This window comes from Dreissena polymorpha, chromosome 2 (genome assembly GCF_020536995.1).
Source record: "Dreissena polymorpha isolate Duluth1 chromosome 2, UMN_Dpol_1.0, whole genome shotgun sequence".
NCBI classification, from domain to species: Eukaryota; Metazoa; Mollusca; class Bivalvia; order Myida; family Dreissenidae; genus Dreissena; species Dreissena polymorpha.
The window spans coordinates 48,849,114-48,921,202 of NC_068356.1; the positions used below are offsets into that span (position 1 = coordinate 48,849,114).

Sequence of the window (72,089 nt, forward strand, 5' to 3'; positions counted from 1 at the left end):
TGATCATAGAAAATATATATTTTAACTCGTGGCTGCGCCACTCGTGAAAATATTATTTTCTATGATCACTGGTGAATTAAAATCGATTATCCACCGAATCCAACAAATATCCTCTATATAATTGATCTTACCATATATAACAATTCTGAAATAATCAGGTGATATTGTTTAAAATGTAATTGTTAAAAGTATAGTTTTGTATTGTAATTCGTATACTGGTATCAAGTTGAAGTGGTAATTGCTTAACATCTGAATTCTATTGTAAATGAAGGTTTAAGTCCGTAGTGTATTTTTGCTTTCTTTGGTATCTTGTGTTTTATGTTCTTTTATTCCTTTAAATACTTGGCATTGAGTATAATAATTTGATATTTAAATGACGCAAATAAATTCTCTTGAGAGGCCACTTCGATATTTCAATCTACCCAAAATTGTGTGTCTAAGGTTAGTTTTCAGATATCAAAAGTTGGCCACAGAACATTGCAAGTTTTCTTCATTGAACTGATTGTATGTTTATCAAATGAAATGACAACGTCTGACTTGTAATTTCGTATGAAATGTATTAAAGAAAAAGATATATATTAATCTGATCCGGAGCATAATCTTGCGATTAAGTAATTGCCATTAAATGTCAAAATGTTATATTTGCGCGACATGTTAAATGCGTCACAACTATGCTAATTGTTAACCTTCTACTGATGTAGACATCGATAAATGAATCGTAAACTATAATCATTTTAAAGCAATGCACCAACGAAATTTGGAGAAAATGTGTGCGTGCAAAACACTATTATTATTGAGAAAGCGTAAATAAGCGGGAAGCACTTATGGGTATGAATGTCATCTTACCTAAACAAGACCTGGGGTTTAAATATCTCAATGAAATCATATCAAAGTGAACTTCAGTGCGCTTGGGCTGCAAACGCACGTTCGAAATGTTAATTATTATTTTTGTTTTACCAACGGAAATAGAGACAGCTATTTTTCGTGCACCGAAGGCTAGAATTGTCACTTTAAAATACGAGTGACACCGAAGATGTTTTTTACCTTACAAAAAATGTTATTGATGCAAATTAGCGGTATAATTATTAAAAATGGCACACGCAGTTGTTATTTTAAGAATCATAGATAAAATATTTGGATTATTTGAAATTATCATTCTCTGAGGAGTATGTACATATAAAGTTGGCTTTAGTATGAATTGACGATCCTTAAAGCATTGCCCCTGACCAAGCACTCTTTTTAAAGCTCTCTTAACCCAATTTTAATACTGATCGATGTTTATAACCATTTTAACATATTTACATTTGTACCTTTGTCATACGAGTTCATGACTATTAAGTAGTTGCCATATATTTATTGTAACATTTTTAGCTCCACTGGCCAGAGGCCAGCGGGGCTTATGTCATGGTCCTGTGTCCGTCGTGCGTGAGTCCGTGCGTGCGTCCGTGCGTTAACTTTTCCTTAAAACATCTTCTTCTCCTAAACTGCTAGTCCAATTCTGATGAAATTTCACAGGAATGTTCCTGGGGTGAACCTCTTTTAAATTTGTTCAAATTATGCCCCTGGGGTCAAATTTGACCCTGCACCGGGGGTCACAAAATTGAAAATTTGCTTATATAAGGCCTATTTTGTGAAAACTTTCAAAATCTTCTTGTCCATAGCCATTGGGCCTAGGGCTATCAAATTTGGTATGTAGAGATATCTAATAGTCCTCTACCAAATTTCTTCAAATTATGCCCCTGGGGTCAAATTCGACCCTGCCCCGGGGGTCACAAAATTGAACATATGCTTATATAAGGCCTATTTTGTGAAAACTTTCTAAATCTTATCGTCCGTAACCATTGGGCCTAGGTCTATCAAATTTGGTATGTAGAGACATCTAATAGTCTTCTACCAAATTTCTTCAAATTATGCCCCTGGGATCAAATTTGACCCTGCCCCGGGGGTCACACAATTGAACATATGCTTATATAAGGCCTTTTTTGTGAAAACTTTTAAAATCTTCTCGTCCATAACCATTGGGCCTAGGGCTATCAAATTTAGTATGTAGAGACATCAAATAGTCCTCTACCAAATTTCTTCAAATTATGACCCTTGGGTCAAATTTGACCCTGCCCCGGGGGTCACAAAATTGAACATATGCTTATATAAGGCCTATTTTGTGAAAACTTTCAAAATCTTCTCGTCCATAGCCATTGGGCCTAGGTCTATCAAATTTGGTATGTAGAGACATCTAATAGTCCTCTACCAAATTTCTTCAAATTATGCCCCTGGGGTCAAATTTGACCCTGCCCCGGGGGTCACAAAATTGAACATATGCTTATATAAGGCCTTTTTTGTGAAAACTTTCTAAATCTACTCGTCCATAACCATTGGGCCTAGGGCTAATAAATTTAGTATGTAGAGACATATTATAGTCCTCTACCAAATTTTTCAAATTATGCCCCTGGGGTCAAATTTGACCCTGCCCAGGGGTCACAAAATTGAACATATGCTTATATAGGGTCTATTTTGTGAAAACTTTTCAAATCTTTTTGTCCATTACCATTGGGCCTAGGGCTACCAAATTTGGTATGAAGTGACATCTTATAGTCCTCTACCAAGTGTTTTCAAATTATGTCCCTGGGGTCAAGTTTAACCCTGCCCTGGGGGTCACAAAATTGAATATATGCTTTTATAAGGCCTATTTTGTGAAAACTTTAAAAATATTCTTGTCCATAACTGTATGGCATAGAGCTACCAAAATTGGCATGTAGTGACATGTAATAGTTCTCTTCTTAGTTTGTTCAAATTATGCCCCTGGGGTCAAATTTGAAACTGCCATTGGAGTCACAAATTTGAATATATGCTTATAAAGGTCTTATTTTTTGAAAACTTTCAAAATCTTCTCGTCCATAAACATTGGGGGTAGGGCTACCAAATTACGTATGTAGTGACATCTTATAGTCCTCTACCAAGTTTGTTCAAATTATGCCCCTGGGACCAAGTTTGACCCTGCCCCGGGGGTCACAAAATTGAACATATGCTTATATAAGGCCTATTGTGGGAAAACTTTCAAAAATCTTCTTGTCCATAACCGTATGGCATAGGGCTACCAAATTTGGTATGTAGTGACATGTAATAGTTCTCTTCTTAGTTTGTTCAAATTATGCCCCTGGGGTCAAATTTGAAACTGCCCGGGGGGGGTCACAAAATTGAATATATATTATAAAGGGCTTATTTTGTGAAAACTTTAAAAACTTCTTTTCCATAACTACTGGGTCTAGGGCTACCAAATTTGGTATGTAGTGACATCCAATAAATCTCTACCAAATTTGTTCAAATAATGCCTCTGAGGTCAACTTTGACCCTGCCCTGGGGGGTCACAAAATTGAATAAACGCTTATAAAGCGCCTATTTTGTGAAATCTTTAAAAAATCTCCTTGTTGAAAAATACTTCAGACTATTGCTACCAAATTTGGTATGCAGTAACATCTTATATTCTTCTACCAAGTTTGTTCAAATTATGCCCTTTGGGTCAAATTTGACCCTGACCCGCGGGTCACAAAATTGAACATTATATACACTTATATCTTGCTTATTTTGTGATTTTTTTTTAAATATTCTTGTCCATAACTCTAGGACCTAGGGCTACCATATTTTGTATGTACATGTAGTGAGATATCTGTGGAAGTAGCTGTAGTAGTAGCGGAAGAAGAAGTATTAGCATTAGTAGTTGTAGTGGTAGTAGTAGTGGTAGTAGTAGTGGTGTTAGTAGTAATGGTAGAAGTAGTAGTACTTGTAGTAGTAGTGGTAGTAGTAGTAGTAGTAGTAGTAGAAGTAGTAATAGTAGTAGTAGTAGCAGTAGTAGTAGGAGTTGTAGTATTTGTTGTTGTTGTTGTAGTAGTTGTAGTAGTAGTAGTAGTAGTAGTAGTAGTAGTAGTAGTAGTAGTAGTAGTAGTAGTGGTAGTAGTAGTAGTAGTAGTAGTAGAATAATTTTCCATTTGAACGTCACGCGCACACATTCTGAGGGCCGAATATTTATAATGACCCGCAACGGTGATAATGGCATGAAAAACTGTACAAATGTGATACTAAATATAGTAAGGTATGTGTTATATATATATATATATCACCGGCGCACGTTACAGATATAGCAGTTTATTAGCACTTTTCGAAAAAAATGCGGCGACATTTTTCTAAATATCAACTTGGAAATTTAACAAAAATGCTAGTTAGATATGAATGTAATCATCAAAAATCGCCTTAAAACCGGATCTAAAGTCTTTGAAAATAGTTTCATCTATATTCAATGTAGTGATGTATTTGAATTATGTGAATATATTAGTCTTAACGGTCAATTTTACTTACATGCGTACTTAGTTACATTGAAAATTAAATTTGAGCTAGGATTAATTATGTGTGTGTATTTTTACAATATTAAAACAACGCAATCGGCAGTTTCCCCCAAATATGCGTTTTGGGGATAACTTTAACAGTCGCTAGAGTCCCAAACGCCGAAACGGATCATATGTAGTATACATATATATCCGTGCGTTACATCAAATATTGCATGAACGAGTCTAGCGGGCCACGATTAACGACCTCCTTTAAAAAGGCGAAACATATATTAAGATAAGATTTTCTAAATGGGTTCCTACTCAATTTATTATTATCGCATACTCCTTAAATAAAAACAGCACTGTGTAAAATTATGAGAAAAACGGTAAATAATATAATTGCCCTATACCAATTTAAAACCAAAGTAGGGTCTCGGAAAATAAATTTATATGGCAAACATAACAATTTCATCTGTACAAAGTATATACGCAAGACTATTCCAATTACTCTATCGTGACATGTCTTTCTTACTATATATTTACGTAAACTATGCCTGTTTGATCGCCTAAGGTACCGCTTTACATTCATGGTCATCAATCACTAGCTTGACCGAGCTGATAATTTTTTTTTTTTCCCTCTGATACGTTTTCTTATTGGTAATTAGTTATTGGTCGCGTGCGCGCGTCATTATTATCGCGATTTAACGCCATAACTATCGCGTGCGTACGTCATAGTTATCGGGCATTGCACGTCATGTAAACTGCTAAATTAAATATTTCCTAGGCCCCTTATTTTTAATTGTACACAACCGTTTATGAGGGCACATATTAAATGCAGGCGCCTCCAATATGATGAGATTGTGAAAATCCGCGCGGATATATCAAAATCATTCGTATTATCTCGTCACCGTCAAATATGTACCGTATTGTGCGTACAATTAAGTTCCGTATTTCGTATTTGACGGCCTCCGAGAGCATATTCACATAAACAGACGATACAATCCAAATAATATGGAAATCATACTCATTTTTGTTGTGCGAAAATGCAATTATAAATTTAAACACCAAAACATAATTTCATATCAATTTATTAAGTTTAATTTTTCGAAAACGAAATACAACAAGTGTGCCATAACGTTATTTGATGACATTTGCGCTGGCGCTGTTTCGCAGACTTGGCGTTACAATTTATTTCACGTAATAAATGCACAACGAAATAAAGGAATATAATAGGTAAACAATGTACCACATTTATATTGTATCGTAACGGCTAGCTATGATTATTGATTAACGTATGGTAATACACCGTCTCGTATAAGAACGCACAACTCACGGAAACATGTTCGTGATGTTTTAGAAAAAAACAATTAAATGCTTTGACTCACTATCTCGAATGGCACTATGATTAAAATTGGTTTTCATTGTCAAATGATAGTGTTAATCTAAACAAACTTCATTGGGTTTTGTCAGATTTTGAAGATAGCAAAACAGCGGGGAAACATAATAAGCAAATAAAACAACTCATTTTTGCTCAATTGCAACGCTCTTACCGGACCTATGTAATCGTAAACGGGTGGCACATAGACTTTTGTATCGGGAATAGATCGCAAACGAGCGCAAAGCAATTTATCTTCAGGAATGCACTGACATCACATCGAACCTAAGTCTAAACTGTCAAATATAGTCCACGATCAGTAATGTGTGGTTTGTTGAAGATATAACGACAGTATAAACATATAATTTTAGAGAAACCACACTTAGGAACATTTGGTCAATCGTTGTGTTTGTGGCGGACCAAAGATTATTGAACGAAAAGCATACAACAAGAAAACACTTCTTCGAAGGCGTATTTCGATCTCAAAAACACATTATTTACAGTAATTCCAGTAAAAATTAATACTTCAGTCAGCACACTAGCGATCAATATTGTGGATATAACTTTTTAATTCAGGGTTTATAATTGTCCCAAATTTAAAAGCCGGAAAATTAAGCCAGGAGTCAGAGGCAGTAGGTCCCCAACGGGAATAACAGGCAGATCCGCCCACTCTCCGAGTCGTACCTTTTTTGTCTTTCTAGTTGCAATTCCTGGAGAGTGCAATGTGAAATATTATAAAACAGGCCATCCGTAACACCGAATGGGCGCTCTTCATTCTATACAAAATATAATAAAGAAAGTCGAAACTAAATTAAATCGACGTACTATATCGTACAGAATCAAAGCGCTGTAGACGCTTAAGGCCTGGGGCTAAATTTGGTGTGCTGGTGAAGAAGAACATGTATTGTCCGAATTTCTCCCTTTGTCCGAACTTATACGGATTGACCCTAGCGGTTGAGTGCAGAAGTTCAGAGACTGTAAGAAAAAACAATATGTGTGTATATACTGCAATGTACATAGACGGTGGAAGATTACACTATACTGGTGGTGGGAACGATGACGTTTTGTTCAAATCTACAGATCTGGTAGAGGTTCGTCTACATAGGCGGTGAAGACAACAACAACATGGCCGCAAAAAACTGTTATTGTTGGCGTCAAACAAATCACTTTCAATAGCCTAAAATAGCTTTTTATTACATAATTAACAGATCATAAAAACACTCATACTTCCTTTGTAATGTGTATACAAAACAAATCCACTTACCCCGATAAAGAACGTTGTACAAATTGTGTGCTTTGTCTTACGTAGAACTTACGTAGAACTTTTTGCACTCGATTTGCGCGCTCGATCTGCGCAGAGAAATACCATATCCGGTTACTTCTTCTATTTCCGAAAATGATCGGGTTTTTTTTCATTTTCTTTTTTCTTTAATGTCTTGTAAACGCAAAATAAAATAACAATCTGTTATAATATGTTTTTAAATACCAAATATAAGGTCTTCAAAAAATGTCTCAGACAAAAATTATTCTTACTGTTTCCGTAAACACTGGTATCTTTTCGGCCTTGACCGTCAAGTGCGGAACTTATTCTCGCATGAATATGTAAACAATAAAAACTATGTCGTGGCCAATGCTTAGCAAGTTTGCATCAATAATATTTTTTTACACTTTTTATGACAATGCCATTTTATATAGTGATGTTCTGTATTTACTAGGCGGGTTATTGAGATCTGCGAAGAACTACTTTTATTGCACATGATTGAGGTGGTAAATCGGAGTTTTGGTAATTTGGTTTATGGCAGCCAGCCAATTCGGATAGGCTCAGAAATTGGTATTATAACTATGGCATTGGGGCTACGGAATGAAAGTCCAAAAACCTAATGAGATACCTCTTTTGCCCATAAAATTAAATATGCATATCGTTTGACTGCATAATATTAAAACCAGTCACCAGTTATCTAGCAAATGAGCAATCAGTATATTATTTGGTTAACATATTGTGTTGCAATGAATACGCTGTTGCAGTGGTTTAATTTGCTAATCGATCATTTAAAATATGAATATTGCGGATATTTGCAAGATTTCGCAGAATTGTACGATTTCCCGAAAGTGGCCATCAGGTTTAATCAGTTATTGTTCATGTCCGTGCCGGCCGCTAACTAATCATAAATCAATATGTATACTTTTATTTTCTCCAGGGTAGGAGAGCAGAACATATATACAGCTATTCAGAATTAACCCATGTATGCCTAGTGGACTCTCCCATCCTTCTAAATTGGATCAATTTATTTTCAAAATAATGGGATGTCTAGTGTTTTTATTTCTATATCTAGAATATTTCTTATAGAAATTCCTTGAAGCAAATAGCGCAGACCCTGATGAGACACCGCATCATGCGGCTTCTCATCTGGGTCTACGCTGTTTGCTAAGGCCTTTTTTCTAGACGCTAGGCATAAATGGGTTAAGTACAGTTTCATATTACATTGTATGTTATAACGACATATACATTGTTTATAGCAAAAAGTAAAATAGATTGAAGTAATGAATATGAACATTAAGAATATACATTTTTACAATTGACAATATCACCATCAAATAACATAAACAATAAACAGTATGACAGCAATTGTCAACATATTGATATAATTCAGTGACATGTCTGAGCTATGCGTTTCTATCACTGATTATTCACTGAGGTTCTCTTGACAAAATAGAAACTCAAGAATAAATAGTGAATAGAAGTCTACATACGTGTAAGATGACCCTCAGCTGATCATGAGAGTAGCAGAATGGCAAGCGTGTTAATATTGTCTTAAGATAAATACGCATCTTAAAAAAAAAAACATTTCTTGAGAAAGATATCGAAACGTAAGGATACGTGAAAATATTTAATGTAAGACACTTGAACTTTTAATAGCTGAAAAGCAGCCATAGTAAAAGAAAAGTTTGAGAAGCGCCAATTTTAATTTTCTGATCTAAGTTTCAGCAACGATACTGTTTGCCCAAAGGCGTTCATTGGCATTAATGTCGTAAATCGGAATATTCCGATGCGGATAAAGACAAGTTCCCACAGCCGCTTTCGCTGTGCATCATTGGTGGTACAGAAGCACATCAAATGTACAGTTATGTTATCAACTATAAGGTTACACAGGCTACACTTTTGAGAGAATGGGCGTGACGTCCCTTATCCGATACTATTTAGAATTGTTTGACAGGCAGTCAGAAGATTTTGATTTGTCCTGGCTATATCCCACAGTGTCGAGCAATTGACTGGTTTAATCACATTTCCTTGAAGGTTGTACTGGTCACAGCACACAAGTCGCTGAGCCACATCGTTTCGCCTGCACATTCACTGTTTTATCAATTGCCGTTTTCCGTGTAAACTTTTTTGGGAATAGTCCCAAGTACTTTGGCGATAATCTGCTTAGCTGGCCTATGAATTTTAACTTCGAGCAGTCCATGTATGTTTCAATCAGGGTGGCATTTGATATACATATACAGTAGTGTGTAGAAATACTTTTGTGCAAGCCCTGCATGTGTTTTATACAGCATATAAGTGCCGATTCTAACCGAGCTACATCACTTGCACAGTTAATCCAGATTTCACAGCCGTACATTGTCTTCGGAAGGACGGCTGTCGTATATATCGTCATCAATGTGTATGCACTTACATTTTCGCTGCTAATATCAGTACCACATATGTTGAAATATGTCCCACGTAGTTTTACACTTGCTTTCTTGAAATAAAAGCGATGCACCCAGTTTTCGGTTGATTTTGAGTTCAATACCTTGTTATATTATAAATAAATAAATAAATAAATAAATATATATATATATATATATATATATATATATATATATATATATATATATATATATATATATATATATATATATATATATATATTTATATATATATATGATAGTGAGTTTGTTTTCCAGAACAGGTTGATTCTTCGTTATAATTCGATTCTTTTTCATTCAAAATCATGTTTTTACTAATTAATACCATAGCCATTCGCTAACCACATATGGGTTGAAATGGTACAAGGAGGGCTGGTTGATGTGACTTCGAGTGACAAATTCGTTGAGTCAGTTTGTTGGATCATTTCAGTTAATTAATATTCATGTTACAACTGTATTTCTTTATGATGGATATGTTTAGAACTATGTTGGCGATTTTTACTTTTAATACATCGCTATAACGGACAGTAAATTGATGTTTCATCCTATAATAAAACAACCATTAGAATAATATAATGTAAAAAGTGTTAGTGTAATTTTATAATCAGATTATACAAGTCAAGCCTTGTATCTACAAACATATATTTTACCAGACCACATCTGGCGTTGAAATTTCGGCAATTGCCATAAGGAACACTGATTTTTAATTGTTTAGCTTCATTTTATGAAATATTGTACGAAATTTTCGTTGATTTTGAGCAGTAATGTTACTTTAAAACCTAAACGTCTATTTCTCTTTAGTACACTATTAGCACAGACATTATATTGCTAAGTTGATCCTTTCAGCTGATAAAACGTCTGAATAATTATATTGGAAATTATGTACCTCCAAATGTTCAGTGGTCCATTTATGACGGTGGAACATTATTCAGTTCTCAAACTTTTCATTAGCTCCACAAACGAAAGTATCCTCCCCAGTGTTTCCCTTGAGGTCGCAATAGCATACCTCGCCCTTGAGTCGGACATTTATATCTTTGTAGTTTTCAAAGATCAGTTTTGTTAAGCATGATTTGTGACGTTATAACGAACAATTTACCCTTCATACTCAAAATAAATAAAATGTTGAAATGAAATGTTATCAAATATAATCTCACGATGAATTTGGATTCGTTAAAGTTAATTTCTCCTGCTGATTTAAAATTCAGAATTGTGTATTATTGATTATATTTATACCATCGGCATTTAGGTCAGATAAGTTTGACAGAAATCACAAATGACTTTATATTGAAAACTCAACCTTATTCTATAATAATGAAAGGTAATTTTCAGTGCTTTGCTCTATTGTGTAGGTATTACAGAAAAAAATTAATTACAACTCAATAAGCCCTTGAGGCGAACGCAATTCGCCCTTATGGCGAACATGAGTTTATGTAATAGCAGAGGCATACGGATGGGAATTAACCACATATTCATTCATATTAACATGACTCAATCTATAAAGAATCACATAGCTCACAACCAACAAGAATCACACAATGTTTTATCTTTGTATGTCTGTACTTTTCTTTGTCATCCCTAGTGCTACAAATGGTTCCGCTGTTGTAAAGGTCGGATAGACATTACAAGTGGCCATGCCATTTTTCCTCTTTTTATAACTTATTTTCGTCAACACGTTGACTAAAGAATAAATCTATAAAATCTACACATGGCTGTTACTGATCAATTTGCTTTTTCATACATATAGGGAATGGGTAACCAAATAAATGCTAAATACAAATCTGTGTCCGTGTTAAGGTCGAATGTGTCCGACTCATGGGCGAATTCAGTGGTTATTGTTTTTCAACTATTTTTCAAAGAACATACGCTGGAAATCAAATTATTGTTTGTTCAATAGATTCATATGATATGATAGTTAAAGCCTGCGCTGAGTCCCGGCTTTGATCACACAGCTTTTTATTATAGATGTATACCGCTAACCAGTCCAACTCAAGGGCAAGTCTTATATTGAGTACATGACTGCTCTGTTAAAGCGAGATTATACGATTTTTATATGTGTTAAATTGTAATATATTGATAAAAATATGTTACAAAAGCACAAAATAGGCAAGACAAATTATACATTGAAGACGAATTTCCTAAAAAGCAGCAAAGACAAATTAGCGCCCCGAGCCGATTGTTACGAAGATATTCGTTAAAATGATCCGTAAACAAAACTGTGTCTGTGTGTCGTATGAATAAATCTGCACTTAATCTAAAGTATGATTCACATCGTACATGAATGATATACATGCTGGCGAATTCGACTTTACAGCCTTTTTCGATTTCAGAATTAAAAATCTTCACATGTTCTTCTTAACTTTTATTTTAATTTATATTGAAATATATGTATAATAAGTTGTTTACACATTTTTTCATAAATACATAAATATTTGACAAAATAGTATAATCTCGCTTTAAACTCTGTGTGTGACAGCAGTATCTAGCAATTTGAAGTATAATTACACTCAATTAAATTGCGTTCTAATATTATAATTACTGCCATAAGACTTGAAGCCTTGGACTAAATGTAATTGCTTAAATATGAAATATTGAACATCGATAATGAGCAATTTTGATTGTATTTGTAGATAAATACAATTGCATGTATGTAAATACGACTGAATGGATCCTTTCTCAAGTATTAACTTATAACACATACGTTCTCCACATACACTGGTATTCTCGTTCTTATGTTATTCATATTGGACTCTAGGGCAGCCAAAATGGACAAGCGATTGCTCGTGACTAGCAGTGTATATTACTTAATTGGATTGCAAATATTTACGGCAATCACAGTGTCTCAAGGTATATTTAATGAAGGAAATATGTTCTTAATGAACTAGTAAATTTATAAAAATAGAAATTAATGAATTAATTTATTATGAATAATTAATTTTAATGGATTGATTAATGACTTGATTAAATGCATGAATGAATGGATTTGTAAATGTTAGAAATAAATTTAATTTTCGGTAGTATGATTGTAGGCTATGTCATGTCCTTATATCTCATATTTGTTGTTGTGGCGATACTAATCTTCATGAACAACTGAAATGGCCTGCATTTCGTTTCAGTTTCAGCCGTTCCATGCACGTCGCCGAAAACAATTGGGAATGCTAACCCGAGTAGTGGACAAACACAATCCCGAACAGGTGAGCGACATCAAAGTCCAACATCAATTTTTATTTGAGATCTAGCGCCATTGTTATGTCACGAATGACTTATTTGCGTATTATAAAATAGACATTTATGACAATATGTTACTCGGAATTAAATATTAAGTGAAATATATGACTTTCGTACAGTTACTGAAATTAAATTTTAATTTATTGATATTTGTGCTTTAGATGTAAGTGTATGCTTTTTCGAAACTTGTATACGTATATCCTTAGTATATAAGTACTGTGCATTTTTGTCGTCCGGAAAAGTTAAGTATAGAGATGTATACTTTAGTTTTCACAAAAAGTATATTGTTCAGTTAACTGTGCAGAAAATGTATGTCTGGTATGTCACATTTAAAAGGATTACGCATATTACTGGCCAAAGTCGGATGGATAAAGATACCATTTGTCACATATCATATGTTGAGTAAATTACGAGCTAATACAATTTAATTTGTGTATCGGTCACTGACAACATATACAATACTTGGAAAGTTAAATGCTAGTATATGACGTCGCATAGGCGTGTCGGCGCATGTGTGCAGTTTAGCCTTTTCGGCGTCGAAGTGGTATGTTGCGTAAAATCACGCATTTAAATTGAAGAGAGTAACTGAAAGCACCCGTCTCTGATAGGGAAAATGTCATTGTTCATATAATTTGTCATTAATATGTAGCTCTTAATATCTGATATCTCCTAATCAGGGTGCAGAATCAACGGGGTCTTCAGGGGTTTACGCACGGGCTTGACAGAATGTAAACACACCGTGAAGAACTATATTTTTGCAAAAATCTCAAGTATTAAAAAAATTTGCATAAATCTGTAGTGCATAAAAGCCAGTTTTTCTTTCAGTTTGCCGATATATTAAAGTAGAAAAATTAATCATTGAATACGTCTGAAATCGGTGACAAAATTTCACGTTGCGTGAAGCATAACCATGTAGTAGTCTTCGAATTTTTAAACAAGAACACATGCTTATTAAATAAAGAAATTCCGATTGTTTTCAAATAGCCATACGCAGCAGAAAAGTCTTTCTTTTATGCACTTGCTGAAATGGTTAAAAACAATGTTTTTAAATAGTTAACAAGAGTTCCGCGGTCGGAGATGACCGCATTGAAGCCGGATTTTTGATTTAAATGACAGGAAAGTACCTTTCGTGTTTTTGTCAATGCAATACTTAAATTACTGAAATATTGTTCAAAGGTCAAAATGAAATGTAAGTACTTTTCAAGGCATGAGCAAACCTTGTGTTATGTTTTGAATGCATGCATATACATGAACAACAATAACATTTAAGGTCACAAATATGAACTTGAATTGACAATTAGGAAAGTTTGATCTCAATTTTTTTATTAGCAAATTAGTAAGATATTGTTTGAAGTTTCCATCAATTTCATTATCAAATGTAAGAAAATAAACTTAGATGAAATAATACTATTACGTCAAGTTTGAGATTCTAGGTCCAAGCATACCAAAGTTACAACAATTTTAACATTTTAACATTTAAGTTCACAGTGACCTTGACCTTCAAATGAATGACATTGAAATGAATGACCTTGAAATGACCAGTGGTCATCTAAGTGTGCTTGCAAACCTTTACGTCAAGTTTGAGATTCTAGGTCCAAGCATACCAAAGTTATAACAATTTTAACATTTTAACATTGACCTTTACCTTCAAATGAATGACATTGAAATGAGCAGTGGTGATCTTCTAGTACTGGCCAACCTTTATGTCAAGTTTGAAGACTCTAGGTACAAGCATACCAAAGTTATAACATGGAATAAGAACTTTAACATTTTTACCTACCAAAGTTATAAGAACTTTAACATTTTTACATTCAAGGTCACAGTGACCTTGACCTTAGAATGAATGACCTTGAAATGACCAGTGGTCATCTAAGTGTGCTTGCAAACCTTCATGTCAAGTTTGAAGACTCTATGTCCAAGCATACCAAAGTTATAACAATTTTAACATTTTAACATTTAAGGTCACAGTGACCTTGACCTTCAAATGAATGACATTGAAATGACCAGTGGTCATCTTCTAGTACTGGCCAATCTTTATTTCAAGTTTGAAGACTCTAGGTACAAGCATACCAAAGTTATAACATGAAATAAGAACTTTAACATTTTTACATTCAAGGTCACAGTGACCTTGACCTTCAAATGAATGACCTTGAAATGTCCAGTGGTTACTTACTAGTTCTGGCCAACCTTCATGTCAAGTTTCAAGACTCTAGGTCCAAGCATACCAAAGTTATAACAACTTTAACATTTTTTATATTGAAGGTCACAGTGACCTTGACCTTCAAATGAATGACCTTGAAATGACCAGTGGTCATCTGTTAATCCTGGCCAACCTTCATGTCAAGTTTGAAGACTCTAGGTCCAAGCATACCAAAGTTATACCATGAAATAAGAACTTTAACATTTTCGAGCACGCCGCCACCCCGCCCGCCCCCCCCGCCCGCCCGACAACATCAATCTATAAGCCGAGATTTTTTCGAAAAAAATCCGGCTAAAAAAAGCACCAGGTACCATTGCGTTTACCTCTATTAACGTGAATTAGGACTTATTCTTATTACACGACAGTACTTAATATGAGATCTATGTATCCCATAGCTAAGCTCAGCATCTCAAAATAAGGAATAGGTGTCGCATAAATGGGACTCCCAATCGTAAGACGGGGCGTCTCTATTTACAGAGCTGTCTTCTTATTAGACTTTGTTGTCCCCAATCATAATTACTAGCATCTCAAAATAACGAGAAGTATCTTTATTACAACTTGACGTTTTCCAACTTCTAGTAAACGACTTGTCATCTCCTCATTAATTGATGTTTTCTAATTAGACCCCGTTGTCTCACAATCAACACTTAGCATTTCCTAATAATTATTAGCACTTGCCGTTTTGCCAATTATACGACTTGGTATCTCCGTATTTCGAGATGTCTCATTATAAGACATTTGCGTCTCGCAACCATAGACGTAGTATCTCCTTATTAGAAGTAAGTTTCGTCTACTATGTACATATGATCTGAAAAACGAGATATTAAAGCGCAATTAACACATGAAGACTTAGTATCTAAATTTGACAAAATATTTTCAAAATCAGAATATAGATGAATGCAATACCACACGAGACAGTGTCGCTATGATTTTATATAATGTTCACTGGTTTATCTCAGGCGTATCGTATATCAACTGTGGAAACAGCAACGATGGTTTCAAGTTTGACTGTTGCGGAGGTACCACAAAATTCACGTTCTACGCGGAAACTGCCGGATCCATAACGCTGCAAATTTGGCGTCCAACGACCGGAACTGTGTATACGTTGGTGGGAAGCGTTACACACACAGCGACATCAGGTGAGCGGAGAACAATCGGCGCGTATGCACCAGTCCCATTAATAGACTTACAGGGACAATGTCAGGCTTGGAAGTAATCCTCATCTAAGGCTCGATTTGTCATTGTCGGCTCGGGTACTACTAACATGGACCCCGGATATTCTTAAATATACTTACATGTACCCCAGGAAAGGTCAATATACTTAAACGTACCCGGTCGATATTAGACTGTACCCGAGTTGTATACCCGCCCCAAAGGCTAGCAAAAAGATTAAAAGCCCATTTGTGTGGCAATGTTAGTGGAAACAAATGTCATTTTCTTTTAAGTCTCACAATTGTTTGGACTAACACCCAAATGTTGTTTTTTCGTAAGATCACATATGGCATTTCAAAATCAAATATAGCTCATGTGAATACATCTGTAAGACGTTGATTAATTCTTTGCTGTCAGGTATATTCGAAAATGAATCTTCATATGACGTGCTCAACGTTGTTCAGGTTAACGACGAACCATAGATTGCTTAGACCAGGTCCGACATTTTTATATTTTAAAAACAACAACCTATTATGTGTTTTTTAATGAGCGTTTTTTGGTGTAAGCATTCACTTTCACTACGATGTTAAACGATGTGATTTATATGTTAAGAACATGCATGTTGATCGGTTTAACAATCCTTGAGATGATGTTTAAGAAATAATGATTGCATTAATATTTCCCAAATTTTCCTAATTTTACGGGTTATTTAAACAATTAAATGAAAGAACAGTCCACTTCATAATATATTCACAGATGTTGAAACTTGAAAACACGTGTCAAACTTAAACGTGTTTTGCGCTTGCTATTTAAGGGACCAATACAGTGCCGGCAGTGTTCAGCACCGAAGCAGGAGACTGCATTGGATGGTAAATATTAGACGGGTATCACAATAGACGCCCCGTGTTATGAATATATTGTACATGTCTATAGGTATGACAAATAAACCACGCGGTAACAAGATTCTCAGTAGTATGTATTATTTTAAATCTTAAAATGTTCCAAATTCCATGAATACAATACATATTTATATTTAATGCTTCACTTCTGTGTTCAGTCCAAGACCTAAAATAGTGCTTTTTTTTCATTATTTTTAATAAATAATCGAGAAGATATTTTTAATAAATAATCGAGAAGATCGAGATAACGTAGCCTAATCCGTTGTTCTTCGTTATCTATAAATAAACTGTTTATTTATAGATCTGTGAGCCAGGTCATCTATAGTTTCCCTATATAATTCATATACGTCATGTTCAAACCAAGAAAGAACTCGACGCAAATCAAAATTGACTTTTTTTGCAACTTTTGTTAAGCCGTTTTTAGTGGAATGTAACCTTTTTCAGTGCAATGCTTTACTATATTCTCTAAGTTTATCATATTTAAGAGATTCAATAGTGAACACCTATACATGCCCTACCACTATCTCCTAACGATAAAACCCGAACAACAGCTTAAAACAGTATATCATGCCTTCGAGGCAACTACAATATTTTTTTAGGGAGAACAGCCTTACATAAACGCTTATTTAGTATATTGACACATATAAGACAACGTTTACTGTTAACATCGCGACAAATAAGCACTCCTTGACAATTATAAACATATTTCACCATGCGTGCCAAATTTCAGATCGATCTTTCACGTAGGAATGCTTGAAAATGCATTTTATAATAACGCCTGATAAGCCATCTGGCTTTCGCAGTCGGAGCTTTGATTTGTAAAGGGCGTTCAGGAGTAAAAAGACTACCCGAAATTACAACAATCAGTCAAAATACTGGAATATTGTTACAAACTTTCACGAACAAGAAATAAACAACTATTAAAACGTGTTTGTGTGTCCTTTCAGCACAATTTGTTGCGATTTGAGATGCTGAAGACGAGTTTTTTGTACGATTAATTTTCTCTGAAAAAGAAGTGTTTTCTAAAAAACTTGCAATGCTCCTTAAACTCATGAAACAAAAGCAATTATTCCATGAAACTTTCCAAAACGCGTTATACACCGCCCACAAAAATGTTATTTTATGTAAATACAGCTCCGTTGTGACGGGGCCTGATTTGGGCTTTGGTCACATTATACTAACTAGTTTTCCCTACAATTCAATGTAAAAGCGACCACTTCAACCATACATCTTCTTAAAGGCCATTCTAAGCGGAATCGATTTGTGCAATAAAAAAAAGATATGTCATGTTCAAACCAAGAAAGAACTCGACGCAAATCAAAATCTACTTTTTTGCATCTTTTTTAAGCCGTTTCTTGGTGGAATGTAACCTTTTCAGTGCAATGCATTACTATAGTCTCTAAGTTTATCATATTTCAGGGATTCTGAAGTGAACACAAATTTATGCCCCACCACTATCTCCAAACGATAAAACCGAACAAAGTCTTAAGTGTGAAACATACCTTCGAGTCAACTATGATATTTTTAAGAGAGTACAGCCCTACATGAAACGCTTATTTATTATACTGTAACATACAGGCTAACCCTGTACCAAATGGTATGGTCGTTATACCATTTTCTGCCCAAACAGTGTAACTCCTTTAACCTAAGGCCCATTGAACAGTATAACTCAGACGTATCGGGTGTGTTATGACGAATTACATATGTGCAAAGTAACTTTAAAATCTATCGATACATGGAAAATGTATTCACGCTGGTTTGCGGATACTTGGATAACGGATGGCGATTCGATAACAAAGAAAAACACAAGCCAGGTGCTAAATATAAATTTCTCATTAAAAAACATATATCCTCAATATAAGTTTATGAGACACGGTTCATGGTGGAGTTGATAAATGGTATATCCCAAGATGAAGGAAGAGTTTCAAGGAAAAATGGTAGATTTTTGCCAAACAGCGTAAACCAGATGAACAGTACTCATTTCAACAAATAAACATACTTTGAAATATTGCAATATAGCGTTTGCTATTCCAGCATGTACTGTTATTCAAATAATGAAATTTAGATAGTATTCAATGAAATATGAACGAAGATAGAGCACGAGGTATGCATGATTTTGTAGACACTTCGATTACCGATAAAGGGCAGGTCGGATAACGGAGATTCTCAACTAATTGAGCACTCTGATATCCGAGTTTAATCTTCTACTTGAAATGCGTTTATATATGTTATTGCTATTCTTACCAAGGTGTTTGCTATGCCAGCATGTAGACCGGCGAGAATACCGATGTAGTAACAAAGAGGAAAGTATATACGCTTCAGCGTACAATCGATGTAAGAAAAATAAATTGAAGCTATTATGGTCAGATTTAAATCTCCAAGATGTCGTGGCTTATTGAATATGCCATGAAAAACAAAATCATACTCATATTCCAAATAAATAAGAAAAACTAAGTCAATTTTCGTTGATTCGTTTCTAATTTACGTCAGTCTAGAAATTGCTAATTATTACCTGCTTACTATATTAACAGTATTCAACAGCGAATTTTGCATTTCTGGTTTACTAAAAATTGTGTGTTATATCTGTCAAAAAGTGTTGGTTGATCGGGAACAGAAGTGCCATTGTCATTAAGATTATCGGCTCAAGAAGTGTCCATGAACATGTGGCATCCGACTCTGTAAAATTTGAGTATTCCTCAAATACGTCAGTTAACTACAAATTAAAGTTATTGTAACATTAATAGACATGTTGAACACATTCTTTGTTTATTTCTTAGTATTTTTATTTAGTTGCAGATATGTAATTACCATCCACTTCATGCTGATTTTCGGTGGACTTTTGTGGTCTTTGTTTTTCATATAATCAATCGTTTTCCGCGAACTTCTTTCTTCGCAAGACGAAGTGCTCACCATTAATCGGCCAAACAATGTGCCGTGTCCGAAAACCAAATGAACAAGGTTCCGTGTCCTTAAAACTAAATGAGCATAAAATAAATGCGAAAAAGCTGAAGAACTCAAATATCGCGCATCATCATTATAATAATAATACTTATAAAAATTATTATTATTATATGGATAAGGAAAAGGATGATGTTTTATGTCGAGTAAAAGCTGGTTTTTGTCGCATTACAATAATTACTGCCGAAAGTTTGTCTATACTAGGCATAAACAGTACTTCTGCTAGTATGATACGGGAACAAAAACTCTAGAAGCGAAATCGGTTTCTCGCATTTGAAATATGTAAAAAGCATGTGTTGGCGGCAGAAAAAAACAAGATGTATTTGCTGTTCATTTTGTGTTAAGGTATTCCGCTGCAGAGATAATTTCATCGCAGAACGCGGCAAACGTCGCCGACACTATCTACATATCAGGGGCCGCGATCACCGTTGTGGGGGCTGACCAAAACTTTGCGGGATCTTTTCTCACCAACCGCTTGTTTCAAATAAACGTCGAGCAGACCGAACGTGAGTTGAGCGTTGTTTTCCTGAGATGGAAATAATTCAAAATAAAAATATTGTAATTCCCATGCGATAGAATTTTGTTAAACTGTACATAACGCTTGATTTGATTTGAGTACAGTTACAAACAACATACAAATATTCAACTCAGATTGTTAAAATCGGGTTCTTAGTAAATTGATTGTTATGTGTTTCTTGAGTTATTACATTTAAAGCAACGTCTTAGATGACTATATTGCTAATGACGAATACTTTGTGTTTTTTTTACTGATCGTCCATTTATTACACCATCTTTAAAGCGCGTTAAGTGATGATCACCAGCGGCATTGGTCTTAATATCATTTCAGCGAACATGCCCGTATTCGGCACCACGACCTATACTTTCGGCAGCAGCACGATACTGGACACCACTGCCGGCGGCGTCTCGATCGGAACCGTGACCTTCACTGACGCCGACGGCGCCAACACGATACGCATTGCAATGGGCTCGAACAACTATTTTACTTTCGTTGATAACAGGGATGGAGCCGGTTAGAATTGTGCAGCGCAATATGCGCCGAGCTTTGGGAAAACGGGGCTTATTTAACGTGTGTAAAGGTTAATCAGAGACGACACACACAGCTGAAACTAGATTTTTGTTTAAAAGAGACTTCCTTTAAAGAAAAATTTAATAATATGTCAAGTGTCGTCCTGATTTACGTATATGCATTAAGCCCCGTTTTCTCAGAGCGAGGTTCATATTAAAACAGCAGTAATACTAACCTGATACTGTGATATGCGACACATCTGGTTCTAGTAGAAGAGACAAGAGTTTTTTTTCTCACTTTAAAAGCAGCTGGAACGGGTTTAGAATGCAATGTCTCGGTGCTCGCACCTGGTCAAATTCTAATGTTAAAATTCTAATAGTCTTGCTAAATCATATATAAGAACACACAATTGTGTAACGGTTCAATGCACTTAAGAGATACATTACATAGCACAATCCGAGGAAAGGAGAGTTAAATTTGTAAGTGCCTGTTTGCAATGTAATGTTAGAATAAAATAAGTACTCTTGTCGATAATTGTAATCGAATGACGTTTTGTGCATCGTTGAAACAGAATTTCAGATAGCCCGCTTCTTATTTAAAGGAAATAACAAATTGAAGAGTTTATTGAAAACGGGATCAGTTCCCACCGAGTCAAGGTGTTTGATATCTGTAGTAATAATGTATAACACTATTATAAAAATCCAGCGTATGTGCTTTATCGTTTTTGCACAGAATTGGTACATTCGCAGAGAACTTGTCGGTACAATAATTTCAACTCAGTTCTCAGGATACGTTTAAAAAGAACTATCTATGATTGCTGTGCCATAAACGGTTTATGGCACAGCAATCATAGATAATTTTTATTCAGGCTCCGTTACAACCACCACTGACACCACTAACTTCCCGATCTCGGACCAATCCGGAACCACTGTGACCTTGACCTTCACGGCCACGGACACTTGCGGAGGCACAGTGCAGGGAACGATGCCAATCATAGTCCAGAACATGGTAAGTCCGTCAAGAGGCGTTTACATATGTTGGGATCGAAGTAATTATTTCAAAATATATGTTCATAAGTCAAGATTAATCGAGTACATTTTGCAGGGTTTGAACGAAAAAACAACAAAATTATTATGTGTTCCCAACACAGCTCAAACCATACTATGTACGGAATGATTGCTGTAATCGAATGCTTCACTCTTCTTTCGTCGTATTCTCAATATAGAAACCGACGCTAACGGGTCTTACACCAGGCGTTACGACGCCAGAAACCGTGGACGCAGAACGTCAGATTGCCACGTACACGTGCTCCGACCCGTCAGACAACGTCACCCCCACCATAACAGTCAGTCCCAGCACTTCGCCGGAGTATTTTGTCACGCGCTTTTGGACGGGTACATCAACAAATGGAGGTAATCGCGATCACATTTATAATCAAAACGCTGAATGGGTAGAGAAACTGTTGCCCAGGCAAGAAACTCAAGAAAGTGAAATATGACTCTAACGCCTTGCGAATACAAAGCATTCTATACATAGATGGTGACGTCACTACGTTATTGTCACCTCTATACTAAGACGCATCACATTCCCGTGGTTTGGGGAATTTTGCTTCCGCCAAAGTAGTTCTGCGTAGGAATGAAAATGATAATAATGAAAGAAAAGTCGTTTTTATGTGTGTTTTTAAAATGGAATGTTGTTTAAAGAAATGTTATTTAATTATGCTTAAATGTGATTTTGAATCTATATTAAGACTGATAGCGACTATCAGAAGCACGATGACCTGACCCACTTTCGCTTTTCACTCGTAAAAGAAGTGCTACCACAATTCCTTTCGCGTCAGTACACAGGCCAGTAAGATCGGTGTGTACACAATGAATACAAATGAAATTGTTCACATGCAACCGTAACTTCTTTTGTACATCGCAAAGCGTGTTCTCGGTTATAACCAATCAAATACATTAAAGCCCCATTACTACTCAAAGTCAACGAAAATTTCGTACAATTAAGTTAACATCTTAACAATCAGCGTTCCTTATAGCAATAGCCAAATTTTCAACGCTAGATGTGGTATGATTACATAGATTTTTGTAGATACAAAATGCTCGTTTTTATTTATTGTTTGGCCACAATTAATTCCCGCGAATATGTCTATTCATACGACACACGAACACTATTTTAGTGTTCATGTGTCGTATGAAAAGATATGCAAAACAATAATAAAAACGAGCATTTTGTATCTACAAACATCTATATTACCAGACAACATCTGACATTGAAATTTCGGTAATTGCCATAAGGAACACTGATTTTTTATTGGTGAAGTTCATTTTGCGAACAATTGTACGAAATTTTCGTTGATTTTGAATACTAATGTTACTTTAAACGATTAAACATTTCCCGCAACGGTATCTATTCATACGATACGATAATATGGTACCATTTAAGTGTTCTTGTGACGTGTGAATAGATATATTTGCGGGAAATTAAAATGGAATTAATTGTGTCACAAATAAATAAAATTGAGCATTGTGTATCTAGAAAAATCTGTGTAATCATATCACATCTACCGTTGAAATTGTGACTATTGCTATAAAGAACACCGATTGTTTACGTGTTAACTTTATATTGCGAAATACTTTACGAAATTTTCGTTGATTTTGAGCGATATAGAGGCTTTAAAGGGAATGACCGTATCAAGTTTCGATGTATTGACTTATAGCTCTGATCACACATTATTTGTAACATATCAATAATTTATTTATGTATCTGTATAAATAGCAGGACTATAACAACACTATGTTTTTCAATTTTTCTTTGTCATCGTTCTTCTCTAGTGTACGAGATAATTCTCCCCACCCAGTCGGCCTCATGGCAATTCAACTACGACACGGTCAACTCGTACACGATCGTGGTCAAGTGCTTGGACGGTAAACCCTCGGGTACTGCTTCCGCTACCTTGGTGGTCAGTCTGTCTCCAAACCAGCCTCCGGAAATCACCAATCTGCCACGTAAGAATGCGTTCAACGATCGGATATAAACCGACTAACTATAATACAATTGTGGTTTAAACGGCTGTGTAATATACTGTAACGTTTCTAAAGAATCTATCGCTGACAATAAATGTTCATGAGAACTTATACAGAACGGTTAAAAATATGAATTCTATAACAAATTTACCCTTTTTCATGTGGCAGTTGGAGCAAAAATCGGGGTTTCGCAGACGACATCTAATGGTGAAGTCATTTATACTATTCTATATACTGACCCTGATCCAGACGACACAGTCGATTTTACATTTACATGTAATCCAACAGGATGTCCGCTAACAGTACTTGCTTGTAAGTAACGTTGTTAGGTTCGGCTATTCCCCAACCCTCTGATCTCTCCTAATGCACACTGGCTTCTTTGATGGTTTAATTGTTATATTTATTCTATCCACCCATCCAAGTGACACGTGCGATATGAGGTCTACTTTGGGTAGGTTATGGTCCGGGGATTTGGGCAAAAATCATAGTACATTTACATGTTGGTTCATTTTATGACAGACCAGTTGGTATACATTGACGCATCATGATAACTTTTTTCCGGTACTCAAAACAGATTCCAAACTTTGAGATATATCTGTTCAACACGAATTTTTATCTCGGCAACGATTATCAAAGAAATTACTGAGTAATTAGCCTCAACTACTGAGAAATGCTCTTTGAATTATATTTACTTTATTTTAAAGTGACATTATGGGCATCTAACAGTTTATATGTGTCTATCGCAACAGTTGTTTATTGTTGGTGTTTCCACTTCATACACTTATATTTGTTAATGCAGCATCAACATACTATAACAAAATTCCGGAAAGAGAAAAATAATGCATTTGAATATCAACCGTACTTTCGTTTGACAACTGGTCATGCATATACGATGTGAACCTAAATTTAGTTTCAGTGCAGATTCGTTCATGCGACACAATTTTGTTTTAAAGATCATTTCGCCTTATAGGACTGGGTGGGTCACGTAAGATATCGAATATAAAATATATTTTTATAAACAACTGGTAGCAAAATGAGTTGCAGATAATTGGTCAGTAACCACATTTTTACTAACTCTTTTGACCTGTTAATTCTTTTCAGCTCAATTCAACAGTGAAAAATGCCCATAATATCACTTTAACTGGAGACGTTTATGTCTATCATTCTCTTTAAATCAATATCAAACAATATTCCTAAAACTTTAATGTTTGTTGTGCCCCAGACTAGTTTATATTAAGTTTTATTGATTGTATGATGAATTGTTTGGAGCCAATCCATATTTTAAAAAAATTTGTCATAATTAATTTTTAATCCAGAACATAAGGCAAAGTTATTGTATAAATCAAGGGTTCACCAAAATGATATGTTTTCCAGATTTATTTGGATTTTTTATTTTGTTTTGCAAACAATGTTTTTTCAAGATTCAGATGGCAGTGGCACTATGTACTATGTCTGAATATATTAAAGTATCTTTACGAAGAATAATAAAGTTTCTATACAGGGAGCGAATTAAATCGATTGAAGCGTAGACAAAAAACAACGCTAATTGAGCGATTCAAGTTCACGAGTTTCAGGTATTTTAGTTTTTAGCTGTTTTTAGCTGTACACGCTTGATTTGTGTACTCTATATATGCTCGATTAATCTCTTGCACAACTTCGCGGGATTAATGTCAGCAGCATAGCCGTATTGGGGTGTGATATTCCTGTGTTTACTTTTCTCGATGACGTTAGGGAAAGAAATTTATTCAAAGAAACGGTGTATTTAAATATTCACACATACTGTTCTAGTTTATGTTGGTGAGTTATATATACTTAGCACGATTTTTTAAAATCCCAGCTGGGGAAGTTCAACTGACAGACAACATGTCGAACGCAAACGCAAACGGTTATGACGTCAAGATTACACCAACTGACAACAGGAATAACGTTGGATCGGCGAGGACTCTTACAGTGGTAGTAACAGGTTCGAAAGTAAATATGTTAAATGAATCACACGTGCTCTTTTAATCGACATTCACCCCAGCTTGATATTCGGGACCAGTGCCGAATGTCAGAGCTGTCTAAACGTTCGCCACGCTCGATATTCGGGACTAGTGCCAACTGTCGATGTCAGAGCTGGCTCGAAATTCGCCCCAGCTCGATATTCGGGACTTTTGCCGAATGTCGAAGTCTAAGATGGTTCGACAGTCTCCCCAGATCGATATTCTGGACCAATGCCGAATGTCGATGTTAGAGCTGGCTAGACGTTCGCCCCAGCTCGATATTCGGGACTAGTGCGGAATGTCGATGTCAGAGCTGACTCGACATTCGCTCCAGCTCGATATTCGGGACTAGTGTCAAACGTCTATGTCGGAGCTGGCTCGACATTCGTCCTGACTCGATATTCGGGACTTTTGCCGAATGTCGATGTCAGAGCTGGCTCGACATTCACCCCAGCTCGAAATTCGGGACTAGAGCCAAATGTCGTTATCAAAGCGTGCTCGACATTTGCTCCAGCTCGATATTCTGGACTAGTGCCGAATGTCGATGTCAGAGCTGACTCGACAATCGCCCCAGCTCGATAAACGGGACAAGTGCAGAGTGTCGATGTCAGAGCTGGCTCAATTTTCGCCACAGCTCGATACTCGGCACTAGTGCCGAATGTCGATATCAGAGCTGGCTCGACTTTCATTCCAGCTCGATATTCGGGAGTAGTGCCGAATGACGATGTCAGAGCTGGCTCGACATTCGCCCCAGCTCGATATTCGGGACTTTTGCCGTATGTCGATATCAGAGCTGGCTCGACATTCGCCCCAGCTCGATATTCGGGACTAGTGCCGAATGTCGATGTCAGAGCTGGTTCGACATTCGCCCCAGCTCGATATTTGTGACTTTTGCCGAATGTCGATTAAAAAAACTGGCTCGACATTCGCCCCAGCTCGATATTAGGGTTTTGCCGAATGTCGATATCAGAGCTTGCTCGACAATTGCCCAAGCTCGATATTCGGGAATAGTGCCGAATGTCGATGTCAGAGCTGGTTTTACATTCGCCCCAGCTTAATATTTGTGACTTTTGCCGAATGTCGATTAAAAAAACTGGCTCGACATTTGCACCAGCTCGATATTCGGGTTTTGCCGCATGTCGATATCAGAGCTTGCTCGACATGCGCTCCAGCTCGATATTTGGGAGTAGTGCCGAATGCCGATGTCAGAGCTGGCTCAACATTCCCCCCAGCTCGATATTCGGGAGTATTGCCGAATGTCAATTTCAGAGCTGGCTTGACATTCAAACCAACTCGATATTCGGGACTAGTGCCAAATGTCGATGTCAGAGCTAGCTCGACATTCACTCCAGCTCGATATTCGGGACTAGTGCCGAATGTCGATGTAAAATCTGTCTCGAAATTCGCTCCAGCTCTTTATTCGGGACTAGAGCCGAATGTCGATGTCAGAGCTGGCTCGACATTCGCCCCACCTCGATATTCGGGACTAGTTCCAAATGTCGATGTCACTGCTGGCTCGACATTCGCCCAAGGTCGATATTCTGGACTAATGCCGAATGACGATGTCAGAGCTGGCTCGAAATTCGCCCCAGATGGATATTCGGGACTAGTGCTGAATGACGATGTCAGAGCTGGCTCGTTTTTCATTCCAGCTCGATATTCGAGTCAGAGCTGGCTCGACATTTGCCTAATCTCGATATTCGGAACTTTTGCAGAATGTTGATATCAGAGCTGGCTCGACATTCACCCCAGCTCGATATTCGGGACTTTTGCCGAATGTCGATGTCAGAGCTGGCTCGACATTCGCCCCAGCTCGATATTCGGAACCAGTGCCGAATGTCGATGTCAGAGCTGGCTAGACGTTCGCCCCAGCTCGATATTCAACAAATTTCGAATATCGATGTCAAAGCTAGCTTGACAGTCGCTCCAGCTCAATATTCGGGACTTGCGCCAAATGTTGATGTCAGAGCTGGCTCGACATTCGTCCAAACTCGATATTCGGGAATTTTGCCGCATGTCGAGCCAGCTCTGACTATTCAATTCAGATTGTTGAACTCGGATTCTTAGTAAATTCATCATTATGTGTTTCTTGAATTATTACATTTGAATAATGAATTTATATCAACGTCGAAATACGTCGAATACTTTGTTTTATTTATTTATTTTTACTGATCGTCCATTGATTACACCATCTTGAACGCGCGTTAAGTTATGATCACCAGCGGCATTGGTCTTAATATCATTTCAGCGAACACGCCCATATTCGGCACCACAACCTACACTTCCGGCAGCAGCATGATACTGGACACCACTTCGGGCAGCGTCTCGATAGGGACCGTGACCTTCACTAACGCCGACTGCGCCAACACGACTAGCATCACCATGAACTCGAACAGCTATTTTACTTTCGTTGATAACAGGGATGGAACAGGTTTGTGTTGTGCAGCGCCATCTGGGAAATTGGATTTTTGTTTAAAAGAGACTTCCTTTAAAGAAAAATTCAATAATATGTCAAGTGTCATCCTGATTTACGTATATGCATTTAGCCCCGTTTTCTCAGAGCGAGGTTCATATTAAAACAGCAGTAATACTAACCTGATACTGTGATATGCGACACATCTGGTTCTAGTAGAAGAGGCAAGAGTTTTTTTTCTCACTTTCAAAGCAGCCGGAACGGGTTTAGAATGCAATGTCTTGGTGCTCGCACATGGTCAAAATCTACTGTTACAATTGTAATAAAGTCTTGCAAAATCTAATATAAGAACACACAATTGTGTAACGTTTGAATTAAATTAGTACTATTGTCGATAATTGTAATCGAATGACGTTTTAGTTTAAATATATTTATTTCCAACATGAATATATTTGCACAGATACCATGTTTACACCATGTAAGTAAATACATGTTTGAATAGAATTAGAACGAAAGATGCAATCTTATTTAGTTCTTCTCCATATAGTATAATATATAGTGTATGTCGTCATGCGAACATAGCTGGTTTACAAAAAGTAAGTTAGACAGATGCGTTAAGTGCGAATAAGAAAATAAAAATATAAGACAATAGAAGCATTTGAAGCACGAGAATTGAAAGAACTACAGTTAGATAAATAATACAGAAGATGAATAGATTAGAAATGTAGAGACACTTTGAATAACAAAGAAGCTGAATGGATTGCAAAAAATGCAATATTTGCACAGATGTGTATAAAGCATCTGCTATGTATAAACGAAAAGTAGGAATTAAGAAAGTAATGAACGTTCTGTAGCAAGTCTATGTATCGAATTGTTTGCTATTGATAATGTATCTGTGAACTGTATCAACCATTTTTGTGTTTGTGTGGAAGTCAAGTGAATCATCACCGTACAGTATAGTTTCAACAGATGGGACGGAGTACAGCATGTGCAGTAGCACAGGAAAATGTAATGGAGCTCTATAAACGATCATGGCCGCGGATTTCGATCTGAAGTTAATATTAAGCATACTAAAATGTCCCAATAAATACAACATGTGACTGAAACGCTGACTTGATTCGTATTTCGACTATATACGCTGGTTAACGTTTCAAAATTAACTCTTTAAGACTCTGATCACAGACATTGCTGCAGAACGGATGTAGAGTGGAAGTCGAGGGAAGATTGAAGAAAGAAAAAATAAAGCAAAAGCAGAACGGATGTAGAGAGGAAATCCAAGAAAGAGTGAAAAAAGAAAATCTAAAGCAAGAGCAGAACGGATGTAGAGAGGAAATCGAGGAAAGAGTGAAAAAAGAAAATCTAAAGCAAGAGCAGAACGGATGTAGAGAGGAAATCGAGGAAAGAGTGAAAAAAGAAAATCTAAAGCAAGAGCAGAGCATAGGAAACAATAATTTATTAGTGAACATACAAAGGACTTTATAATGGTCATGTTGGGTATATTCTATATACACACTAAAATTAAGTAATGGAGTCGTTGCTTTACGTTTCTGTGTGGGTAGCGATTGTGTTCATCGCAGTCAATCGAAGAGTGATACTGTACAATGTTCAAGTATACCACTAGACATCAATCTAAACAAACGTATATGTGTGACAATTTGGAATATTCTTTGAAAGTTAAATTATTTTAACAAGGATATGAAACAGCAACTGAGTATATCTATATTTCATACCATACACAATTATTTCAAGATGTGCATAATGAACATAGAGCTGAGCACAGGAACAGGAAAGAAACAATACAAATACCGTCCTATATTGGATGGGTGTGTTGTACGCGGAATAGATAGTTGTGTTGCATACAAATCGTATAGCGAGAAATTAACTTTACATACATTCATTGAAATATATTTTTATCGAGGTTGACAACGAAAATAGTATATAAATGATCATAAAAACATGCAGCATCGCGAGTTATGCAAATTATATCTATATTAAGCTTTCGCTTAACATATTAGCATATGGAAGATAAATACATAGATTAAGCAAAACACGTAGCGTTGCAACTAAGTTTCCGTCTGTTACAGATGTATTTGCATTTGTTCTTACATGTGTACCTTCTCTCCGCTAAATTAGTTTCCGCAATTGTGTTTGTTTAGGTTTGTCGAATCATGAATATTAATTAGTTTTCGTACTTTACCGTACTCGACCCCAAAATAAAAATCGCTATTTTGTTTCTTTTCAACCGATTTCAACCGAATTTTCAAAGATATCCTAAATAAAAACACGTTTTCTTACGATTCTGCCCATATATATCTCGGCGAACGGGGACTTAAAAACAATGCCATAACCTATTTATGTGTAATTATTTAGAAAAAAAAACAGTTTATAAGACAATTGCACATCTTGCGATGCACAACCATATCGTCACGCAACGGAAGGAAATATAAGACAGTTGCACATTTTACAAGGCACAAAACATATCGTCACGCAACGGAAGGAGACAAGGCGAACACCAATATCGGATGGATGTGTTGTGGCTGCAGCGTAATAACAATGCAATCATCTATTCATGAGTAACAGTTTTAAAAAAAATCTATAAGACAATTTAACATATGACAAGGCACAATTCAGTAATATACAACATATCAAACAAAGAGGCATACGGGCTATGATAACTCCGTGTAAATTCCGTATACTAAATATACTGATGTTGTTGTTTTTGCACCCAGCTGAGACTATTATTACGAAAAGAAATGTTAGAATCTCAAGGTGCAATTGTTTATTAATCGTTTGAGAGGCAAGCACGTGTACACGATTATTTCAAGCTAAGAATATTTATTATTATGATCTTTACGCCCAAACTATTTGAAACGAGCAGAAATAGTTCGTTTGCATTCACCGGTAAATAATAGCTTTGTATTTTCTTTCGATTCACACCAGTAGCGAAACGAAATGTATGTGAAGGGCGTGTTGTTTGTGTGAGCAGCATTTTAAATCAAACGGCTATTTAGGTAATAAGAAAAAAGTTTCTTCTCAATACTGACGTGCTAACGTTGTAGGACCGGAGATGTGTGAGATTTGTTTGACTAAAGAAATATAAAAGATGAGTGAAGTATGTATTCAGCCAAGCGCTGTGCAAATCATTCAGATCGTCGATTCAATTAACCGTGATGTATGGTTCTCAAAAAAAAAAGCGATACCTAGGGTAGTTTATATTTCTCGAGTTCGTGCTCGGTGCTGATGCGTTTGATGTTTGACTGTCCATTTTCATTTACCTGAATCAAAATGTTTCCATCAGCCGAACATGCACTTTCAATTTGCTTGGATTTGGTAAGTCAACGTGCTATGTAAAGTAACTGGGCTCGATGTTGTGTTAAGTTCTCGTTTATATATGTGTGCTCAAATTCCCTGTGTGCTTTAAGGTTTCTGCGTTTGGTGTACAGCTTTTGTCTAGGCCTGTAGCTGACAAACTTCACAAAACTTGGCATTGGTTTGCGACCCCCGGGTTTTCCTGTTCGGTGAGATCGATCAATCTCAACCAGTGTGATATTTGCTCCCAGTGTGTTGCACACTTTCATAACTACATTGTTGGTGGCTTCCGGGTTATCTGAATTCTCTGGAATGCCGAAAATGCGCACGCTATTTCGTCGGCTATATTGTTCGCTTGCATCACGTTCATTTTCAATACTGGCGATGCGGTCCTTTAAAAGATTGTTTTCTTGACGGAGATACTTGTTCTCATTTTCTATGAGCTATGAGATTCTATGCGCTTTGAGAGGCCATCTACAATGCCGTTGAATATGATTTCGACCATATTTTTAAATTGCTGAGATAACGATTTTTGGACCGTTTATGGTACAACAATCATATATAGTATTTGTTTAGGCTCCGTTACAACCACCACCGATACCACTAACTTCCCGATCTCGGACCAATCCGGAACCACTGTGACCTTGACCTTCACGGCCACGGACACTTGCGGAGGCACAGCGCAGGGAACGATGCCAATCATAGTCCAGAACATTGTAAGTCCGTCCAAAGGCGTTTACATATGTTGGGATCGAAGTTATTATTTCAATATATATTATATGTTCATCAGTCAAGATTAAGCAAGTACATTTTGCAGGGTTTACCCTTTGAACGAAAAAACAACAACATTTTAATGTGTTCCCAGTACAGGTCAAATCATTATATGTACGGGTTGATTGCTGTAATCCAATGCTTCACTCTTCTTTCTTCGTATTCTCAATATAGAAACCGACGCTAACGGGTCTTACGCCAGGCTTAACGACGTCAGAAACCGTGGACGCTGAACGTCGGATTGCCACGTACACGTGCTCCGACCCGTCAGACAACGTCATCCCCACCATGACAGTCAGTCCCAGCACTTCGCCGGAGTATTTTGTAACGCGCTTCTTGTCGGGTACATCAACAAATGGAGGTAATCGCGATCACATTTATAATGAAAACGCTAAATAGGTAGAGAAACTGATGCCGAGACAAGAAACTGAAGAAAGTGAAATATGATTATAACGCCTTGCTAATACAAAGGACATTGTTCACATGCAACCGTTACAGCTTCTGTACATCGCAAAGCGTGTTCTCGGTTAAATCCAATCTTATACATTAAAGCCCCATTACTACTCAAAATCAACGAAAAGTTCGTACAATATTTCGTAAAATAAAGTTTAACAATAAAAAATTATTGTTCCTTATGGCAATTGCCGAAATTTCAACGCCAGATGTTGCCTGGTAAAATAGATATTTGTAGATACAAAATGCTCGTTTTTATTATTGTTTTACTTGGTACCATTTTAGTGTTCGTGTGTCGTATGAACAGATATATTCGCGGGAAATTAAAGTGATATTATGGGCATCTAACAGTTTATAGGTGTCTATCGCAACCGTTGTTTATTTTTATGCCCCCCTTCGAAGAAGAGGGGGTATATTGCTTTGCTCATGTCGTTCTGTCGGTCGGTCTGTCGGTCCGTCCACCAGGTGGTTGTCAGACGATAACTCAAGAACGCTTGGGCCTAGGATCATAAAACTTCATAGGTACATTGATCATGACTCGCAGATGACCCCTATTGATTTTGAGGTCACTAGGTCAAATGTCAAGGTGACCAGAAATAGTAAAATGGTTTTTGAATGATAACTCAAGAACGCATACGCATAGGATCATGAAACTTCATGGGTAGATTGACCATGACTTACAGATGACCCCTATTGATTTTGCGGTCACTAGGTCAAAGGTCAAGGCCACGGTGACCCGAAATAGTAAAATGGTTTCCGGATGATAACTCAAGAACGCATACGCCTAGGATCATGAAACTTCATGGGTAGATTGATCATGACTCGCAGATGACCCCTATTGATTTTGAGGTCACTAGGTCAAAGGTCAAGGTCACGGTAACCCGAAATAGTAAAATGGTTTTCGGATGATAACTCAAGAACGCATACGCCTAGGATCATGAAACTTCATAGGTCGATTGATCATGACTTGCAGATTACCCCTATTGATTTTGAGGTCACAAGGTCAAGGTCACGGTGACCCGAAATAGTAAAATGATTTTCGGATGATAACTCAAGAACGCTTTTGCCTAGGATCATGACACTTCATAGGTACATTGATCGTGACCCGCAGATGACCCTTATTGATTTTCAGGTCACTAGGTCAAAGGTCAAGGTCACAGTGACAAAAATCGTATTCACACAATGGCTGCCACTACAACGGACAGCCCATATGGGGGGCATGCATGTTTTACAAACAGCCCTTGTTGGTGTTTTCACTTCATGTACACTTATATTTGTTAATGCAGCATCAACATACTAAAACAATATCCCGGAAAGAAAAAAAATAATGCATTTGAATATCAACCGTACTTTCGTTTGACAACTGATCATGCATGTACGGTGTGAACCTAAATTTAGTTTTAGTGCAGATTCGTTCATACGACACATTTTTGTTTTACTGATCATTTCGGCTTATAGGACTGGGTGATTGACGTAAGAATATCGACTATAAAATATTTTTATAAACAACTGGTAGCAAGATGAGTTAAAGATAATTGGTAAGTAACCACATTTTAACTAACTCTTTTGACCTGTTAATTCTTTTCAGCTCAATTCCACAGTGAAAAATGCCCAAAATATCACTTTAAAATGGAATTAATTGTGTCGCAAATAAATAAAGTACTGACATTACTGGTGTGACGATGCTTTTGAAGAGGATTGATATAAAAGCATATATTTAAGTTTATCTACATCACCACAATTGTGTATGTAGGTACAAACATTTTGGGTATGAAAAAAAATTGGTACGAAAATTTTGGGTACAAAAATTATGCACAAAAAATGGGTACGAAAAAAGTTATGGTTACGAAAATAAAATTGGGTAGGAAAAATATTTGGGTACGAGCAAAAATTTGGGTACGAAAAATAATTGGGTACAAAAAGAAAATGGGCACGAAAAATGTAGGGTACGAAAAAAAAATTGGGGGTACGGGGAAGTAGTACCCGTGGGGAACTTGATCCATTCAGCGAAACTGGGAGGCGGGTTAAATAAATAAATAAAGTTAACACCTTAACAATCAGTGTTCTTTATAGCAATAGCAAAAATTTCAACGCTAGATGTGGTATGATTACATAGATTTTTCTAGATACAAAATGCTCGTTTTTATTTATTTGTGGCCACAATTAATTCCCGCGAATATATCTATTCATACGACACACGAACACCATTGTAGTGTTCATGTGTAGTATGAATAGATATGCAAAACAATGATAAAAAACGAGCATTTTGTATCTACAAACATCTATTTTACCAGACCACATCTGACGTTGAAATTTCGGCAATTGCCATAAGGAGCACTGATTTTTAATTGGTTAAGTTTATTTTACGAACTATTGAACGAAATTTTCGTTGATTTTGAAAAGTAATGTTACTTTAATTACACCATGCTCTTTAATTTCACATGTATATCATACCAAACTTTATATTTCGTTGTTTCCTTTCCTAAGTTAATGATGCTATGTGTACGGACGTGATTTTACATGCCCATGTGCATGAACATATAACTTTTCTCTTTTGAATATTTTTTTTCTCTAATTCAATAAGCTTAGGCATGTTTGTTCGTTAAGTACGGCAATAATTTCATGATGATTCCCGAAAGTAGGTAGGAGCACATAGTCGTAAGAGCACATGAATACGTGAGTTCGCCCATGAACACATGGTAAGGTTAACTAAATCTCCGCGATATGACATAGTATGTGTTTAAAACAGCAAACAATATTACACAAACGAATGAATTATCAAACATAGTATGTGCACTGATGTGGCTCTGTAATTTCTGTTTGAAAAGTTTATAAAATATGCAAAATTTGACAGCACGCATAAGAGCGAGTTTCACAAATGTTATATGGCTATTATGCTGTTTATATACCATAGTCGCTACAACGTTTACAAATGGCAGGTTTGAAAAAATTCGTTTTCTTTACACTCATGATCGCGTTGAAAGTTAATTATACACGTTTTAATTCGCAATTTATTTACTGAAACACGACAAAAGTCAAATACAATACAAAAAATGCATAGTTGTTTCATTGATCTACAAACATATAATGGATTGAATATAACTGATTTATAATTAACGTTTTCAAACTATTATTAAATCTTTTTCCCAGAATATGCTGTCCTATTTATAGCTGAGCTTCCTATACCTTTATCAATGATAATCGGCCAGGTATGCCGATTAGAAAAATCGAGCTATCTCAATCGGACTGGCTCGGTCTTTACATAGGTCGCCATTGTGAATAAGTTTTCCATGGTATGATAACTTCGCAGCATCGTCAAAAAAGAGCATTTGGTATCTAGAAAAATCTATGTAAACATGCCACATCTAGCGTTGAAATTGTGGCTATTGCTATTAGGAACACTGCTTGTTTAGCTGTTACCTATTTTACGAAATACTTTACAAAATTTGCGTTGAATTTGAGCGATATAGAGGCTTTAAAGGTAATGACCGTATCAACTTTAGATTTATTGACTAATAGCTCTGATCACACATTATTTGTAACATAATCATAATTTATGTATTTATCTGTATAAATAGCAGGACTATAACAACACTATGTTTTCCAATTGCTCTTTGTTATCGTTCTTCTCTAGTGTACGAGATAATTCTCCCCAGCCAGTCGGCCTCATGGCAGTTCAACTACGACACGGTAAAATCGTACACGATCGTGGTCAAGTGCTTGGACGGTAAACCCTCGGGTACTGCTTCCACCACCTTGGTGGTCAGTCTGTCTCCAAACCAGCCACCGGAAATCACCAATCTGCCACGTAAGAATGCGTTCAACGATCGGGTATAAACCGACTTACTATTATACTATTGTGGTTTCAACGGCTCTGTAATATACTGCAATGTTTCTAACAATCTATCGCTGATAATAACACTTGAATAAATGTTCATGAGAACTGACACAGAACGGTTACAAATATGAATTCTATAACAAATTTACCATTTTTCATGTGGCAGTTGGAGCAACAATCGGGGTATCGCAGACGACATCCAGTGGTGAAGTCATTTATACTATTCAATATACTGACCTTGATCCAGATGACACAGTCAATTTTACATTTACCTGTAATCCACCAGGATGTCCGCTCACAGTACTTGCTTGTAAGTAACGTTGGAAGCGTCGGCTTTTCCCCAACACTCTGATCTTGCCTAATGCACACTGGGTTTTTTGATGGTTTGAATGTTATATTTATTCTATCCACCCATCCAAGTGACACGTGTGATATGAGGTCTAATTTGGGTAGGTCAGGATCTGGGGATTTGGGCAAAAATCATTGTATATTTACATGTTGGTTTATTTTATCACAGAATAGTTGGTTTACATTGACGCATCATGATAACGTTTTTCCTGTACTCAAAAAAGATTCCAAACTTTGAGATATATCTGTTCAACACGAATGTTTATCTCGGCAAGGATTATCAAAGAAATTACTGAGTAATTAACATCAACTACTGAAAAATGCTCTTTGAATTATCTTTACTTTATTTTAAGTCAATTTTGCCGATAGCAAGCCAAGACTAGTTTCCGATCTTTAGGTGATTTCTTTCGTTGATAACAAAAATGATGTTTATGTACCCCAGTCTATACTGGGGAACATATTGTTTTTGCCCTGTCTGTTTGTTGGTATGTTATTTGGTTTGTTGGTTTGTTTGCGTCAAACTTTAACATTGGCCATAACTTTTGCAATATTGAAGATAGCAACTTGATATTTGGCATGCATGTGTATCTCATGGAGATGCACATTTTGAGTGGTGAACAGGCAAGGTCAAGGTCATCCTTCAAGGTCAATTATATGGGAGGGACACAGTGTTTCACACACACACACACACACACACACACACACACACATTTTATTCCACCTCCATTAATAACAAAAAATATTGTTAGTTTACATGTTAATTTGTTATAATAATATAATAGTTCATTCAACAATTTAACTTTCTTGATATAGAACATGTTTGCTTTACTAGAGGTAGAAAAAATCAATGTATAACATACAAGTAAGCATACACACACAGACACATATACATATGCCATGTTATGACATAAAAAGTTTCTATTGATCTACACATAGCTTTACAACTGGCCTGTTAGTAGTTCCTTTTCTTGATATTTTGTTTGAGCTTGAATTTCCCATTCTAAGCACAGATTATTGTTCAGCTCTCTTATTGAAGGTAGCAGACCATTTCTCTTGCATATAAATATATACTTTTTAGTTCCTATGATAAGGATATTTATAGCAGTCATGTTAATGCTTGTACTTCCAAATAGCATTGTTTGACAGAAAATCTCTGTGTATTTTTGCCCATAATGTGCTCCTAAACATTTTACAACATTATTCACAAATCTCTTTGTAAAAAATGAAGTCCCGGAATATGTGTAATATGGTTTCTTTATTTTCCTTACAAATGTAATATAAATTGTCATCAACAATGTTCATTAAATATAGCAAACATTTGGTTCCTAAGAAGCTGTGAATAATCATTGTCTGGCACCATTGAGTGGATGTTTTTCTAGAGATAGTTAAAGTAAGTGTATGCACTTTTGTCCATTCAATGTTATTAAAAAGTATATTCCATTTTGAATGACAAATGGGCACATCTGTATTGTAGCTTACACATTTATAAACAAGTTTTTATGCTCGCTGAAAATTTTCGGGGAGCATATAGTTGCGAGTTGGTAGTTCCTTCTTTACTTCCTTCCTTCCGTCACACTTTTGTTACAGTTTCTCATAGCGCCTTCAATATTTTACCGATCTATTACATATTTGGCATGTAGGTACCTTGCATGGACCTCTACCTTTTCATGAGGTTTGAGATCGCTGGGGTCAAGGTCACCGGGGCTAATAATAGATTTTTCCGTCACACTTTTGTTACAGTTTCTCATAGCACCTTCAATATTTTGGTGATCTCTTACATATTTGGCATGTACCTTGCATGGACCTCTACCCTATGATAAGGTTTGAGGTCACTGGGGTCAAGGTCACCGAGGCTAATAATAGATTTTTCCGTCGAAATTTTGTTACAGTTTCTCATAGCACCTTCAATATTTTTCCGATCTCTTACATATTTGGCATGTAGGTACCTTTTATAGACCTCTACCTTTTGATGAGGTTTGAGGTCACTGGGGTCAATGTCACCGAGGCTAATAATAGATTTTTCCGTCACAATTTTGTTACAGTTTCTCATAGCGCCTTCAATATTTTACCGTTTTTAACATTTTACCGTTCTCTTACATATTTGGCATGTAGGTACCTTGCATGGACCTCTACCTTTCGATGAGGTTTGAGGTCACTGGGGTCAAGGATAAGGTCACCGAGGCTAAAAATTGATTTTTTTCATCACAATTTTGTTACAGTTTCTCATAGCGCCTTCAATATTTTACCAATCTCTTACATATTTGGCACGTAGGTACCTTGCATGGACCTCTTCCTTTTGCTGAGGTCACTGAGGTCAAGGACATCGAGGCTAATAATAGATTTTTAAGGTGGTTATTAACACATAGATTGACAAAGCGCATCATCGGGGAGCATCCATCAGTTTCACTGATATTCTTGTTTTGGAATATAATCCATAACTATGTTATTTAAGAAAAATGATGTCAGTGGAGGTTGTACATTTGGCTTTTTATAACTAGAAACCCAGATAATCTGATAAATGCCTTCACAGTTTTGATTAAAGTCCCTATAACGCTCAAAATCAACGACAATTTAGTTAAGTATTCCGAAAAATAAAGTTAACACCTTAACAATCAGTGTTCCTTATAGCAAAAGCCAAAATTTCAATGCTAGATGTGGTATGATAACATAGATTTGTGTAGATACAAAATGCTCGTTTTTATTTTTGTTTGGCCACAATTAACTCTCGCGAATATATCTATTCATACGACACACGAACACCATTGGAGTGTTCATGTGTCGCATGAATAGATATGCAAAACAATAATAAAAACAAGCATTTTGTATCAACAAACATATATTTTACCAGACCACATCTGACGTTGAAATTTCGGCAATTGCCATAAGGAACACTGTTTTAAAATTGGTTAAGTTTATTTTACGAACAATTGTATTAAATTTTCGTTGATTTTGAATAGTAATGTTACTTTAAGCTTCATGAAATAGGCAGTTAATTTTAGCACCAATCAGATTTTCTAATCCAGATTGTTAAAAAAAAAATCTTCAGAAATGCACACTTTATCCCTTACATATATTATTCCCCCTGTCATACATATTTGTATTATATATACTATTCATATCTTAAAATCGTGGTTGTACAATAAAGATATATCAAGGGTATCTTCACACTTACTGATATTTTGTTTATTAATATACTCAATATAGCATGTAAGGACATCCCTCCAAAAACAATTTTTAAAACTTATTATAATTTTTTCTATGTAAAATTTTCCTAAATTAAAATTTTTCTTCACATCAAACATATAATATACCAGTTGAAAACAGTTTCCATTGATTGATACAATTTTCCTTAACGATATAATTTTCATTGTTTTTTCAATTTCAAATTTATCAGTCATGGCCACTCCTTCATCATCATATGATTTAACAGCAACATAATGATTAATCTTTGATGGTCCATCCTTTTAACAATTCGAAAACATGCTATTTATCTGTTTTAATACTCTTTCTTCTGGGCTAGTAAGAGCTATAAACAAGTGTGTACAAAATGGAATTAAGAGTGAACTAACAAAATTTATCTTTCCTAGGGCTGTTAAAGTTCACCTTTTACAAAACAAATGTATGGTATTGTACACCTTTTCAAGTTAACTGGAGAAGTTTATGTCTATCATTTTCTTTAAATCAATATCAAAAAGTATTCCTAAAACTTTAAAGTTCGTTGTGACCTAGACTAGTTTATATTAAGTTTTATTGATTGTATGATGAACTTTTTGGAGCAAATCCATATAAGATTAGTTTTGTCATAATTAAATTTTAATCCAGAACATTAGGCAAAGTTATTTAAACGATCAAGGGTTCGCCAAAATGATATGTTTTCCAGATTTATTCGGATCTAAACTTTGTCTTGCAAACAATGTTTTTTCGAGGTTCAGATGGCAGTGGCACTGACCTCTATGTACTATGTCTGAATATATTTAAGTATCTTTACGAAGAGTAATAAAGGTTCAATACTGGAAGCGAATTAAATTGATTGAAGCGTACGCAAAAAAGCTAATTGAGATATTTAAGTTCACGAGAGCCAGGTCATTTTAGCTGTACGCCCTTGAATTGTCTACTATATAGCTCGATTAAGCTCTTGAACAACTTCTCGGGATTAATGTCAGTATACCCGTATTGAAGTGTGATATTTCTTTGTCTACTTTTTTCGATAACGTTAGGGAAACTAATGTATTCAAAGAAACGGTGTATTTAAATATTCACGCATACAGTTCCGGTTTATGTTTGTGAGTTATATTTACTTAGCATGATTTTTTTTAAATCCCAGCCGGGGAAGTTCAACTGACAGACAACATATCGAATGCAAACGCGAACGGTTATGACGTCAAGATTAGACCAACTGACAACAAGAATAACGTTGGATCGGCGAGGACGCTTACAGTGGTGGTAACAGGTTCGGAAGTAAACTTGTTCAATGAATCACACGCGCTCGTCTAATCGATGTTGACAAAAGACCGAAAAACCAAACTGATAAACATGTCCAACAAAATTCCAACAAAAATCGCATATACTTGTATTTGTTAACCTACATACATACTTGTTTATGACACCCGTATGAAACAATTTACTGTTAAAACGGTTAGGTTGCACCATACAATGCTATTGTATACCTTATTTCGCGTGTTACGTGGCCTTACTTACCTACTCGCAGTAGGAATATATTGCAAAAAAATGATTGAGTTTATATGATTTATGTGAGTGCTTGCATTTCTTGGATTGACGTTACCATATTTTAGTTGGATCAAGCGGTTCAGGGACGGAAGGTGGGTCAGGCGGTTCAGGAACGGGAAGTGACTTCTCAATTGGCGGCATGCCGTGGCTCATCCCATCGGTCGTATCTTTGGTTCTCTTTGTCGTCAATCTGATAATGTTCCTGTGTGTATACAACAAGCTAAAAATGCAGATTAGAACAAACAAGGTTGGACCTATATAACACTATTTTCAATGGACATATTTTAATATTAACCATTGCATAGATTAATATGGAGCACATTTTCATTATTTACCATAATAGTAACGTCAGAATCTAGTGAACTGACACAAGTGTGTATATGCAGATAGTGTTTTGGTTTCTGTGATAATGTTAATGGTTATACTCGTGTGGCCTTCTTTGCATACTTGTAAGATATTTCATATCCAAACTTAAAGACTTGTTGGAATGCAAATTCTTGAGTGTTGTTTTTTTGTGCAAATGATTTATGCAAAGCCTTTTCATTTTCTTTGAACATATCGTGGTTGTGGTTATAAACAACGAAAAGCATGCATTCAGTGTAAACACGTTTTGATTAACAAAAAAAAAAAACCAGCACCGAAACAAATTGAATCTAAACATTATTTTGGTGAAACTCGATGAAATCTTCTGCATAAAGAGCAGAATCGTACAGACAGAATTTGAATATACCAAGCAATATTTCAATTTTTTTACATACCCCTTTTTTTCAAAACGACTACTTAAGTTTTTTTAACGTTAACTTCTTATTTATATTCAATGCAAAATTCGTGTAAATAATTTAATTGTTGTTGTAGTCCAGCAATAGCATCAGAGTCTAGTGCGACATCGCCCGCAACAAAAATAGCAACACAATATTTCGAGACCATATGGCGTTAGTTGTATACCGCTTATGTACTTGCTTTTCAGATATTCATATATATAATTTATAATTAGACGAAACCATGTTGGACTTCAATTAAAACCTTCCCGTTAACCCATAGGACAGTGAATTAGATCACTTAAAGTATAATGTGATTTCACTTTAGATTTTCACTTCTGTATATAGACCTTTTATGGCGTTTAACAATTTTCCACTGATGTCTTTTAATCAAATGCCTTTTAAAAATCTACAAAAGCAACATATAACCTTTTTACCTTTTCTACATAACTATTTATCGATTTATGAGTAAAGAACACATGCGTTATCAATCGTTGAATAGCCTTTTCTAAAACCGGCTTGTGGATTTGTTAGGCGCCCGTACGCTTCCGCGTAGAACGTTAATCTTTTATTTAGTATATAACTGTATATTTTACTCAAAATATCTTAAATTTATGTCAGGGTTATTTGTGGGTCTTTTTTATGCAACGGTATCATTACAGAGCACGCCCAATTTTGGGGGAAGCAACCTGTGTTAACAATCTTATTCAAAATAATATTAAGCAAAGGCAGAATGATATCAATACTGCATACGAAATGCTTAGCTAGTATAACACCAGAGTAAGCTAAAGACATTTCACTGCCTCTATTTTTTCTTGATCTGAGATACGAGAACTGAAAACTGTATCCCGACATTCGTCAATATGAACATTTCCTCCTAGAATATTAACATCAACATTTGTGTCATATGTATCATATGAGATGTCCATTAAAAAGTGTGTTAAAATGGTTGTTCCATTGTTCAGAAGATATAGTTGTTTTATTTGTATTATTGTTTTGCAGCTTTTTAATGTTTCTCCAAAAAGCTTTCTGATCGCGAACTGAGTTAGAAAGCTTATTGATCCATTTTGTTTTGCATTAGAAAGCTTATTGATCACTTTTGTTTTGCATTCATTACATTTTTTATTACACATTGTGCGAAAAGAATCTTTACTGGACAGATATGTATTTAAATAAGTGACACTTTTGTAGCGCTCACAAAGCCCTATTGACTTTAGTTTTATAATTCTTAAAGTCCCGGTAAAAACCAAGTCGACTTATTCGAACGTTGCAAACAACGCCTTGCTTTTATACCGAGTGCCCATGACATTTAATTATAACGTTTTCAAATGTTGTCAAAATTTCATTAATTGGCATGCACGTGTTTTATTGTGTTAGCATCAATACAATCAGGTTCTTGTACGGTTCTGGCATTCAAATCAACAGCCACCAAAATGTGGTGTTCTGCATAATTCATCTTGTAAAACAGAGATTCAATAATTGATATACCCTTTCCACTACATTCGTCGTAAACAATGGAAGAATCTGGGGCTATATAAGTTGCAATTAATATAATATTTTTTATGCATTAAAAAGACCTTTATCAATATGTTAAACCAATCCAGCTTCAAAAAAGAATAGACGTGGGACACAAAAGCACACAAGCAGTTTTAAATTCCTAGGCTACTAGGACACCATCCATACTTCGACCACATCGTCTAGAAAGTTTAGATGGTAAACAATGCCATAAATAAACAGATAATTTGCTTAATTGCATCGTCACTGGACTCACATGTTTCTCACAAAAATATAATATCATACTGCAATATAAGTGTAAGAAATAATGGATCAACTAGTTTGGATCTCAGTCAAGCAACGTTCCATGACAGTAAAGAAATAGCTGACAACCGAGGGCCTTGCCCACAACCCAAGTCTACAAGGGTAGGGACGTCGCTTCTGTAACTCGGGACCGATGGCTGTTTGTGGTGTCGCTGCGGATTTGAGCCTTATGCCTAGCCTGTAAGGTCACCCTATTTTCTACTGACTCTTGCCTTAGATAGAGAACACCATTCTTGAAGTAAGCATTTATTCCACGCTGATGCAACTCACGGATCTTTTAGCGCTGAAACTTAGTGAGTTCACTGGATATGCGTAAGCCTTTAATTCGCAATTGATCGCGTATTTTGAACAGTTCTGCCTCGATTTCGAAAGTTTTATATTTAACTAGCACCATCCGGGGGTGTTCGATCTGAATTTACCAACTATTTAATATAAATAAGAGCATCGCCTTGTAAAGAGCCATTAGGAAATGCGACATTGTATATGTCAGAAACACATTTCAATTTGGTTTGCTTGTTCGTTTCGTCTGCATCATCAGGGAGGCCATACATTTGAAGACTGTTACTTATTTCGACACTTTCTAGGTTTTCAATGCGCTTGGTGACATCACGCAGGTCAGACCTATCCCTGTCAAAAATATGTGCAACTTCGACGTCGCATGAAAAATATTAAGTACCAACATCTTTCTATTTCATATGATATTTTTACAGTTTTCATTTTAAAATGTATTATTTATTGGTTGACCTACATGTGCAGCGTTCCAGACCGATTTGCGTCTGTCCGGTTAGCACAGTGGTAGGTACAAGCGTTTCTCACCCAGGTTCAATCCTCAGTACCGGCGCAAGTCAGTTTGTTTGGTAGTCATGATACCGGTCATTCAGTTATTCAAGCAGGCATTTGGCGTCTATCACAGCACAAGACCAAACCAACGTTCAGTATCTTTCGGGAAAACTGAAAACTATCACAGGTATTATTCAATCTGTGTTCCAATTTTCGTGAATCTTTAATTTAATTTGGCTGGAGTGCTAAACACGCTCTTGATGCTCACATAAAGAAGCTAAATAAAACTTTGAACAACGTTCAACAACAATAGTTGCTATCGAGTATTGTGAACATACGTCAAGCAATTATTGAAATCCGCTACATATATAATATAGTTTGGCCTGTTTGAAATACTCGTAAGCGTGGTCCTGATAGGTATCCCTTCAGAAGCATCGACGAATTCTACAATCGGTCAAATATTTGACGAGTTATTGATCGGAAACTATTTTTACACTTGTGATAGTGACCATGACCTTTGACCTAATGACCCAATTTCAATAGGGGTCATCTGCTTTTCAAGGCCAATGCACATGTGAAGTATCAAGCCAATCGGTCAATTCGTTGACGAGTTATGGTTCGGAAACGAACTGGTCTACCGGCATTCAAAATGGTCTACCGACAGATAGACCGACCGACATTGTTATAGTGACCTTTGTCCTTGTGACCCCAATTTCAATAGGGGTCATCTCCTGCCCAAGGCCAATACACATGTGAAGTTTCAAACTATTCGATCTATTCGTTTAGGAGTAATGGATCGGAAACAAACTGGTCTACCGACAGCTCTACCGACACAATATACCCATTCTCCTTCGAAGAGGGGCATAAAAATGTTGTAAAAAGGTTAAAGAGAAGTTGTACCAGAAAATCTACGAAATAAAAGTTGCTTTCCTTCTGTGCAGTGAAATTAATTATATATATATATATAAATAATCCTTATTACTTAACTTAATTTCGTAACTGACGGAAATTGTCACAATTCTCAAGTTGATTGATCCTATGAATGATTCACCATGGAACAAACACATATCATCTAAAAATAAACAAAGGCACACACATATCAACCTCGGCGACGCCTTAACTCAATTAAAGTAACATTACTATTCAATATCAACGAAAATTTCGTACAATTGTTCGTAAAATAAACTTAACCAATTAAAAATCAGTGTTCCTTATGGCAATTGCCGAAATTTCAACGTCAGATGTGGTCTGGTAAAAAGATGTTTGTAGATACAAAATGCTCGTTTTTATTATTGTATTACATATTTATTCATACGAATCATGAACACTAAAATGGTGTTCGTGTGTCGTATGAATAGATATATTCGCGGGAATTAATTGTGGCCACAAATAAATAAAAACGAGCATTTTGTATCTACAAAATCTATGTCATCATACCACATCTAGCGTTGAAATTTTGGCAATTGCTATAAGCAACACTGATTGTAAAGGTGTTAATTTTATTTTACGAAATATTTAACGAAATTTTCGTTGATTTTGAGCGTTAATCCTTTAAAGTGATATTATGGGCATTTTTCACTGTTGAATTGAGCTGATAAGAATTAACAGGTCAAAAGAGTAAGTTAAAATGTGGTTACTGACCAATTATCTGCAACTCATCTTGCTACTAGTTGTTTATAAAAAATATATTTTATATTATATATTTTACGTGACCCACCCAGTCCTGTAAGCCGAAATGATCCGTAAAACAAAATGGTGTCTTTGTGTCGTATAAACGAATTTGCACTAAAACTAAATTTAGGTTCACATTGTACTTGCGTGATCAGTTGTCAAACGAAAGTACGGTTGATAAAAAAATGCATTATGTTTCTCTTTCCGGGATATTGTTTTAGTATGTTGATGCTGCATTAACAAATATAAGTGTATATGAAGTGAAAACACCAAAAATAAACAACGGTTGCGATAGACACCTATAAACTGTTATATGCCCATAATATCACTTTAAATGTAATTAATCATCAGCAAGGGACTACGATGACACATTTCAAAAGTGAGTAACTTATCTACTTGTATGCATTTGGTAAAATGACGGCATATAATATTGGTAATTTGTGTATTTGTTCGGAGCTAATATTTAAATGACAACCTGCATCATTATGTTTCCTCTGTAATGTCAACAAAACGCATATAACGAATGTTATGGCTACCGCTGATTTTTATGTCCCCAATCTATACTGGGGGACATATTGTTTTTGCCCCGTCTGTTTGTTTGTTGGTTTGTTTGCGTCAAACCGTAATATTGGCCATTGCGATTGCAATGTTTAAGATAGCAAATTGATATTTGGCATGCATGTGTATCTCATGGAGCTGCACATTTTGAATTGTGAAAAATCAAGGTTATCCTTCAAGTTCAAAGGCCAAATATATGGGTGGGGACATAGTGTTTCACAAAAACATCTTGTTGTTTACAAGCACGAAGTAAGTTGTTTAAATATTCATTATTAATCTGTATTTACCTTGGCCGTATGGGATCACCCTGTCCAAAATTTTTCATCTTGAGATAACATGTTTATTCAATGGTTTGCTTTCCATTACCGGTTACCTTTGTTTTCTATTGTAACATGTATTGAGGTAGTTTAAAGATGCGTTATCCATTTATAAAGAACAAACTATTATCAATGTCTGTTTAACTCTAAGATGATTTTAAAGAAGAGCCCTGCTATCCATTTAACGAATAAAATGATATGTAGGGTTATGTACAATATTAGACCGAAGTCGGGGGTATAACATATGCCGTCATAGAAAAATACATTCTACATTAGGAATAGTCGCTAAATAACATTAAATTACATTCGGTGTCACCATCACCTATCAAACATTTAAACGTTTGGTTAAAAACGTAACGTTTAGGGGTTAATACAATATCCACATCATATGATGAGTCTTGTAAACATTATCCAACTTAATTGCTTGTAACAATTATATATGTTCCTGATTCATGATGATATTTAATTAAATGCGTATTAATTGTCCAGTTGAGCTTATAAACTGGTAGCATGGAGCCTATAGTACACTCATTACAATTACAAGATTCCTGGGATGACAGGGATACTGTCTCATAAAATGCTGCCTATACTGAAACGAAACTGTGTTGCGTACGTCTTAGAACCAAAAAGAGGTTGAACATAATTAACTAACATAACTTTGTCGGTCTGATTTGGTACAAACGAATGATTATAAATGATTATTTATCTCTGGCCTAAACGAAAGGGCGGTACATCCTGAACGTGCAACCATGGACCTATTTGGTTTGTTTGCTTTTGCCAACACTCTATCTTAAAAAAGACGATGTCTTTGTAATAATACTGCATTAAAGTATTATATAGTAGTTTTCTTTTTATGTTAAGAATACAAAACAAATATAATTGTTTCCATTCGGGAAAAAGGTGCCAATGTAAATGTTAACTTGTATGATTTTCCTACAAAGTATATGGCTACAATATTGTTTTCAACATGAGGGTTTCTATCACAGGAGTTTGAAATTCTATCAATATAGCTAATCTAATGGCTAAATAAAAATAAAGATACCCCTATATAGTATTAAGACTACAGGAATGCAACGCAGCAGAAACCGAACCCGCCCATTTTCCAGTATACAAGGGAAATTACTGGAAAAACAGGGTACCCTACATCGACTCATGGTATAATAATCAAAAGGCCGGTGAAAGAAACTAGGAACACTGCTTACCGTGAACTACCTTTCTCATAATTCACAATTATTCAACATATTCCGCTCATCGTCGGATCCATTGCGTGTTGTTGTTGTTTTTATTCACTGCGAATCTGTTTGTCCTAATTCACTTACGGACCCGCACCGTACCCGTACAGAACCGTACTGCAGAGAACAGCGGATGTAAACAATGTCACAAACTGATGCTATATCACTGGCCTCAAAAGGTCATAGCTTTGTAATGACAGGCTCTTGTGGTAAAGGAAAAACACACACGTTGAAGTAAGTATAGTGTAATTGTACTATATATTTAGTTTCTTTTGTATATTATCTATCTATATATACTGCCAAGCGCCCTTTCGAGCATTATAGACAGAGGGACATTATCGAGTCCGTTTCCTGGGAAGAACCAGTACTAAGGTGTCTAAGGAGGAGATAACGAGAACGCTCCCCGAGTGGGGAGCGAACCCACGAACTCCCGATCGCTAAGCGGACACCTCATCCACTACACCACCGCAAACTCATTATATATATATATATATATATATATATATATATATATATATATATATATATATATATATATATATATATATATATATATACACGCGTTCTGTTCATATGCGTATGTTGCGCCTTTTAAGTTTGCTAGTTTTATTTCGTTGAGGATTTAGTGGGAATGGCCTATGCGCGTTATATAACACTGCATCAGAACCAGAATTTGATTTGTTACTGACACTGTGTTGTCCTAGGATAATTGCCGTCTGAGACGGACCATACTGTGCCAACGTCGGATTGGTGTTGAGACCATTTCTGATCCCCCTTTGCTGGCAGAAGAAGTTTTTCACCAAATCTGAATTTAAGTAGCCAGGGTTGATAGAATTTCCGTTTTTCACATGAAGATCGCAGAGAGATACGAAACCTGTTATGAAAGAATTTATATCGTCTCTGGTTTGTTGGGTCATCAAATTTTTCTTGTCTGTATGAGTAGTCGATGAAGAAATTTCAGATTCCCAGGAGTTGAAGAAATCAAGAACATCTTTCAAAACAGTTAATCTGTCTTCTGTTAGGGTCGAAATTGGCCTGTTTTTGTCTGAGAAAATTGATGCGACTTGCGATGTTTTCTCTAGTAACAATATATAAGAAGATAACCTCTCTGGATTTGCGAGTGTCTACTGATACATTTTTGACGATGCTGGAACAGCATCGTCCAAGGTTTGATAACCAGTAAAAATATCTTCACAATGGCAACCTATGTAAAAGACCGAGCCAGTCCGATTGAGATAACTCGATTTTTCAGTTGCTTCCCTTGGCATTCGCCACTGCGTAGGAGATTGCTCGTTGATTTTCATTTATAACATTCTCATAGCAGAGTTGTCGTTCGTGTTGATAAAGGTTAATATTAATAGAACAGCATATCCTGGGGAAACAGATTCAATAAGTGTATCAGAACTTTAATTTCAAATTTGTAATTTTACATCCATTTTATTTTTATGGACCAATGAAACAACTATATATTTTCTCTATTTTGTTTGATATTTGTTCTCGATTTAGTAAATAAATTGCGAATAAAAACATGTAAAATTAACTTTTTACGTTATCACAAAACTAAAGAATGCGAACAATTTCGAACCTGCAAATTGTAAACGCTGCACTGCTATGATAAATATAGATAAAACAACATTACTTTGTGTAATTGTCCGTCCCGCTAGCGCAGTGGTAAGGACGTTCGCTTTTTCACCTTTACGACACCGGTTCGATTCCCGCTCCCGGCGCAATGTTATAGTTTGTCAGGTTTGTGGTCACCATTCCGGACAGGTGTTTTTTTCCGGATAATCGCATCCCCCCCCCCCCCGCAGCATTTGACCATATAAAAAATTACAAAGTATTTCAGTACAAAACAAATAGCTGGAAATTGCAGCTATCATTCTAAATTCGTCCCAACTGTCGTCAATCTAATCTTATTAGGTAGGAGTGCTGGACACACTCCGGGTCCCAACATTATGCGGCCTCAGCGCGGAGGTTACTCATTACCTTGGAAAAACACAAATACACACACTGGGTGCAGCCTAGGCGCGTATTGACTCAAACAAGGCAGCAAACTCAAGTGCGGGCACAATCATTAAAAATTTACATATTGAATACGATATTCTAACAGAAATTACACAACCACCTAAGTGTACATACCATGTTTGATATTTTGTTCGATTGTTAGATTTCAGCATATACATGTATAAGGTAATTTCGCTATTAGTTAATCCATATGTTCGTGGGCGAACTCGGATAGTCAAGTGCTCATACGATTGAGCTCACATGGTCCGGCTATGTGCTCATACCTACTTTCGAGAATCATCATGAAGGTATTGCCATACTTAATGAATAAGAATGTGACCCGCCTCCCAGTTTCGCTCAATGGGTCAAGTTTCCCACGGGTGCTACTTCCCCGTACCCCTAAACTTTTTTTCGTACCAAAAATGTTTCGTACGCAATTTTTTTTCGTACCAAATTTTTTTTCGTACCCAAAATGTTCGTACCCAAATTTTTTATCGTACCCAAATGTTCGTATCAACATAAACAATTGTGGTGATATAGATAAACTTAAATTGATGTTTTATATCCATCCTCTTCAAAAGCATCGTCACACCAGTACTGCCAGTACTTTGATTATAAGATAAAGCATGTCATTATCCAGCAACTGTATCGCTAAGTGGTTTCTCACTTTCGATGCGGGTGTTACATCGATGTGCTCATCTGTAAGTTTTCTATGAATGGTAAATCCATTTTGAAAATTAAAATTAAAACACTCCCTCCAATGGTCCCAGACAACAGAAACATCCTTGATAATGAGATACCGTCTTTGCTATGCTTTAAAGTACTTGACTCAATATTGTTTCTAACTTTTTTTAAACAAAGCATAATGACCTGTATTGCACAGATGGAGTGTGTATGATCAAAGATACGTTTGCCAAGGCCCCGCCCTGTGTAAAAACCCTTGCAGACAAAGGTAAGTTTCAAACTATGTGGACACTTTTATACTATGCATGTTATTTATGAACATGTATTTTATTTAATTAAAATAAGCGCAAACGTTATGTCAGCGTTTAAAAATACTGGTAATAGATTTGTTGAATTACGTACTTTTATTGGAGGTCAAAATGGAAAACTCGATATGTTGTTTGCCATGCGATTTGGGGGATACCTCGTTTGATCCCAACTTCAGAGGCGGTCTAAAGATTTTTCCTTGGTGATTTCACTTGTCAAAGTTCGTTTAACAACACTATTAGATCGTGTCTGCGAGCAGTATTACTCTAGTTTCACATGCAAAGTTTCACATGAAATCCATGCTTTTTCTCTTCCAGACACTATTTCCGGCATATGCGCCCCTATAATCCGAAGCCCCGGGAGGTGTTCAACTCCTCACCGCGACCGCCACCAAGACCACAGCCTTTACAAACCAGTATGTATAATGCATATATCGTCATGATCATGTTGCATCATCATCATCATTATCATTATAATCATCATCATCAGCTGCAGCAGCAGTAGCAGCAACAGCATCATCATAATCATCATCAACGTCATCGTCGTCGTCGCCATCATCATCATCATAATAATCATCATCATCAACATCAAGAAGATCAACAACATCATCACCATCATTATCTTCTTCTTCTTTTTCTTCTTCCTTTTCCTTTTCATAATGAACTACATATTCAACATCACCAGCAACATCGCCATCATCGCCGTTAGGATCATTATTATTGTATATTCATAGTGATTATCTTCATTATTGCTTATACAGGTATATAATAATAATACATCTGAAAATTAAGCATGGCCGCTGATGAAGACCGTGAGGTCGAAAGCTTCGGCAAAAAATAAATACAGCGTTTTTGTTTAAACAATACAAGGCTAATAGAGATTTTGTAATATATATATATATATATATATATATATATATATATATATATATATATATATAATTCATGATGATATAAACCTTAAAATTTAACGCTAACGAATCAATTATTTATTTGTCTTTCAGTTCGGAAACCTCCCCCATCCAAAGCTCAGTTTTAACACTATATTTGATTATTATTTGATACGTTTTCCATCAATAGTAGAGATAATTATAGATCATATGCGGAGAAAAATTCAAATAATGATTTTTTTCCCCCAAACTACATACTTACAATCATTAATAACTTGTACGAAATGTGCCTGCTACGGACGCTGGTCTGTGTCCGATTCTATATCATCTAAATGGCGTTCAATTTAGAATCATGAGATTAGTACGACGATTGTCATGTTCGTCGTTGCTGATTGTTTTTTTTAATTCTCTCTGACATTTCAAACATTAAACTGGATACTCTCGCGCAATTAATTTATCATATAAATTACACGTCCTTTTCGTGGTGTTATAACTTTCGAATTTAACCAAGCTTCCACAGTATCAATTGTAACGTTTTCTCGGTACAGATTTATGTCGCAGTTTCAGTGAATTTCAGCTTAAAATAGCTTACATTAATTAACAGAATGTTCATGAGTGCCTAGCCAATAAAATTTCACTATATCTGCAGTTCCAGTTTTGCAAGATCTCCCCAATCGTTTATAATACTTCAATAAGTCATAGATGTCTTTCATATTTTTCAGGCTACCAGTTTTGGCGGAGTGAGAAAATCGGATCAAATTAAATTAGTACTATTGTCGATAATTGTAATCGAATGACTTTTTAGTTTAAATATATTTATTTCCAACATGAATATATTTGCACAGATACCATGTTTACACCATGTAAGTAAATACATGTTTGAATAGGATTAGAACGAAAGATGCAATCTTATTTAGTTCTTCTCCATATAGTATAATATATAGTGTATGTCGTCATGCGAACATAGCTGGTTTACAAAAAGTAAGTTAGACAGATGCGTTAAGTGCGAATAAGAAAATGAAAATATAAGACAATAGAAGCATTTGAAACACGAGAATTGAAAGAACTACAGTTAGATAAATAATACAGAAGATGAACAGATTAGAAATGTAGAGACACTTTGAATAACAAAGAAGCTGAATGGATTGCAAAAAAAATGCAATATTTGCACACATGTGTATAAAGCATCTAATATGTATAAACGAAAAGTAGGAATTAAGAAAGTAATGAACGTTCTGTAGCAAGTCTATGTATCGAATTGTTTGCTATTGATAATGTATCTGTGAACTGTATCAACCATTTTTGTGTTTGTGTGGAAGTCGAGTGAATTATCACCGTACAGTATTGTTTCAACAGATAGGACGGAGTACAGCATGTGCAGTAGCACAGGAAAATGTAATGGAGCTCTATAAACGATCATGGCCGCGGATTTCGATCTGAAGTTAATATTAAGCATACTAAAATGTCCCAATAAATACAACATGTGACTGAAACGCTGACTTGATTCGTATTTCGACTATATACGCTGGTTAACGTTTCAAAATTAACTCTAGGGGCCTTTTCACAGATTTTGGCATTTTTTTAACTTATTCATTAAATGCTTTATATTGATAAATGTAAACATTGGATCGTAAAAGCTCCAGTAAAAAAATCAAGAAAAAATTTAAAAAAAGGAAAAGAACATTGCCCGGAGCAGGTTTCGAACCAGTGACCCCTGGAGTGCTGCCAGAGTCCTGAAGTAAAAACGCTTTAGCCTACTGAGCTATTCCGCCGAGTATACATTCTTGACGTATTTTATACCTTATATAAGCAATGTTCGTAGTTTCACAAAATTTAACGACAAAAACTGAACTCTCCAAATTATTCAATCGTTTCGCGTTGCAACGCTTTATAATTTTTAGGTTTTAAAATCGTCAAAAGATGCATATAATGGCTATATTAGAGCATGGTTAATGTTCAGTATTACTGTTTCCTCACAAATATCATAACTAAAACGAAAACTTGCGAATCTGAAACAACTTTTTTCAATTTTGTCAATTCACCAAAGCGTGAAAAGATCCCTTTAATGACGTGATGAGTTACGTCAAGCGCTACGTCTCAGCGGACATGACGACTGGCACGATTTCTATTCATATAAGCAGTCATATGGAGTTTTAAAGTTGTGCGTGTGTAAAGTAACTTCTAAAGAACAAAAAATGTACCAACATTAAACTGACATGTCCTGTCATTCTACCATGAATTTTCGCGTACCAATCGCGATTCTTATTTGTTTAAATAAAATTCGAGTAAACATGCATACGTTACTTTTATGGAAATCAAACAGAGCAATATTGCAAAGTGCTAAGTTACTAAGGTACTCTTCATAGTTTGCATACACAACTCTTAAGTTATATGCTATACTGTTCACACTATTTTATTACGTATGGTTATTTTGTTACGTCACGATGTAATGTTCTTCCCTTAATTTATTTGTTGATATGATTCTAAATCACTATATTTATTTATATAAATGGATATGAAATTCTCAATTTCTTTATTGATTTCTCGATTCATAGAGAACAACATATTACTGCCAAATTTTTTGTAATATATCAGGCAAGGCTTAGAATAATATAACGTCGAGGCTTGTCGAGTCTTTATTTTATTCGTGCCGAGCCTGATATATTACAAAAAGATCAGGCAGTAACCTTTTTCTGTTTATCATACCTCTACGTCCCCGAGTTTAAAGAAATAATGAAAAAATCGCTAAATAGCTGCAGTTTAAGCGGGAAAGAATAAGACTTTTGTCGTCAATTTGGAACCCTCGGGCAATTCCGCCATAACGTCGATCGTTATCATACCATATACTGTTGCCAGTGTTGCAATTTTTCAAACAGGGTCTTGAATTTTACTAAAGGCTATTAACATTGACTGAAAAAGTAAAGGGCAAGCCTTACTAAATTTAATAACAGCCTTACTTAACAAATGTTTATCCGACATAGTTTTTGATCCATTTGGAAACAAAACACTATATATTTGCAACTGAGTTCAGTTGATTCTCAATAACTGTTAAATTTTCAGAAATCTCATGATGTTTAATTATGTTTTCTGCATCAGTTTGAGTTCTTCAACAGAATGTTTTGAATAGCCATGCTCTACTCATAATGATTTTTTTTTCTGCTTCTTTTGTCGCCAGTGCTGAGTAATGATGATTCTGTTTATAAGCTTCATAAAAAAATCATCAAAATGTTAGTTAAAAATGCATGATATCAACGAACCAATTACAGAACAGAACAGAACATGTGTTTTATTATGACTTGCACAATGTACATCGTCAATATAACAAAACAAACAAAGCATAATTAAGAACATTCATGTCACGGTAATCATATATTTACAGTAACTACGGTATACCTGTATATACGGTATACCTGGTCTTTATTATAAAACTTATTACATTTTATTGTGATATACATACATATTGTGATATTCAAAATGTTAAAGTATGTGTCCTTGTTTAACGAGGATGAACTAACATTTAACAATGAGTTTCTTTTATTTAATGCGTATTTAATAAAAAGAGAAATTTTAATTAATTTGGTTTTGTTATCAATGCCCAACATTTCCAAAAATGTAAACATTGATGGGCGTTGGTAATAATACTTTGGTACATATTTTTTGCGTATCTCCTCTAAAAATGGACATAAAAGCATAAAATGATATTCATCTTCAATATCATGTGAATTACAAAATAAACAATAACGCTGATCCCATGACACATTTTAAAGCATACCAAATTTTCTGTACTCTGATTAGACCACACAAACAGTAAACAGTAAGTTTATAATATATGTATGAAGTTAATTTAAATTATTAAAAAAATAAACAGCATAAAATATCCACCGTGTTAATGTGTACTGACAGTTCTGGAAATTAAATGTTTTAAAATCTACTGTTTTGATTTGGGTAAGATATATATTTCTAGAATCTATATGAAATAAATGTAAAGCATTAAACGTAAATCTGTCAATAATTAGCAGAAACCATGATGATTTGCCCATCAATAATTAGGATAAACCATGATGATTTGCCCATCAATAATTAGCAAAAATCATGATGATTTGCCCAAATGTTGTTCATGTACTTCATCAAATACAAAACTACTGTTAATTTCATAAAGACTACTACACAATTTATAATTATACAATGCAGTCTTGTACACTTAACGAGGAATAACTTTCTATGTCCACAGTTTATTAATTTATATATGTTGGAAGATTATGTGTACAAGCGGATGAAAATCATTATCAGTTATTTGTCTGCCCAAATATTTAATGCCTGGCTATCTTGACAACAAAGTTTGTTTGATTTCAAAATGAAAGCCCTTTGTGATAACTTCAACGTCTCTAGTAAGAAATAGAACACAATTATTTTGAATATATATCTGCCAATAAGTCTTTTATTATAAATTAGGATTGCTCTGATGCTCTTTGAATGGAATACTGACATTATCATAATAATGTCCTTGTTTGAACTTGGTTACATGTATATGCTACACTAAAGCTTATACAATTTTCAATGAATGATATTAAATTTTGTTTCTAAAATATGATTGGCATATGACAGGTGTAATGGAATAAAGTCTGCGCTAATAAATAAAAGTCGCAGCCGCCTACAATTGCTTAACAAAGTTTGGTCTGACAATAAATTTTAAAAGTGAAATTTAAAAAATACAAAATAGAGGTTGTAGCTTGTGTATTGTCTATAGATCGAGATACTTATTCAGCTGCATCGTTTTATATTATTTAATAAAATGCTGATATTCTTAAATGCAACCTAATCTACTTCGAGTGAGAACATTAATTTACATTTGTATTTTAAACATACAGCTATTTTAACTTGCACTGCGAGTCAGATATGTCGCCTGACAAAATATTTGGAGTCAACAATAAATCTGTTTCATTTATAACCATTGTTTTTTTTACAGTGTTCACGACAATTTTAAATACATGCCAGTCATTTGGTCTGAAAGACTTATATTATTTGTCGGTCCGAACAAATTATTGTCAGTCCAACAAAGTAAAAGCAAATAAATTTAAAAATACTATATTGCTAAACTGTTATGAATAATTTTTATTGTATCATATATTGTAGTATGTTTCTATTGATGCATCTGTACTTGACTTTAAAAGGAATATTTATGAACAACAGATACATTCGCTACAGATTTTCTTAGAGAGTCAGTCGGACTGACAATCTGTCATATTTTGTCAGTCCTTCACAAAAGGGACTGAAAGGCTGACAGTTTTCGCAAAATCTGAAAGTTTTGACACGTCTGACTGGCCAAGTTTAAGAACAAAAAGAACTTAAGGCGACACATACATGTATCTGTTAAAATTGACAATTGAATATACCCTTCTCCCAAACACACATATTTAAATGCATAAAATACACAAACATTGTTTTATTACAAGAAATATGCATACCTAGATTGATGTCGATAATACTCAGGATGACAAAGTTTTCCTCCGGACAAGCAAACAGGGAACATGACCGCCAACGCCGACGAGTAACACAAAAATTATGCATTTTTAAATACAGTGTAATATATAGTACTCTTGATACACAACACTTACTTGTCAATTTTAGTTGTTTTAGCTTCTCCACCGACAACTGTATCTGGTCGGAGACCTTTTGCCTTGGAGAAAGGAGGCCGCGCTTCGTTCGTCTGAAATCTTGTATAGTGTGCCTTACATTCTCATACAGGCGTGCAGTATTTTTTTAATTAAAATTTGTTACATTGTCTATAAAGTCACAACACAGAAACAGTACATTTAAAATTAACTAAATGTCAAAACTGGCATCTTAAAATTTTAACAAGTTTGTTATTATGTTGTGGGAATTAACAGATCTACACATATTATGATTTAAAGAATTAAATCTTGAAACAGACGAGCTACAAAAACACATTTTAATTTTTCTTCTTTACGTGGGAGTTGAACCATGGGGCCCGCCATCTTTTATTTAAAAGTAGTTACAATATGACGGCCGACTTCGTACATCAGAGAATGTGTGGTGTAGCTCACTGTCCGAAGCGTTCAGATTGTTTTGTCGTTTGACTTGTTAATAATGACGTCATGAACACGCGCGCTTAATATTCATAAAACATGTTTTTTGCTGTTTGTATTGCATTTTGTGTTAAAAATATATTAATAATTTACATCTTGGTATCAAATTGTTTGTCTTGTTGAATTTGAATCGATTTTACTAAAAAGCGCTTAGTTGTTCATGTCATTGTAAGATCATTTGTTATTTCACTCGCGTTCATAGAAAAATAATATTTTCACCAGCAACAGCTGTTTCCCTTTCGCCGAAAAGTTACCCTTTCTCTGGTGACGTGCCTCAATACATTTCAATACACAAAATGACGTCAATATACCAGCGAAATTCTCCGGTTAAACTCTTTTACAATGTACATAAGGCCACTCCAAATTGATCTGTTGGTCGTCGGATTTACCGCACCTATTTTTTAAAAATGAAAAAAAAACAAATAATAAAAAAAAGTTACCCCTCGCACTCATTTTTGTGTCCTTCTGTAACCATAGCGCTTGTTGTTGTTTTTTTAATTTGTGAGAAAAAACGCGATCTAGCAAAAACGATTTTGACGCTAAATACGAATTCCAAATATAGTGTTTTGTAATCTTTTTAATCGATAACTGCAGACGTTAAAAATTCGATCGAGACGACCAGAAAAAATGGCTTGCTGCGCGAGCAGTACATGTCGTGACCGTTTTAACAAATTGCGGTGAAAGGTTGCTGCAGCCAACTCTTAAAAATATAAACACATCTACGTTCTGTCACTTATTTGAATGTGTTTGTTTACGTTCGAACTTGCAAGTATCATCAGATACCGTTGAAGCATGTTCAATTTCAAACAACATCGGGAAACATGACGTAATATTTGTTATACTTTTTCTTCATTAAATGGGCATATGGACGGTATTTCCCTATATGTAGGCAAACTTTTCCTATAACACAATTTTAAGTGAACAAAAAATAAACATAAAATCATTAAATGCTGGTTCTAAAAGTTTCACACGGACAATGCTTTATAATTTTTAAAATACATGTTTGACAGAACATGTTTAACAGCTAGGTCCGTGTATTTCAGAAACATCATATAAGTTCTTTGTAATGTAAACATTTATTTTAGAAAAATACAATACCGTAGTAACCATCGATATGCCCCGTTTGAAATAAGGTAGCGACAATGGATTATATGCATTGTCTTTGTCCGACTGTCTGCCATTATCATTTTGATGATTGTCCCTCTTCAAGTGCTATTGCAACATGGTATACCTTTCCCCAGCTTGCAACATGGTATACCTTTTCACAGCTTTCACTGTTTAAAATTTCAAACAAATATAAGCAGCAGTAGGTAGACATGTATCTCTCACTTCAATGATATAGTTACATGTATATGTCGTGGTCAAAGGTCATATGTAACTTATTCCTATTAATATGAGGTCGATATATATTCTTTGTATAAGAATTGATTTGAATGTAAAACGGTAAAAAAAGCATAAAATAAAAAGAAAATTTGTTGGATTCGATGGAATATCGTTTTAAATTCACTCGTGATAGTAATATATATATATAAATCTTCAAGTAAAACTTCATATCTAAAAATATCTAAACATAGAAAAAGTAGTTCAGAAAGTTTGTTATTTTCACCGGTGAAAATAACAGTTTGTTTAATTACACTGCTGTTATTTTCACTGCAAAATGTCATATTTCATCATTAGGTTAAAAAGAAAAATTATAAATTTTTAGTTTATACCGAGTTATATGACCATCCTCCACACATTACTGATATATGAACTTCCTGTTGACCATGATATATAAAAATATATCAGGCAGCGTTATATCAGGCATATATCAATGGGGTGGTAAATATGGTATACCCATGGGGGAGGGAGGAAAATATTTAAATCACTTTTTTCGTCGTTCTATTCTAACCGTTGATTTGTCAGTCAGCCCCAAAACTAGTCCAGACTGCAACTTGCGTCGCGCGAAAGAACCATGTGGCTACCGTCAAGGTCAAGGTCAGATTTTTAGGTCAAACGTCAAAATACTGCGTTTATGTGTTCACATTGGACGTTTACCGCTTTATAACTTAAGCATGAAATGAATTATGTTTAAATAATTTTTCTTAAATGTTTACACATCTTAGTGAGTACAATTAGTAACATGTACAACTGCAGAAACACACTAAAATCTAATATCAGAAAGCGTTCACTGTCTCATGGCTTCAAGTATGAGGTGAAGGCCACAGTCAACAGCAATATGTTTAATTCAGAACACGTTTTATTGGGTGTTCGACGTGCTGCGAAAGGAAGTGCTGGTGATGTACTGAGTCGTCTAGGACCTAATGTGACTATTGAACAAGTAATGCAGAAGCTTGACAGCACATATGGTAGTATAGAGTCGCGTGAAAGTATTATGCGGAAATTTTATATTAGACAGCAACAGACAGGAGAATCGGTGACAGCATATGCCGCTAGGCTAGAAGAACGGTTTCAAACTGCCATACATTTAAAGGCTATGAAATGATCCGACATGGATGTGTTGAAAACTGTTATGCATACCGGATTAAGAAAGGATTTGAAACATCTGTCAACTTAACAATGTGACAAGATAGTAGATTACGATGAATTTAAGCATGAATTACGGAAAATAGATGCAGATATGAAGGAGTTAGTTGGGGAAACAAAAACATGTAAACGTGCTGTATATGTTGACAAGAAAGAGCAGTCTGATCCATCAGAAATGAAAGATTTACTTAAACCATTGATCCAGCGAATACAGCAGCTGGAGAAAAAGCAGGAAGCGCACATGTATATAGGAAGAAATTATTACAGGGGTCAAGGTCGTGGTGCTTATGCGACAAGTAATAAAAGAGGTGGTCGTGGCACTTCTTATGATAGAGGCAGTGGCAGTGGTACTTCTTATAGGGGCAGATGTGATGATGCACCTAGAAGAAGCTTAATACCTCAAAGCATGGCGTTCGATGTAGAATGCTATCAATGTCATCAAAAAGGGTATGTTATGAAAGACTGTCCTGCTAATGCAGAGGTCATTTGTTTCAAATGTTAAGAAAAATGGCACAAACAATTTCAATGCCTAAAAGTGTAAGTGCCTCGGTTACGGAGTCGAACAGAGGCACAAATAGGAGAGACCCTCAACTTGTTGGAAAAATGAAGCAATAGTTTGTATTAATGGCATCCAGATAACTGCGCTATTAGACACAGGCAGTTGTGTCAGCATAATGTCAGAGTCTTTTCATAAAAATCAACTGGGAAATATTGAGATCCAACTTTTAAACACTCTTGAAAATTGAATGTGCTGATGGAAAAGAATTGCCCTATATAGGATATATTGAAATTGATTTTAAGATTGATGAAGGTTTGCCTAAGTTTACATTGAAACATTGTTTGTTTCTTGTGTCACCTGACACTCATTACTCTAACAGAGTACCAGTGATCATAGGCACCAATATATTACAAGAATATTTGACTGAATGCAAACATAACTTTGGAAATACTTTTCCACAAAAAGTTAAACTTCAAACCCCTTGGTACCTTAGCTTTCGAACCATGGTTATAAGAGACAAATATCTTAAACAGAATAAGGACAACATTGCAATAATAAGATGTCCAGTTCCGCACAAAGGTTTCTTCAAGCCAAATGAGTGTTTGGAATTAAATGGGTACATGGACCTGACTGTTAATTACCCTGATACAACAGCATTGTTGCAGGGGTCAGAACACAGCAACTTGCCATCATATGTCGATGTGACACCGGCAGTTGTGAATGTGAAGTCAGGTCAGACAAATGTTATTGTTACATTATCTAATCTGACAACCGACGCTGCCGTTATTTCACCAAAAGCCATATTGTGCGAAATGCAACCAGTAACTGTAACAAAACAGGAACATTGCAATCTCAATACTGAACATGAAAAAATAATTGACAAAATTGAACATGATGAACACATAATATTGTCAACTAAACAGAGACAGAAGTTAAAACATAAAAGACTTACTTAGGACACATAAAGGCATTTTTTCAACTTCAGAAAACGACATAGGAGTATGCAACAAAATAAAACATAGGATAGATTTAATAGATGAAAGACCCTTTAAGCAAATACATCGCATAATTCCACCTTCAATGATAGAAGATAGATAGAAGTAAGACAACACATTAATCGGCTTTTAGAAGGGGGGATAATTAGGCCATCATGGACAAGCAATGTTGTATTGGTAAGAAAGAAAAATGGTAAACTGAGGTTGTTCCTCGATTATAGAATGTTGAATGATATAACAGTTAACAACGCATATGCGTTACCAAGAATCGAAGAAGTGTTCGACTGCTTAAATGAAGCGAAGTTTTTTTTCTACTATCGACATGAAATCCGGGTATCAACAGGTTGAGGTAGAGGAAAGCCACAAGGAACGCACAGGATTCACAGTGGGTTCCTTAGGATTCTTTGAGTTCAATAAAATGCCGTTCGCGTTGAGCACTTCCTCCGCCACTTATCAAAGATTAATGGAGAAATGCCTACAAGGTTTAAACATGGACAGCTGTGAAATATTTCTGGATGACCTAATTATATATAGTGACACATATGAACAACATTTAGAGAGATTAAATATCATACTTGACAGATTTAAATCATGTAACCTGAAGCAAGCTGCTGAGAAATGCTCTTTTTTTCCAGACAAAAAGTCAATTTTCTAGGTCATGTTCAGATGGTATTGAAACAGACCCTGCAAAAATACAAAAAGTAAAGGACAGGCCTACACCTGAAAATGCGGATGAGTTGGGCTCATTTCTAGCATTTGCGGGATATAACCGCAAATTTGTTAAGTAATTTAGCAAAATTGCAAGGCCATTATCAGAATTGCTTCATCCAAAATCAGTTAAAAAGGGCAACACAAAACATCATACACTTTGGAAATGGACTGCCAATGAACAAGAGATACTTGATAAATTGAAGCAAATTGTATGCTCTCCTCCAATGTTAGCTTATCCTGATTTCAATAAACCCTTTAGTTGCATATCGACGCGTCATCAAAAGCTCTAGGTGCTGTTCTATACCAAACTCAATCAGATAAGAAACGGGTCATTGCTTATGCAAGCCGTGCCTTGAACAAAGCCGAAAGAAATTATAGTGCCTTTAAGTTAGAATTCTTAGCCCTTAAGTTGGCCGTGACTGAAACGTTTTCAGACTATCTATCTTCAAATCAGTTATTACTGATAACAACCCGCTTACTCATTTCCTGACTAGTGCAAAGCTGGATGAGACTGCTCAGAGGTGGGTAGTTGCATTATGGCAGAACTCATTTGATATTACTTAGAGACCAGGCTTGCAAAATACAGATGCTGATGGGATGAGTAGGTATCCATACGCACGGATTGTTAATTACAATACAGAAATTGTACAAATTGATGAACAAACTGTAAAGGCAATATGTAACGATATGAGTACTGTACATTCATACATTGAAACTTTGCCAATGGCTTCTCTCAATTTTGAGGAAATTGATGAAATAGGTCAAGGACTAACACAAAACGAACTAAGAGAAATCAGACGAATGCAAAGGCAAGATCAGTTCATTGATCGTTTGAGAAAATGCAATATAGATGAGACAATTTCATCAGTATTCATGACAAAAATGATTTGATTATGAGAAAACAGTTTAACAATTTTAAAATAAAACGTGGAATCCTTTATAGAATAATACATGATGAAGATCAAGTTATAGAACAACTTGTACAAGACTGCTACAAAAAGGATATTCTAAAAGGCGTACATGTACATGCTAACGTAGGACATCCCGGAAAAGAAAGAACTATGAGATTTTACTGGCCAGGGATGTCATCTGAAATAGATAATTATGTGACCAACTCTTATAGATGTTTAAGACGGAAGTCTGTTGTAGGTAGAGCTCCACTAGTGAGTATTACAACAACATATCCTTTGGAAATACAACACCTTACCATCCTCAGGGCAATTCAGGGCCTGAAAGATTTAATAGAACCTTATTGGATATGCTTGGAACTTTGAATATTGAACAGAAAAAAGATTGGAAAAAGTACATTGGACATTCTGTATATTCTTATAACTGAATACCACATGAATGAACAAGGTATTCACCATATGAATTAATGTTTGGAAGGAAGCCAAGACTTCCTATTGAAGCGACATTTGTAAAAATCAGAGACCAAACAGTTAGTAAGGAGACAGATGACTACATTCAAGAGCCGATAGAAAGAATGGACACTACCAGAAAGATAGTACAAATTCATATACAAAAAGAAAAAAATAAACAGAAAAAAAGCTATGACAAAAAAGCAAAAGTGGTAAAACATATTTGTAGGAGATCAAGTTTTACTTAAACGACTGGCATTCGATGGCAAACATAAAATTGAACACAACTATGAAAATGAAGTATATGAAGTTGTGAAACAGCAAAAGGAATACCTGTATTCAAAGAAATAAAGATCTTGGAAAAGAAAGAGTATTGCATCGAAACCATTTATTTCGAATAGACGGATAGGAGAATGAAAGTGAAGAATTGATTGCTGAGCAGTGCAAAGGATAGGAAACACAGGTTTCAGTTAAAACAGAATTAGGTGACGTCACCAGAAATGATGATTCCGAAAGTGAAGAGGAAGCGTACTTTGTAGATACTTCATTGGCAAATGGGGACGCCCATGCTTCAGTCACTTAGAATCAGGAGATTGAAAATCTGAGTGTTGATTCAGAATCAGAGTCTGAAACAAATGTAGAGTCAGATAATGTTACAGTGGGAGATGCTGTAAGTAATCAACCTGAAGGGTTGAATACACAAGAGAATGTAGAGCCCAAAGCTGATAATGCAGAGAGTAGTGAGGATATTGTACCAGATGAAGCGAATACATGAATAGCATTTGAACATATAGCGGCAAATTATAGAGAAACACAGGAAAATAATAGGAACAGTAGTGGTTTAGAAATTAATGCAGAAAGTTCAAGGCATGAGATTGATCATGGTGAACGTGTTAAGACCACCACCTGTTCCTCAACTTCGAAGATCTGTGAGGACTAGAAAACCACCCGATAGATATAGTGGTTATCTCATGACCTCAGTAACACCAGAACCACTAGAAAGGAAAATACACACTTTTAATATTTTACTAAATTCAAAGGTTTTGTAGAATATGGATGTTGAAATGACCAATAAGTTAGTAGGGGCAATATTTATGTAAAAACTTACATACTTTGATATGTTTTTTACATTGATTTTAAATATGTGTGTAAACTTGTATATAGCTTTAACAATTACAGGTGCGTTGAAATGATTACATCAAAGAAGTATTATCTAGACATTCTGATTATTATGTTTGGTTTCAGAATCAAAATCATTTCACAACATGTGAATGTTTAATGCTATGTTGAGTATTGGCACATGTATATACATGTTATAATATTATTGTATGTACCTGCATGTTTTAGATTATATAAATGTTTAATTTCGATATAACTGTATATTGCTTATAGTTAAAAGTACCAAGCTGTCACATAGAATATGATAGAAATTGTGTTTATCTTAAATATGAGATAAATATAATTTTGAAGAACTAATAAAAACATCATTAAAAATATAATTTAATTATTTATTATAATTTTAGTTAATCAAAACAATATTAATGTGAATGATTAACAACATTATAGGCAATGTAATTTAATGTCTTTAATATAAATGTATACAATAATAAAACTAAATTTAATAAAATGTAAATGATAAATTAATATATTTTAGATCTTAAAAGACCTAAGAGGTCGCAGTTAAAAGGTGGGGAGGAGGAGCTTCGATTGGTCGGTGTAGTTACTATTATTTAGTGATTAATTGTAATGTGGGTGACAAGTACAATGTAGTTTCTTTTCGTACGTTCCTCGAAGATAATTTATGGTAGTCTGACCGATCTGACAGATTGGGTAAATGACAGGACGTAATTTCTCGAGTAGGGGGAGAATGTGACCAGGTCGACTTTCCCTCGATTTGTTTAGTGGTTTATAACCCTTACCTATTATTTTAACATTATATTGTTTGAGTGTGGCAATATGATCAAATCGGAGGGAAAAGCTGGCAGACATTCGTTTGTTCTCTTAAAAATTAAGTTCAAGTTCATTCTAGAGCACCAGTAGGTTGAAAGAAGAGAGACTGGTGTGAAAGAGAAAGGGACTCAATTCCATAAATTGATCCTGATTTACTTTGGATTAACTGATATTTGAATATTCGTCTGCATGATTAAATTACATTATTAAAAGAAGTGAACTGTGAATTTTCTTATTTATGATGTTGTCCTGTTACTTGGGCTACAACACAACCATTACCATAAAGGTTACAATAATCGTATGTGGCTCCTCTGGCTTAAACACTTGATCACTAGGTCATATTTTTCAAAAGATTGAATGAACCGACTCCTCTCAGGTGAGAGATCTAGGGCCATCTTGGCCCTCTTGTTCTGATATGACGCGATGATGACGATTAGTAATTAGATATGTGATTTGCATAATCTTAATTGTTTGCCAAATTGCATGTCATTTCCAAAGCATGCATCAATACCATTTTACATAGAGCATTCAGCAATTTCCCACGAATCCGGGAGGACCACTTCCTCAAATTAACAGTAGATTAAAAACTTTTTAACAATTTATTTTGGCCGAAGTCGGTCGCGTATTAATGTTTAAATTATTCGAACAAAGAAATGACAAATCTTATTACAATCTTAAGCCCTTCTCTTGCACGACGGTTACATTTCATTCAATCTCTTGCACGACGGCCACATTACGTTCAATCTCTTTCACGACGGCTACATTACATTCAATCTCTTGCACGATGGTTACATTAAATTTATTGCACGACGGTAACATTATATCATATGTATGTGAGTGCATGGGACGACAAATCTGCATGAAGATTGATAGTACCCGCCAAAGCACGAATACATACACGATAGACTGGTGACTTTTGTCAACTGTCAATCCAACAAGACCTCCCGTGCATATGTACCGGTAGTGCTATATTGACAATGAAACGACAGTGACAGTACAAAAACGTAACTTTTCTTTCGACTAAACTAGTGTTTAAGTGGCATGTATTTCAATTTTACAATTTAAACATTTTCATTTTGCGTGATATTTTGTGGCAATTTATTGCAAACTAATTATACAAACACACTGACACCTTAAACCGAAGTTTTTTTGGAGTATGAAAGAAGTTTTGAGAATACCGCAGTACGTAGTCACAACTAAAATAAAAAGCACATGAAAACAGTAACACGGCCACGACTGTCAGGTTTTAAGACATTCCATGTTTATACCTCACATTCAGTATACAAAAGAGTATCTGATAAGTCGGGCGGCGGTTTGACGCATTATGAACATTTCTTAAGCATTTCGTTAAAAGATATCATTTATAACGTATTGAATGATCAAGCATTTGTGATTTTTCCTTTTGAAGGGTTACCCTTTTGATGCATAGAATTTGTGAATTGCGCTTTTTACAATGCCTCCTACAGTTGCGTTTATATGAAAAGACTAACAAACATAGTATTGACCCGAAAAAAAAATTATTGTGTGCAAATCACCGTTTGGACACAATGACACTTACATTAAAAACGGACCGAGTGTCGAATCCCATGAGTTAATACAATTGTGCACACCGGCCCAATTTATGTTTATGAAATGATATCCGTGTCTAAAGGGTTATACTCTCTGTTGGTCGTGCTTTCGATTAAAAGGGACATTTTCACAGATTTTGGCATGGATTGAAGTTTATCATTAAAAGCTTTATATCGAAAAATGTTAACATTGGATCTCAAAAGCTCTTTTAAAAAACCAAGAATTAAATTTAAGTAAAAAAAAAGTAACCCTCTACTGGATTCCAGCCACTGACCCATGGAGTAAATTAGTATTCCAATTTTTACTAAATCCATATTAAATCGTAATCAAGTTCTCGTTAAATTCATGTTAACTCTTACTCTAACCCCTGTTAAATCCATGTCATCTTGTATGTCAATCCTTTTTAAATTCATGTCATATCGTATTTCGATCCTTGTAAAATCAATGTTATATCGTTTTCCAATCTTTGTAAAAATCAATGTCATCTCGTATTCCTATCCTTGTTTAATTAATGTCATATCGTATTGAAATCTTTGCAAAATCCATGTCATCTCGTTTTACAATACTTGTCAAATCCATGTAAAATTGCAATCAGTCCTTGTCAAAACCATGTGAAAACGCAAAATTAATGCACAGATCGCATTTAAATCCTTGTTAAATCAACGTTGAAACGTATGTAAATCCTCGTTACATCCACGTCAAATCGTCTGTGAACCCGTCTTCCATCATGCTGATTGCAGTCTTCATAGTAATCACAATCCACAAACATCTGTTTAATTTTTAGATCAGTTTTGACCATACAGCTTTAAACTATTTATATTCAATGTGATAAATACAATTATGTAAATACGAATGAATGGATCCTTTCCCCAGTATTTACCTATAAAACACACGTTATCCAAAGGCAGGGACATTCTCGTTCGTATGTTACTCATATTGGACTCTAGGGCAGCCAAGATGGTTCAACGACTGCTCGCGACTAGCAGTGTATATTACTTAATTGGATTGCAAATATTTACGGGAACCACGGTGTCTCAAGGTATATTTAATGAAGTAAATTCGTTGTAAATGAGTTAGTAAATTTATACAAAAAGAAACTTATGAATTAATCAATCATGATTTAATTAATGTTAGTTAATTTATTAATTACTTGATTGAATGCATGAATGAATGGATTTGTAAATGTTAGAAAAAAAATCTGTTTTATTATTGTAGACTATGTCATGTTCTTATATCTCATATTTGTTGTTGTGGCTCTACTAATCTTCATGAACAACTGAAATGGCCTGCAATTCGTTTCAATTTCAGTCGTCCCATGCAATTCAACGACAACGATTGGGGATGTTAACCCAACAAGTGGTGTTACACAATTCTTAACAAGTAAGCTACAACAAAGTCTAACATCAAGTTTTATTTGAGATCTAACGGCACTTTTATGTCACGAATGCCCTATTTGCGTATTGTAAAATAGACATGTATGCTAATATGCTTCTTGGAAATAAATGGTAAGTGAAATATATGACTTTCGTACAGTTACTGAAATTTAATTTAAATTTATTGATATTGGTGCTTTAGATGTATGCTTCTTCGAGACTTGTATGCGTATATCCTTAGTATATAAGTACTGTACATGTGTGTCGTCCGAAAAATTTAAATATAGAGAATCAGATGTAAATCTTAGTTTTCACAAAAACTATATTGTTCAGTTAACTGTGAAGAAAATGTACGTCTGGTATGTCACATTTAATTGGATGACGTATATGACTGGCCAAAATCGGATGGATGAAATTACCTTTTTAATTTAATTTGTGTATCGATCACTGACAAAAAATACAATACTTGGATAGTTAAATGCTAGTATGTGACGTCGCATAGGCGTGTCGCCGCATGCGTGCATTTAGCCTTTTCGGCGTCGAACGGATATATTGCGTAAAATCACGCATTTAAAATAGATAAAGTTTTTGGACGCAACCGCCGGTTCTCTAATATTAACGCTCTGCAGTTTAAATTATTTTGAACATAAATATAATTGTTTGATGAATTGTAATATATACTATATTAGAATTGCATGTTGTACAAAATGAATTACTTATGACTTATTTTAAATTAAATTTATGTCAGATTTACATGATGATTAAAATAAATGTGTAATCTTATGCGCACCCAATTGCACAAATATATTGTTAACGTTTATGCACTAATCAGTGTTCTATTCATATAACCATTTACAACGACATTTATCAGTGAACATTTTGTACTTGCCGGCTTTGAACTGGTTAACATTCTTAAATTGTTCGTCTCTGATGGGGCACATGTCATTGTTCTTATATTTTTTTGGTGATTAATATGAATCTCTTAATTTCTGAGATCTCATAATCAGAGTGCAGTATCAACGGGGTTTTCAAGGGTTTTACACACGCGTTGGACAGAATTAAAACACACAAGTTAAGAACTTTATTTTTGAAAAAAAACTCAAGTAATTTAAATACGTTTGCATAAATCTTTAGTGCATACAAGCCAGTTTTTCTTGCAGTTTGCCGATATCTTAAGGTAGAAGAATAAATCATTGAATACGTCTGAAATCGGTGACAACATTTCACGTTGCGTGAAGCATAACCGTGTAGTATTAATCGATTTTTTTTTAAAAAGAACTCAGGCTTATTAAAACAAGTAATTCCGACGTTTTTCACATTGTCATTAGCAGCATAAAAGTCTGTTTTATGCACTAGTTGAAATTGTTAAGAAAAATTGTTTGAAAGAGTTATTTGAAAAAAGCACCAGTTACCGTTGTTTACCTCCATCCACGTTTAATTAGGATAACCACAAAGTCACGTGATACTGCACCCTGTAAATAAGGACTTATTACTTTATTATTACACGACATTACATAAAATGAGATCTACGTATCCCATAGTTAAGCTCAGCATCTCAAAATAGGAACAAGTACCGCATAAATAGGACTCCCAATCGTAGGATGTAGCATCTCTTTTTTCAGAGATGTCTTCTTATTAGACTTGGTTGCCCCCCAATCATAATTGCTAGCATCTATAATTAACGAGATGTATTTTCATTACAACTTTACGTTTTTCAACTATACGACTTGTCATCTCCTTATTAATATGTGTATTCTAATTAGACCACGTTGTCTCCAAATCAAAATTTTGCATTTTCTAATTACGATTATATCTTGCCGTTTTGCCAATTATACGACTTGGTATCTCCGTATTTCGAGATGTCTCATTATAAGACATTGGCGTCTCGCAAACATGGACGTAGTATCTCCTTATTAGAAGTAAGTGTCTTCTACTATGTACTTATGATCTAAAAAAACGAGATATTAAAGCGCAATTTAAAAAAACGAGATATTAAAGCGCAATTAACACATGAATACTTACGGTAATATCTAAATTTGACGAAGTAGTTTCACAATCAGGATATAGATTAATGCAATACCACACGAGACAGTGGCGCCATGACGCTTATATAATGTTCACTGGTTTATCTCAGATGTATCGTATATCAACTGTGGAAACGGCAACGATGGTTGGCAGTTTATCTGTTGCGGAAGTACCACAAAATTCACGTTCTACGCGGATAATGCCGGACCCATAACGCTGCAAATTTGGCGTCCAAAGACCGGAACTCTGTAT

At 35.3% G+C, this 72,089-nt stretch overlaps 2 protein-coding genes across 2 annotated transcripts in view; both read left to right on the forward strand.

Annotated features, from left to right (window-relative positions):
- The first annotated feature begins 18,589 nt into the window (after nucleotides 1-18,589).
- Nucleotides 18,590-43,416, forward strand: LOC127869723 (uncharacterized). Its single transcript, XM_052412379.1, has 15 exons — nucleotides 18,590-18,668; nucleotides 20,172-20,318; nucleotides 20,660-20,842; nucleotides 21,708-21,847; nucleotides 22,065-22,251; nucleotides 23,674-23,847; nucleotides 24,034-24,177; nucleotides 25,703-25,828; nucleotides 28,096-28,278; nucleotides 32,146-32,285; nucleotides 32,515-32,701; nucleotides 36,428-36,601; nucleotides 36,798-36,941; nucleotides 41,304-41,429; nucleotides 41,773-43,416. Exons 1-15 carry the CDS (start codon nucleotides 18,590-18,592, stop codon nucleotides 41,967-41,969), a joined length of 2,331 nt encoding a protein of 776 aa, XP_052268339.1. The 3' UTR covers nucleotides 41,970-43,416.
- Nucleotides 43,417-61,451: 18,035 nt separating this feature from the next.
- LOC127869724 (uncharacterized) overlaps nucleotides 61,452-72,089 on the forward strand; it is a 17,215-nt gene continuing 6,577 nt past the window's right edge. The window contains exon 1 of the mRNA XM_052412380.1: nucleotides 61,452-61,704. Coding sequence (XP_052268340.1) covers nucleotides 61,452-61,704 — 253 coding nt within the window. The remainder of the gene's footprint in view (nucleotides 61,705-72,089) is intronic.

Coding starts and splice junctions, on each gene's coding strand:
- LOC127869723 (XM_052412379.1), top strand. CDS start 18,590: ATGGAAAATGTATTCACGCTGGTTTGCGGATACTTGGATAACGGATGG. Junction 18,669..20,171: donor CAAAGAAAAACACAAGCCAG/GTGCTAAATATA, acceptor ATTCCGCTGCAG/AGATAATTTCATCGCAGAAC. Junction 23,848..24,033: donor GGAAATCACCAATCTGCCAC/GTAAGAATGCGT, acceptor TTCATGTGGCAG/TTGGAGCAAAAATCGGGGTT.